The following is a 62,150-nucleotide window of genomic DNA, read 5'->3' as shown; positions in this document are numbered from 1 at the left end:
AAAGCTACCTAGGCCCTTCTGCACTAGTAGGAGGGGCAATCTGCTGGGTGCCTGTTTCTCTCATCCTTGATTGTTTAGGACCTGAATGCCTCCCAACCCAGGAAACAGACAGGGAACTGTGGGTAAGTCCTGTGCCAGGGGTCCAAGCTTCACCAACGCTGAGTCACCTCAGAAAAATAAGGACCCAGATTTGGAGGTAGTGAGGCCATGTCTCCTGCTGTTTTGGTTGGCTAGACCAAACCACAGAGTCTAGGTCCTGCTAAGTGCCTCTCTCCTGTCCCAAGGGAGTAGAACATGACTGTGTGTGTGTGCAGGTACCCTGGCTCCAATACACCCCCTGCCCCACTGCACAGAACCAGAGCCAGGAGCTGCATTACAACAGCTGGTCTGCCCCCTTCTGTTCCTCTGCACCTGTTTGGGGCTAAAGAGAGGGGGCAGATGGCTGGAGCATAGTGCCCTTCCAGCCCAGGGTGGAAGGATGCCTGGGGGCAGGTGCTGGTGGACAAATAGACATTTAACGACTCTCACATCTGCTCCTGTCTCACTGTTCCTTCCTCTGGTTGTCAGGAACCCTGGAACAACTGTGCCAAAAGTTAGGAGTCAAGACCAAAAACTGCCCAATTCTTTCCCACTTGGCCTGGTTTTATTTTAATTGATGGGAGGGGTTCTTTCTCCAGGTTTATCTATTAGCCTGGGATCTAGGGGGGATGGGATGGACTTGACCCTTACCAGGTCTCAGCCCTGAAAGCCTACCCAGACAGTCACATAGTCCAGCACACAGGCTGTAGGCAGAGCAGCCAGCTGCCACAGTAGGGCCTGGGGCTGCAGCTCAGAGCTGCCAGGGAAACAGGGAGTTGCTAACCCCATCCAGCCATCCCCAGTCACCCAGCTGTCCCTGGCTTTGTAGGAGCAGCTGTCACCCACCTCCCAAAAGGGTCAGGAGGCCCAGAAAACCAGAGCTGCCCTAGGACAGCCATCCCTGGAGAAGCTTGAAGGGGCCGTCCTCCTGCTGTGTGCACACTCAGACACCTCCCTGCACGCCCGCGTACCCTGTGCCTCCTTCCTTTGAGGGCTCCGACACCGGCACTCACACCCTAGGCGGTGCCGCCCTCCTGCCCCCTTTCCGGGAAGTCCAGGGTGTCCGGGGCGGCTCGCCCCTGCCCCACCAACTGGGGCGGCGACTCCTGTGACCCAGATGTGTGGAGCCCAGGAGACACCGCGGGGGACTGAGGGCGGGGGGTTCCTCACCCCGCCACCCCCGCCGGCCTCAGCTCTTTCAAGTCGCTGCCCTCCGGGTCCCCGCCCCAGAGCCGAGCAGCTGCGCCCCGCTCCCCGGCCCCAGCCACTCTCCCAGCTGTCTTTGGGGTGGGGCCGGGCAGCTGGGGAACAGCTGCAAGGCAGGGAGGGGGAGGGGAAGGGGTGGCGGGTCGGGCGCCCCCTGCAACAGCCGGAAGCAGTCCCGTGCCCTGGAGGGGTGGTGCGGGCAGCCGAGGGGTGCGCGCCTGCGCCCTGGCCCTCCCCCACCCGTCTGGCCGGCCCAGCTGAGAGTCGGCGGACCCTAGATCAAAGCTCTCTGCGGCTTCAGAGGGCACCCTGGGAACAGGGAAGGCGGGGGTTCGGCCAGGACCACCCTGAACCCGGGCTCCGCTGAGTCAGCGCCCGAGGTCCCTCTCCGGAAACTGAGCCCCCATATTCTAACCTCATTAACCCGTTCTTCTAGGCCCTGTTCACACCCACCCACTCAGACCCGTCATCACCACCATGCCCTTTCCCGGACACCTTCATTTTCTCTCATCTGAGGGTGGGGGAGAGCCCCTTAACACTTTCAGGACTAGACCTACCCCCTGGGAGGTCCCTCACCCCACCTCTGCATCCTGTAAGCAGGGAGGTGAGGGAGGGGTCTCGGCCTTGGCCTTCCCCTACTCAGTGAACGAGGCCAACCAAGAAGGGGTCTGGAGCCTCTCCTGTCTTTCCCGAGGCTCCCCTCAGCAGTGTGTTTCACTAGATCCGCTGCTTCAGCCCCCCACTCTGGTGAATTCTCAACTCCCCCGCCCCCATACCCCAGTTCTTGTGTGCATAAATACATTTTTAAAAATATTTAAAAAAAAGAAAAAGAAGGGACTCTGGGGTGAAGGCAAGCTCTTCCTTGGTGCTTCGGAAACAGTGATCTGTAGAACTCAGGGTCCTAGTATTGGTTCTAGAACCCTCTGAGTCCTGTTTCTTTAAATTAAAGGGACAAGGAATGAAACTTAGAACACTCTTGGGTTGCCTCTTCTCTCTCTTTTTTCTTTTATTTGGGGTGGTGTGGGGTTGCTGGGGTAAAGGCCTAGAATTCAGAGCTAAGATTCCAGAAAGTTGAGGGGATTGGGAAACAGATCAGAGAGTGGGACGTAGGCAGTTAGTGCTGGGAATCTCCTGGAGTGAGGTTACAGGCCTGGATCAGGAAAGTCCTGGCCCTATGAACATCAGTTTTTTCCTTCAGATTCTTTTTTTCTTCTTCCAATCCTCTACCCTTCCCACCTACACCCCCAAAGGCTTTCTTCCCTTGTAGTGCAAGATGCTCTCTGTCTCTGCTTGAATTTCTCCAGTGACAACCATTCAGCCTCAGGTACCCCTCACTCACGGTGATAGTTCTTACAAATAACAATTAGCAATCTGACGGGTAGGGTTTTGGCCTCTATCCTCCATGTATGTAGGGGTCATGCCCTGAGTGAGGGAGGCCTGTGCGGCCCAGCATTTCCCTGAAATGCCCTGCCCTGGTGTTGATGGACCTGGTAACAGACTTACCCCAGTTTCGGCCCTGGGGACTGAATGTTTCCTCTGCAGGCACCCAGTTTTCTTGAATGCTATGTGGTTAATTCCTTTCAGCTGCAGAAAACTGGGCTATTTATGATTTCTGCTTAGTCTACAATAGATCTTCAATAATTGGGTCTTTTTTGAAAGAAAACCTGTCTGCTCTGTGCCATGGATTATTTTTTATTACTTACATGGTGGCTAGAAGAGGTTGATGTGTGTGTGGGGCGGGGGGAGATACAGTGTAGTTTTTAACAGCTTATAGAATTGAGGGTTAGAAGTAGTACCTCAAAATTGCAAGTAAGAAGTAGAACAAGAAAGCAGATTTCCAAGAACTCTGTGTGAAAAGTGATGTGGACTTTTGGTCTACATGGAAAATATGGCAATGAGTCATTTGATATATCAGTGTCCCAGGTGCCTAGTTGTGAGTCTTGGTTGGATGTTTTCTTTTCTTTTCTTTTCTTTTTTTTTTTTAAGACTTATTTATGTATGCATACAGGAGCTGGGGTACAAGCCCTAGATGGCGGGGGGGGGGGGGGGGTGGGGTGGGAGGGGGGGTTGTGTGTGTGTGTGAAAGGATTCACCAGAGACAGAGTGGGGAACAGAACAGGCAGACTGACTGAAACACACTGGTGAGGGGAGCAGCAGGCGTGACAGGAGAAGTCTGCCTCGCCATGTGGGTTGCTCCCTGGCCGGCTGGGGATCGAACTCATGCTGCAAAGGCTGCAGATTGCTTCATAGTATGTTGCTCAGCCCATTGCGCCACCAGGGAGGCCCCATTGGTTGGATGTTTTCATCAAATAATTTCTATGTGTGTGCCTGCTGGAGGGCACTGAGCAGGGAGGGGGCACAGATGCAAATGGGCAGCTCAGGGCCTAACAGATAGGACTTTCAAGCCACACCAAATGCTGTCCCCACCAACTACAGTACCCTGGGCTCCACCCATGAAATCATATGCTTAGAGTTAATCTCCAGCTGCCCATGTGGTTTTGTACTTGCTGAGCCCTCTTTCTGAATTGTCTACCTAGCTTGAGTTGGTCCTTCTCTATGCAGCACCCCCTACACTCTCCAGAGGGTGTGCGAGGAGTATTGGGTGGCATGAGTCAGGTCTGATGCTGGCATAGTCCACTGTGGGGCACTGACTGCTGTCACATATCTGTGTTTCATTGGGTCAACCACATATCCATGCATGTACTTAGTGCTTTCATTGGATATTCCACCTACTGTACTTCACATGTCAGGTTTTACGTTGTGTAGCTTACATGTCTAACTAGCCTGTGAGTCCCTGGGGATATGAATATTAGTCATTTCTGATTTTTTTTTGGAGCTAGCCTATTTCATTCATTCACTCATTCACTTACTCAACAAATAATTATTGAGTTCCTTCTAATGCCAGGTACTGTTGTGCTGTTGGGGATACCTTGATGAATAAGACAGAAAAACTCTGTCCTCTTGGAGCTGATGCTTAGTGGTAAAGAGACAGATGAAAGCAATAAATCAATAAATGTGAGTTGGTGATAAGTACCAGGAAGGAAAATAAATTGGGGTAGGTGTATAGGGACATGTCAGTGAGGTGAGAGAGCATGGCAATTTTTTAAAAATATATTTATGCATATAGAGCTGGGGTGTAGGCCACAGGTATGGTGGGGGGTAGGTGGGTGAGAGCATTAACCAGAGACAGAGAGTGGGGAGCAGATCTACTGAAATACATCAGAGGGGAGCAGCAGGCAAAGCACAAGAGGTCTGCTGCGCCATATGGGTCAGCTCCCTGGCTGGGGATCGAACTTGTGCTGCAGTAGCTGGCACTAGCCTGATAGAGCTGTCTTTAACCCCCACGCCACCAGGAGGCCCTGGCAATTTTTACATAGGGAAGTGGCCCAGGAAGGCTTCTGGAAGGTGACAATGAACAGAGACCTCAAGAATGTGAGGAGATGCTCCCATGCACCTCTGGCCTGCACCCCAGTTCTTCTATGCATAAATAAATAAAATAAATCTTTAAAAAAAAAAAAAAGAATATGAGGAAGCAAGGTCTGGGTCTATCTGGAGCAAGAATGTTCCAGCCAGAAAGAACAAGCATGAAGGAGGCAAAAACCTTGTTTCAGGGGTTGGGTGCAGCTGAAAAGAGTGAGTGAGGGGCCAGAGCAGGGAGTGGTGGGGTCAGGGAGGCAGTTGGGGCAACAGCACCTGAACATGAGACATCCTTGTCCTTTGTTGCTGCTGAATGAATGAATGAATGAATGCCAAGGGTCTAAGCTGTCAGGGCTTTAGGAGTTTCACAGGGGAGCCCTGTGGATACAGGACCATCTTCCTGGGGAAGCATGACCTGAATCATGCTCTAAAGGAGGGGTAAGAATAGTATAAGAGGGCCTCCCAGGTGGCGCAGCGGTTGAGCGCTGGGTTGCGAAACTGCCCGCAGCCTCTACAGCGCCAGTTCGATCCCCGGCCACCAGCAAGGGTCCCACATGGCACGCAGACCTCTCCTGCCGCGCCCACTGCTCCCCTCAGCAGTTTATTTCGTCACTCTGCCTGTTCTGTTCCCTGCTCTGGCTCTGGTGAATTCTCTCACCCTCCTGCGCTTCTGACTGTACCCAGTGCTTGTATAAATAAATAAATAAATCTCTGGGGAAAAAAAAGTTTAAAAAAAAAAAAAAAAAGAATAGTATAAGAGAGGGCCTCCCCGGTGGCGCAGCGGTTGAGCGCTGGGTTGCGAAGCTGCCCGCGGCCTCGGCGGCGCCGGTTCGATCCCCGGCTGCTTCCCGGCCACCGGAGGAGGGTCCCACATGGCGCGCAGACCTCTCCTGCCGCCCGCTGCTCCCCTCGGCAGTGTACTTCGGTCCTTCTGCCTGCTCTGCTCCCCGCTCTGGCTCTGGTGAATTCTCTCACCCTCCCGCGCTTCTGACTGTACCCAGTGCATGTATAAACAAAACAAACAAAAAAGAAAGAAAACATGCCTCTATAAAAAAAAAAAAAAAAAAGAATAGTATAAGAGAGGGGGTCTATAACAAGGTTTAGAATCAGATCAGAGGGGCCTTGAATGACAGGATGAACAGTTTGGCCTTGACTATCTCATAGCAGCCAGGGTCTGAAGGCCTCTGAGCAGAAAATCACATTTCAGCAAAATGACTGTGAGCACTAGGGGGGTTAGCAGCCGGGCAGGGGCAACTAGGAGGCCAGAGCTAGGAGGCAGCAGGAGGGGCAGGTGAGAGGGAAGGAGGTGGGGGACAGGGTGCTTGCTGGCCCCAGCCCAAGGAGCAGGAAGGACTAGGGCTGGCTAGGCCTCCAGTCCCCACTGCTCAGGCCAAGGGATGGGAGCCCAGATCAGGCCTTCTCCTTCGCTGTCAGCCAGTCATGGGTCCCAGAGTCAGCAGAAAACCCCAGCCCCGGGGAGGAGGCGGCACAGAGCCAGAAGCTGCTGAGGGAGCACTGGCAGCAAGATGCCATTGTACGTGCGCAATCAAGATGCTTCAGAGGAAATCAAAAGCACCAACTGGGGAAATGATGTGTGCACACTCTTTCTTTCTCTCTCTCTCTCAAACACACACAAACTTCTGCTTCCAAAATGGGTCAAGTGAAGGCTGTGGGAGTGGGCTGGGGAGGGAGGGTTGGAATGAGTAGAGGCCTGGGGTGGGGGGCGGGGGAGCCAGGGCGCTTGTGCCCACTCACCCTCCTGGCATAGGGGGTGGCAGCAGCTGCAGGGTGGGGTGGGCCATGAGGATAAATATACACCTCCCCATGCATATGGATAAAGCACACAGCTGCCCTGCCTGCTTCGCCTTCATTAGGACCAACTGTTTCAGGAGCAGTGGCAGGCAGGCAGGAGGGGGTGATGTGCCCATTCACAGGCTGGGGGTAGGGGGGCTGCCTGCAGCTGTGCAGACACCTCCCCCCTGCCTGGATCAGCAGCGCAGCAGCCCCTGAATGCCCCTTCCTCCCCCTGTTTCTTCCTCTCAACCCACTGCTCTGGCTGAGCCAGAGATCTCGGTGAGAAGGGGGCCTGGAAGTCAGTCATGGTAAATCCCTGCTGAATCCCATAAGGGTCAGGGGCATGGAGGAGAGGGAGTTGGGCTAATTTGTATCCCTGCCCCCAGGATAGGCAAAGCTCTTCATCCCCTTCTCTCCAAAAGCCATCTGTAGCATCCAGGCAGGAAAAGTGCTTTGACCTGTCTCCTGGGAGCTACAGGGAAGTTCATATTTGAAAGTGCTAGATCTGGGTTGCCCCGTGTCCCCAGAAAGAGCCCAAGGGGGATGAGGGGGATCTGCCAGTGTGGTTCACATGAGGCAGCAAGACAGGCTGGTGGACTCCTACTCCCAGAGTGGCCCCTCTAGGTGGAAATAGGGACTTGGTTGGTGTACTAGGTAGTAAGTAAGGTTGCGTAGTTTGTGCCCTATACAAGGGCACTTAGCAAGACACCCTCAGCTATTGTCAACCTTCCACCCTGGCCTGGAGTGTCTGGTCCCATGCAGGTCAGGTGGGGCCACGCCTTCTGTTAACAAGGCCAAGAAAGACAGGGTGGGGCCCTTGCTCCTTTTCTCCAGGGGTCCAAGTGGGTTCCCAGGGCTGTGGGCTGCTCCACTCTGGGCCAGGACACTGCATTGCACTGCCAAGCCTTGGGTGAGAAGGGAGGCAGCTGAGGGCAGGTCTGGGCCCAATAGCCTCCCCTTCCTGTGTCGTCATGGTGGAGCAGGCATCCTCAGCCCCCTCTGCTGGCAGCCTCTAGAGAAGCAGCCACCTTTGGGACTCAGGAAAGATGTTGTGGCTCCTTGAAGAAGGGGGTGGTAGAGAGTGGTATGCATCTCATTCAAGTCCCTGTTCCCTGGAGCCCGAATCCCCAACTGCTCCCAGCAGCCCCGGGTCCTGCATTTAGCCAAGATGGCGTCGTAAACAGAAATGGCCGACAAGTCGGTGAGGATCAGCCAATCCATTTTCTAGCTGTGTGATCCTAGGTAACCTTTGAGAGCCTTGTTTCCGCACCTGGGAAAGAGGGATAGGCGTGGTTATCTTGCAGGCCCACTCGAGGGACCAAATCAACTAATGGCTTACAGGAGTAGCATTTTGCTTAGCTAAATGGTAATTCCGCTGTATCCCTCATAGCTTTCAGCTTCAGGTCTCCAGGCAAGTTCCTCCATAAGCCCTGCCCCTCCTTAACTCAGCATGCTCTCTGCAATTCTGTCATTAATATTTCATTTCTTTAGCAAGGCTTTTTGTCTCTGGGACACTGCTATTCATTCTGGAAAAAGAAACCTCTCCGTGTTCCTTCATGCAAGAGGATTCCTTAGCTCCTTTTCTGAGCTTAGAAGCCAACAAAGGAAAAAGTTATGTTCTGAACTTGGGGTCCAGTAATCAAACAGGCCTGGGTGCAAATCCTGGCTCTGTGCCATTCTTCCTGTGTGATCATTTTCTGTGAGGCCCATCCCAAACTGTGAGTAATAACACTGACGGTTAGTAATATTGTTATAAGGGTGAAAAAAAAAAATATGAAGCACCTGGCACAAGTGGGTGCTTCCTGAACAATTTGCCCTGGTCTATCTTATGGGGGCCTGGTAGTCAGTCATATCTTCACATCCCCATGTGGGTGACTGGATCCGGACACACACACCTCAGTGCTGGGCCAGCAGATTTATTGCAGTAGCAGGAGCGCTCTTTCCCTCCTGCCCGCCCCTATTCTGGTGCTGGGCTTTTCCATGTTCCGCAGTGTTGGAAAAGGAAATTACTGAACAGATTGCAATTAAGGGGGGAGAGGGGGAGAGAGAGACAGAGGCCCTAAAATGCAGCTTGACTGAGCGCTAAACTGTGTTTTTGCCCCGAGCCAATGAGGAGCCTCTGACAAGAGCCTGTTCCCACTTACAAATCTAATTGCAGGAGGTGTGGCTGGGGTGGCCCTGGGAGCCCCGAAAGGAGGGGCTGCCAGCACCTCTGGGAAGGCTGTTGGTCTCTTGCTTGTTGCCTTGAAAGTTAGAGAGCCACGTGGGAGGGGAGGTAGGCAGGTTTTGGGGGTCTGGGAATGCCTGGAATCCAGAATTTCTGCCTGTTACCATAATAGCTATCAATGACTTAGCACCTACGTGCATGCGACAGACATAACTTCATCTAATCCTCCAGAAAACGCCATGAGATAGATGATGGGAACCTCATTTTACAGATAAGAAATTGAGGCACTGTCCTTACTAAGAGCTGGGTATTGCCCTGGGTCTAGGCCCTTTATTTACATTATATCTCTTTCAATCTCCCCACCACTTTAGTCCTACTTCATAGGTGAAGAGGCACAAGAGAGCAAGCATCTTGCCCAAGATCAGAGAACAAGATATTGATGGGTGAGGATTGAACCCCACTTCTTTTTTGAATTACAGGGAACATACTTTTTAAAGGTAACTCACTGTCCCTTTATGGAGCAGGGAGTTCTGGATAGTCCCCAGATTTAACAAAACAAAACAAAACAAAACAAAACCCCCCAAAACAGGATGGTCAGGTAAATTTGAATTTCAGATAGACAATGAAATATTTTGAGTGTTAAAGTATGTCCCAAATATTGCATGGGATGTGCTTGTATTAATGGTTCTTTGTTTATTGGCAATCCAAGTTTTACTGAATGTCCTGGGATTTATCTGGCAATTCTGGACCCTCACTTCTCCTGCCTCTAGCTCCATTGTATTCTGCCAACAGCTTGCCCTTTATTTATTTATTAAAGATTTATTTATTTATGCATACAAGCACTGGGGTGTAAGGCAGAGGTGCGGGGCGGGGTGTGTGTGTGTGAGAGCGGATTCACCAGGAAGAGTGGGGAGCAGAACAGGTGGATCTACTGAAATCCACTGTTGAGGGGAGCAGCAGGTAAGACAGGAGAGGTCTGCTTTGCCATGTGGGCATCTCCACGGCCAGCAGGCTGGGGATTGAACTCCTGCTTCAGCGGCTGATGATAGCTTGATAGTGCTGTCTTTAACCCCTGAGCCACCAGGGAAGCCCAGCTTGCCCTTTAAAGATGGCCCTTGGGATCAGCCATGCTGGTATGTCTCTAGACCATTGAAGAAGCAGAGCCTGATATCAATGCCATCTCTGCCATCTGCTCTGTGACTCTGGACAGGTGGGCAAGTGTATTCCGCTCTCTGAACACTCCCTAAAAGGAAGGCCCAGTAGGAGGTACTAGGTAACTGCCAGTATTATTTCCAGCTCTAACTTTCCTAATGGCCTCGCCCCTTTTCCTGACTGTGGGAGGATGACACAAAATCTCCACCTGTGTTTTTATGAGGACAGAGGACACCCAGCCCTTGGGATAGGGTCCCCCATGGCAGCTGTGTGGGTGAAGAGGAGACTCCTGGTAGCGATGTGGAAGGCTGGGTGCTGACACTGCTGGAAAATGGGCCATAGGGTCTTTGTCCCCAGCAGTTGTGCAGCATTCAGACCCAGGTACCCAGTCCCCTCTACACTCAGGACTCTCTGTGATCTTGGGCACATTCCTTAACTCAGACCAGTACCTCAGTTTCCTCAGCTGTCATGTGGGACTAATATTGCTTCCCCCCTCCACCCCCATGTCTGTGAAGTGCTTGGCCTGTAGGAGGGGCTTATTAAAGGGTTATGTTTATTGTTGTTGGGGTTAATAATATTATATCCTGCTGAAGAAAGCACCTTGAGGAAAGCTAACATCTGGACCAGGCAACCCGTTTCATATCGGGGTTGCCCTCTAACAGAAGGACAACACATTTAAGTCCCTCCCCAAGCTTCAGGGACGAACACAACACACACTCCAGGCTGCCTTCATTTCTGCTAAATTTATTTGTCGGATTTTTGACAGACATCTAAATTATACATTGACTTTCCCACATGACCAAATACCACGTCCCTTCTTTTGATTATCATTTTCAAAAGGGACTATAAAAAAAAGAACCTTTGGATGGATCAGACTGAACCCTGAAACCACATGGAGTGCAGAGCTAAAAATAAAAGGAAGTACGAGCTGGCCCCCGAGAGGGAAAGAGGAATCAAAGCAAACTCTGCCGGGAATCAAGGCACAGGCCTGGCGAGGGTGACACCGTGTCACCCTCCAGGCCAGGCCGGATAAGGAGCGGCCGACGTGAGGGTGGGGCGCCGAGTGGCACAAAAATAGCCACCGCTGTAGCCCAGAGGGGAATAAAGAAATTTGTCAAAAGCCAGGAGAGCGCGAGAGCCGAGCTGGCGGGGGCGGGGGCAGGACCGGCTCGTCCTTCCAGCAGTTTCGGGAGCTGCGGACGCCGTCACCCCGGCACATTCCTGCCCTCGGGCGGAGTCGCTGCTCTCCGCTGCGCCGACACGTTCCCCGGCGCGGCCCACGTCCACGACCCCCCTGTTTCCATAGTAACCGAGGGAGAGTGAAGGGGAAGGGTGCGCGGCCCCGGGCGCGGGGAACCCGGCCAGGAGGAGCCGCCGGGGCGGGCCGGGAGGCGGGCGGGGCCGCGCGTTTTCCCACAACCGGTCGGAGCCCGCGTCCCGGCCGCGCCCGGCCGCCTCCCCGCGCTCGGACGCCGCGGGGCGCGGGGAGAGGCTCCCCGGAGCGGGGTGGGGGGTGGGGGAACGGCCCCCCCTCTCTGGTTTCACAGTCTGTCAGCGGGTCGGGCCCCGGGGGGCGCGGGTGGGGCTGGGCCGAGGAAAGGGCGCTTCAGAAGCATTTTGTTTCCTCAAATGAAGTTTTCAAATGCTGCGTTTTCCAGGCTTCCCTCGTGCAGCCCCAAGAGCCCCGGGAGGTTCAGTGGGGCTCGAAGGGAAGGGGGGGGGGGGGCTCTGGCGTCCGCACTGCCTGTCTTCAGCTGAAAGGCCAGTCTGCCCCTCCGCAGAGGCTGTTACCAGAGGTGGGAGCAGCCCCTGCCTGCTGGCTGAGGCCTGGGGAAGGCTCGTTAGAACAGTTCCCCAAGTTGGTCGCAGAAGAACAAAAATATTTTTCAGAGCATCCACCGCCAGAGTCAAAGTTCCAGACTGCAGGGTTCTGAGATGGCAGCCCCCAAAGCAAGCATTTTGCTCCTCAGATAACACCCCTGGTGCATTACTTGGTAGGGAAAAGTCTTTCCAAGTGCTGGAGCTACAGTTGGTGCCTGACGAAAGGGGCGCTTCTGGTTCCCCATCATTCTGTTTTGCCTTTATTCAGAGCTAGAGAGGCGCACGGGGGTGACAGAGCCGCCAGAGAGGAGGCTGCGATGGTTCCAAAAGCCTCACCCTCTTTTGTGCTGCAAGTCCCTACAGGTCTGTCCACAGCAACCCCAGGGCGCCTTCCCCCATGTCTGGCTTTGTTAATGACTTCCACCCCAGACCGCCTTTGAAGCTGGTCAGGCTTTATCCTCACCTGAGCACCTCTGTCCGGAAAAGCTGGGGACTGAGTGGCCCAGGAGCTGGCTGGCCCCTTCAGTCTGCTCACATGCCTTGCTGGGTTTGGGAAGGGCCACCTCCCAGGATGAGGCAGCAGCTGGCCTCCTGGGACCCACCAGCGCCCGCACAGTCTCTCATTCATTCTCTGAAAGCCTTGGCGCTCAGACACCAGAACAGAGTTCAATTCAGGAACTGGGTGATGCTCTGGCCTGCTTTCCCTGTGTCGGAAGGCGGGGATTTCTTAAGGCTCCGGGAAACAAGCTCTTTTTGCAACATGGGGCAGGAGAAGGCTCCCATCATTCCTCTCTGGTCAATCAACAGAGGACACATTTTGCTGGAGAGAGGCAGAGGAGACCAGCAGCTGGGGGGGGGGGGGTTCGGGCTTCCCCCCCTCCCATGGGCCCCCACCCACTCCCACCCCACCCCGCCTGTAATCGTACACAGCAGCTTTCTTCCCAGCAGCGCACCCTCTCCACCCAGGCCCTTCCCACACCACCAAGTTGCCTGCACTGTAGAAATTGATCTCTTCTCAAGATCGATCTGCTTCTCTTTTCTCAGTGGGGCAGGTTCATGCTAAAGCTGCGTTTATTTTTAAAATCTGATAGCAGCGGCCTATTGTGATCATTTAAACACAGACTTCTTTGAGCTTTAGAAATCCCTTCTATAGGACGGCCGTGGAGAAGCCAGCTAATCTGAGTCGGCTACTCCCTGCTCCACTGAACTGGAGAAAGCCTGTTTATGCCAGTCTGAGTCCTCCATGTAAAGGCTTTTTAAGGACCTTGTAATTTTTCTGGAATTATACCTCCCACTTCTCCTTACATTCCAGATGTCATTAAAGTCAAAAAGTCATAAGAATTTGCTTCATGGTGTGGCTGGCTGGGGGGTTTTGGAAGGGTACGTTTCTGTGGTGACTTGTTTGCAAGGATTTTTTTTCCTTTCCAAAGGGTGAGGATTACATAGTTTCCTACCTGCATGACAAAATGGTTTAATCATCTGCTATTCCTCCCCTTTCCTCCCCCCCACCCCCACCCCAGCAGCTTCCTGAGGGACAGACTGCAGCCCTGGCTTCATTGGTAAAAATCACTGAACAGGACTAGCAAACACTGTGATTTCCAAACCATTGGGGGAAATGTAAGGGACAGGTCAGTAAATAAACGGGACTCAGCATAAACTGCTTCTTCCTCTTTTTCTTTCTTTCTTTCCTTCTTTTCAAAAGAGAAAAGCCCACTGGAATTGTCTAAACTGCAATGCAATCTCTTACTCATTTAAAAGATCTCATTTTCTAATCATGTGCTTTGAGACATTTAATACTATTTCAATTATGCAGAAGGAAATAATATAATTCCTTTATTTGAAAAATGATACTGAACCTCAGAGATCAGTTAAATCTACTGCTGGAATGGGGATTCTCTTTAAATCGTGTTGCTCCCTCTCTTCAAACAGCTGTAGCTGTACACAGATGGAAAAACATTTGGTCAGAAAGCAGCAAATTAGTGTTTTTCAGGACAGAATTCAGCTCCCGCGGCTTCTGCATCTCCATTCGTCTAGATTTTATTTCTTCTTTGCATTGACATTTTTGCAGACCCAGTTCATGCCATCCTTTGAGGGAAATGGGTAGAGGAAGGTGGGTTAGTTGTAAGCAAGGCACCACTCACCCAACCCTGGGGTGGGGGGCTAGGTTCTCCCTTCCCACCACCAGCTCTAGGGAGTCTGCCAGCCCAAGGGCCCAGGAACAATGACCTCTTAGGGAGGAGGCAGGGGACCCCTGAGAGCTCACGAGGGAGGAGGGAGGGGCGTGCTCTGTGTCTGAACTTGAGATGGGTCCTCAGGAACTCCCTCTGAAAAAATAAACACATCTGCCTGGATCCAAGGCCTCACTGAGGAGCTATCAGGAAAGATTCCAACCATTTTTGGCTTTTTCTAAAAGCTGACCTTTGCTAGGGCATTAAATTCAATAAGCCACCCTTCTGGTGCCCTGGTGTGTTTACAGTGTGACCGTGTACACTTGGGTTAAATTAAATTTCTTTTTGGAAAAACAAACCGACTGCAGTGTGTGTTACTAGATGCAAGCTGGGGCAATGTGCATTTATTTCTCTTTGTGCAGCACCACAGGTCAGTTTAAAAGGGCCTGGCCTGAATCTTGTAGCTTTGTGCACTTCTAAGCAGAGGGACTGGGGAGAAGGTTCCCTTAAAGGCAGAGTGACCTTGAAAGTGTCCTCTCTTAGCAGGCTGGAGAGGGACAGAGGTAAAACCACACAATGCCTACAGCCACCTGGCAGGCGGCATGATTCCTGGCGGATGCCAGGCCTGCCAGAGATGACCTCCTTTTCAACCCCCTTCCCAGCCAACCCCAGCGCTCTCCCTGTCCCCGGAGTCTCTCTGACCTTCACGGGTGTGCATAGTTCCCCCAGAAGCCCAGAACAAAATTAAAGGAGGTTCCTGCCACGAGTCCCTCTCCCCTGCCTCTGTAATGCATGCTCGTCGGGGTCTCAGTCACAGCTGCACATCTCAGGGCACACACGCGCAGAGCCCCGCATTTCCTGTGACCATGCAGCGAGCTGCTGAACCTGAACAGCTGAGACAGCTTAAAGTAATAAATATCAGCTGACACCCTTGGCCATTCAGAGCATTAATCCCATAAACAATACATCATTGCAAAACAACCAGCAGGCATCCTATCTCCTGGCTAATCTGACCATAACCTGAATTTACAGTGATTAAAACTCTACCAGTTGCCATCAAAGCACTATGGGCAGGAGAACTGGGATAATCTGCTGGCTGTCCCAGAGCAGACCTCAGGGCATCTGCCAAGAGGAGGCTGACCATGGCCGGAAGCCCAAAGGTGGAGAGCACCTGGCAGCAGTGGGCACAAGGGCGGAGGAATGCCGAGGTGGGAGAAAGGTGGACTCCAAGTGCATCTCCAATTACAACTGGGTCAGCTGCTTACTCTGAAAAGCTGAGGCCAATTTTAAGACCATTTTTATGAAAAGGATTAATTTAAAGAGAAGCATGTTTAATTTTAGTAGCTAATTGGTTTCCAGGAAAAAAAAAAAGATCACCTGCCAGGAGACAAAAAAGATTTTACAAATAAAAGAGGGATGAATAAGATAACCATCTACTCTGCGCCTTTGCAGCTGAATAGCTCAGCACTTATGTGGCACTTCCATCTCCAGGAACCCGCACAGACACTACCAAAGGATCGCACCTCAATATTTTCTCCTCTATAGAGACTTGCAGTATTTTATCAGATCATCTCAGAGAAACCAAGAACAGTGTTCCCACCCTGAATGAATATCATTTTCTTTCTAGTTTTATGGCTGATTACAGAGGGGGCAGGGGGCTCCTTTTATTATATGTAACTGAACATGAATGCAGTCAAAGAGATAGGAAAAATATTTACTCAGCTGCAGGAGCCCAAAGCAGAAGGTAGAGGGTGAGGGGCAGCATTCTCCTGGGTATCTGTTGTAGAGGCAGAGGGGGGATTTAAAAGGTGGAGCCCTGGGGCAGGAGTGTTGGGGGGGGCAATGTCCTTCTCCTGCCGTCTAGGGCCAGTGGAAGCAAAGTCCTGCCAGTCAGTCCTGCCAACAGAGGGCGCTCAGAAGTTAATACCAACCTGCTGACCTGCTGGTCTGGAGGGGGATAGGGCAGGGGAGGAGGGATGCAGCTGCCTCTGGTAGCTGGAAGAAGTGTGGGAAGCACAGGAGAGTTAATAGGGGCAAAGCCCCATGGCTGCCCTGCCTCTGGGAGGCCATTCTGATCTGAAATATTTGGCGTTTGGGGATAAAAGCTCTTCACTCAAATGGGGCCAAGCTATGCCAAGCTGCCCATCGGAAGGAAGAAGAGTGCTGTGCAAGCTCCCCTGAGAGAAAGGTCCAGGTCAGACTGGCTTGAGGTTGTGTTTACAGAACCTAGCTTGATGTCTGGCCTGTAGTAGACTCATAATTTATATCTTTCAGATGAATCCTTATAACAACCCTGTCAAATAGATACTGTTATGCTTTTCCCATTTCGGAGGACAAAATGGGGCACAGCACAGTGTGGTGATGGGCTGAGAGCCCAGCAGCCACGCTGCATAATCCTTTGCCATTTCTCACGGAGTTCCGGTGTAGGGTAAGTAAAGTATCAGGCTTTTCTGCCCTCCCGCCGTCAGGATAGATGATGGAATCTTGGGGTCCTGAATGCATGCCTGGTGGCGGACACCTGGAGTAGGGTGTGGGCATAGGTAGATGGATTCACCTGGACTGAGACTGAGTTTACAAGGGCGGCGTCACGGGGACGCCAGCGGAAGAGCAGAGCGAAAGGAGTGGCGCTGCAACGGCCACGAGGAGAACGCAGGAGAGCCCGGAGAGAGTGGAGACTTGCTGGGGGCACCCCTGCCTGCTGTGTACCTGGCCAACTCAATAAAACTCTGAAAAAGCCACCGAGGGCTCCTGTACTCCCTCTTTTACCCCGTCTGCTTGGGTCAGAGAAAACCTGCCCTGCGTCTTCTGCCACTACATCAGGCAACTGCTAGAGGGAGGTTCTACTCTAGGCTTAGCGGGGAGCTGGGAATCACCTTGGGGCTGGGAAAGGGAGCAAGCAGTTCCAGTTTTCCCTTTCTTCTTATGACTGGTAGCCGAATGCAGGGGCATGAGACTGGAGTAGCCCCACTAAGTGCCCTGCCTGGCTTGGCCGCCACTCTGAAGGTGGCAGGGTCTGTTTTCAGTCACTCAGCTCTGGTTCCTGGACTGCCAGACACCAGGTCTGTGCATGTAGAAGCCTGCATGTTTACCGCTTGTAGGGTAAGTGAGTTGCTCAGGCTTTTTGTGCCACTAGCCTCCATGGCTATCACCTGTGGCCTTGATTGTGTTAGCCCTGATTGTGGACACCTGGAGCATGGATGTGCACGCATGCGTAAGTGTGCACACCTGAGCCTAGAGGTCAGTAATATAAGGGCGGCGTCACTCAGAAACAGAGGCCGGCTATGGCCAGGACAGCTAAGAGAAGACTAATGGCGTGATTACAGAAGCAGGGAGACCATGAGAGAACGCCAGAGAGAGCCCAGAGAATGCATTCAAATTTGCAGAGGGCTGAGGTGAGTTACTTCCTGAGCCTCCCAGCCCCTGGCCTGCCCGCCCGCCTGGTTGCCCTACACCTCTCCGCACATTCTTAGCCTATTAACCAGCTGCCGAGACCACCACTGCCAGAGGAAGCCACATTAGAGACAAATCACACAAGGGGAGGATTCTTTGGCATCTTGTGTTTAAATTAGTGTGGCACATGGCTCTTGCCTTCGTTTGGCAAGGTTCTGTCTTGTTTTGCAGCAGACAACTGAGAAAAGGTGATTCTTTACTCGAAGTAGGTTGCTGCTCTGCCTCCTAAGAAGGAAATGACTTCATCGGTTTGTTTAATGGCTGAACATTTATTGTTAAAAACTGGTTTGACCAATTTTCTGCACATTTGATCTTTGACACCGGGATGACAATCTTATGGCCTGAGGAATCCTCCCTTTCCTCCTGGACACCACCCCCTGGCCAACCTCACCAAAACGGAATTTGCATTGATTAGCTTCAATTCAATAACAGAGACGAAAGCGAAGCATTGAACCTCAAATACTGAGCTTTGGCTTCATGGAGATGAAATAAAATTCACCATGTCATGATATTATTCTCTACTGTAACCACTGGGAAAAATAAAAGGCTGCCCCTAGCCAGATGGGTGGAAACCTAATCACAGAGCTCGACTTTCCCGGACTCATGATGCTGCTTTCTGTGGGAAGCTGGGCCCTGACAGCTCTGCCCCTTCCATTTTGATCTCTCTACAAGGCATCCATCACTGCCCGATGGTTGGAAGGAAGTGGTGGTAGACATGGTTGGGTGGGCCTGGTATTTAATGCCATAAGGACTACACAGTCACATCAGTAATTGCTTTAAGAAAGCGACAAGGAGCACAGTGCCTTGCAGCAATGCAGCCTATCCCAACGTGCCACTGGGCTCCCAGGGTCAAGGAGCAGCTGGATGCGGCATACATAAAATATTGCTTGCTATTAATATTTTTTTCTGGTGACAAAGGGCACTGCACCCGAGAGGTAGCAAAATTGCATGTCCTGAGCTTGCTTTCTTAGTCTACAGAGAGGTCTGGACATTTGAAAATAAAGCTGAGGTTTGGCTTGCAGATAAACAGTTCCATGCACACTTGGAATCAAAAACAACTGATGCCAGGACTAGAATGAAGTGGCAAATACCATTTTTTAAAAAAATTGAATTTCTGTTGGCATATTAAGGGAAAAACCCACCCAAAAGAAAAAGAAAAAAAAAAGCAAGAAACAAAAACTGGGCTGGGCACTCCAAAGCTGAGCTCAAACATCAGGGTTCAGGCTACTATCAGACCTTTCTTGGAGGTGAGATCGCAGTGAGCCGGACCCCTTCTGTTTGGAGACAGGGAACATGCGCTAGGTATAAAAAGAGGTGAGTGCAAGTGGGGAAGCTAACCTTTTGCTTGCTCAGAGCTACTGGTATAGGCAGGTCTGTTAAAGACCAGATGAAATTGCAGAGACCTCCACTTTAAGAGGGAATTTTAATACAATACAATTTTAAACACAACCGTGTTTTAGAGAGAAAATGTCTTCAAACACCTGAAACCACACCAGCAAGGAGGACTATAGTTTGGTGTTCAAATTCAGGTCTGTAGATGGAAGAAGGACTGATTTCTCTATCTTTCTCTGGCTCTAAGCCAGATGATCCTTTGCTCACTATTTTCTAGACACCCAGTGGGGGAAAAAATTGAGAGTCCCAGGGCTAGATGGTGCATGTTAGGAGAGGCCCTAGCAACGCTGGCCTTGCCCCAGGGGCGGAGGGAAGCGCCTCTGTGTCTGTAAGGCATCCCAGCAAGGCTACAGGTTTCCACCCGCCCAGATCTCTGTCCGTTTCTTCTCTCTCTGCCTTCATCTGCTTGATGTAACTGAGTCTCTTCTGATCCCTCCGCTGGTCTATGGGTCTCTCAGCAGGACAGTTCCCAATACTGATGTTCTCCTTCAGCTTTTAGAGCCTTTATCCCTTCTCTGAGCTTGGCAGTTTCCTATGAAAACCTGCTTTAATTTACATGATGGGCTGGCTGCCTCGTCACCATCAATCAGGTAAAGAAAGATCGGTTTCCAGTTCTCTGGAAGCCCCCAAAAGTCAATGTCCACACCCAGAGCAGGGGCGGTAGAACATCAGGTAGAACAAGACCCTGCAATCCACCCTAAGAAGCACTAATCTTCATATCTCAAATCTTGCACTTAAGCCACTTGACCAAGCAGAAACGATAGACCAGCTGTTAGTGCAGAGGACACAGCTCACCGTCCAGTGGGTCTGTGGCTCTTCCCCCCTCACCCACTGGAGGGTGTTATTTATCAGGATAAAACAGGTGTCCCAAACGCATTTTGATTACACAGACACAAAAACACAATGTAAATAGACAAGCTGTCTTTAAACATCTGGAACCCAACAGCAATTCCAGGTCTATTTTTTTTTTTTTTAACCTTTGTACATTTTCTTTCAAGGTCATTAGAGCTTTGGTGCCAGATATTACTTGACCCATTTAGAGTTTGATTATTTTGGTAGATTCGCCCATTACTGACCAGCAGTGGGGGTGGCAGGTGGAATAGAATTTAGGGGATTTTAGAAATCACTACACAGTATCCATGTGTGAACATGATCTTATGGATATTTTTCTAGTGAAGGCTTTCACTTTTAGTTTATATCTTTTTTTTTTTTTTTTTTTTGTGGGACCCTCGCTGATGGCTAGGGAACGAACCGGCGCTGCAGAGGTTGCGGGCAGCCTCCCAGCCCAGCGCTCAACCGCTGCGCCACCAGGGGAGGCCCCAAGGCTTTCACTTTTAGGAAGACATAAAATCTTAATTAATAGGAATCTTTAAAGGCCTGCACTTAAACTAAGCAAAGTAAGAAAAGAATCTAATAAAGTGATTCTTTTTAAAGTGAAAACTTAAACTGGTTGAGTGGGCAAAAGCTTAGGTCAGAAACACAACCTGGGGAAGGGACATGGTCAGTCAGAGTTCTGTGATGAAAAGTGTTTGCACAGAAAACTCCATGACCTTTCTCTGGTTCCCAGAGGTTACCATTAAAGGACAATAGACACAGATTCCCTTCTTAATTAACATTTTTATTAAATAACCCATTTCAAATAATGGTTAAATTCTCTAAATTTATATCATTCTATTAACCATAATCTAATCTCATTAACCTTGAAATCCCAGTCTTAACTACCCAATTCTATACACCATGGTACTATCTACTAAACTAATTAAGTGACCTTCAAACTATTTCTCCTCCCATATAAGATCACTGATTTTTTTTTTTTTGGCTCACAGTTCTTTGTTTGATCTCTCTTGATATCATTTCCTGTGAACCTGGTTGCTGAAGGTCTCTGATCTGAGAAGAAAAATCAAACCATACATGATTGTCTCACTTGAATCAAATTGGTTGATTTTAAAGCATACCTCTGTCTATACCCTCGTTGTCCTCTTACTGTCCCCTCCAACTGTCTGATAGCTCACTGCCTCTCTTTTGGCCTCAGATCCTGTGATTTAAAGGGAACTGTATTTCCATGATGGTGACACAGTCAGGAAATGGATCTCTGTGCTTGCAAGCGCTACCCGAGTGGGGTGGGGACCCAAACCAGTGCTCCCTCACATCCTCAGCTCTTAGAAGAAACACCCTTGATATGAATGTCCCTCTCCTAGCAGCCTATTCTACATAACTCTAGTCCTCCCTTTTCACATCCCCAAGGCTGACTGGAGAAATAAGTGCCTCGCTGTTAATCCCAGCTTTGCCTTTTCTTTCCTTCTTTTTTAAAGATATATTTGTATTTATTTATGCATATAAGAACTGGGGTCTAGGCCAGAGGTGGGGGGGGGCAGTGAGAGGATTCACCAGAAACAGAGTGGGGAGCAGAACAGGCAGATTTACTGAAATACACTGCTGAGGGGAGCAGTGGGCAAAACAGGAGGGGTCTGCTGTGCCATGTGGGTAGTTGGCCAGGGATTGAACTGCTGCAGTGGCTGCAGATAGCTTGATAGCACTGATCCTTTAACCCCTGTGCCACGAGGGAGGGCTCCCTGCTTTTTCTTTATTATGATACTCTGGCTAGGTGGGAAAAGATTGCAGAATTGTCAATTCCCACCTTCTTAGGATTACGCACACAAAATGTATTTATTTTCTTTAGTTCTACTTTTAGTGTCCCCAATCTCAAGATGTTCTCTATTTTCTATATGTGTGTTTTATACCATTTAGAGGGGGCACAGTCCTCCTGCTGAAGTCGTTTGTGCAAACACAAGAAAGGTACTGTCTTCTGGGCCTCATCCTCATCAAAACAACCTGCAGCCTCGTGAATACCATCTTCTACACAAATGAAGTACTTTAGGTAAAACTTGTTCTTTTTTTTAAAGTGAGAGGCTAAATAAAATGTTCCAAGTTTACCTACTCAAAACTATCCTGGGGTTGTGGTGTACTTGTTGGACCAGCTTGTAAATTAAGCTGAAACATGCAGTTAATTTGAAACTGGATAGATATATAGTCATATATGTGTGTGCAATTTTATAGTGGAAACTTGAGAAGAAAAGTGTAAATGGTAGCTACCTCCCTTTGTTAAGTGGGATTAAGGGAGAGGAAAGAACTTTTCAGTTTTTAATTTTATATACTTTGATATGATGAACAATGAGAATATATAACTTTTGTAATTAGAGTCTAGGAAGGAAGGACTGAAGGAATAAATAAAAGTTGATACCTGTCCTCCTCCCCAAACCTAAACCTTACAGAGACCCACAGAGCTCCAGCATCCACTCTGGGGATGCAGCCAAGGTATTCTTTGACTCCTGGGAGCTCCCACCACATACACGTACACACACGTACACAGAGCTGCTGAGGGTGCAGGTATTGAGAAATCTAGAGAGGGGGTGCTTTTTGTGTTTACTGCTCAGCCCTCACATCTAGAGGTCAAGCACAGAAACAAACCTGGACTGTTTGTGTAATAAAAACTTGGGGCCTCCCCAGTGGCACAGCGGTTGAGCGCTGGGTTGCGAAGCTGCTCTCAGCCTCTGCAGCACCGGTTTGATCCCCCGCCACCAGCGAGGGTCCCACATGGCGCGCAAACCTCTCCTGCCGCCCGCTGCTCTCCTCAGCAGTGTACTTCATCAGTCTGCCTGTTCTGCTCCCTGCTCTTGCTCTGGTGAATTCTCTCACCCTCCAGCGCTTCTGACTGTACCCAGTGCTTGTATAAATAAATAAATAAATCTTTAAAAAAAATGAGCAGCAAACAGATAGAAGAACTGAGATAATTCTAGGAAGTGATTATTTGCTCAAGATAAAAGCAATCAGGCAGTTTTAAGAAATCAATGTCTAATGTCTTAGAAGAGAGGGAAGAATATTAAAAGGCAAATGGAAAGAGACTACCAGAAGACAGTGGTGGTGAATCAGATCCCAGGCTTATATCCCGCTACACCAAACTGAGAGGAGAGCAAACAGGTTGTACCACTAGAAACACATGTCCCTGGGCAAGAAGGGAAGATACTTTTTTTTTTTTTTTAGATGCTGTTACTACCCCACTGCATCCCAGAGCAAGTGCTGGCCATTCTCAGGGCACTGTGTCACTTCCTGACCGGTACACCAGATGTATGAAATGAGGCATGTGGAGCATGGTGTGGCTTCAGAATAAAGAAGTAGTCCCACAGGGTAGATGCCAAGTGTCAAGTGGTCTGTGGCAGGTTGGCTGGAAGCATCAGAGCTGAAACTGTTTATTCTTGGATGCTATGGCCTCTCAGGTGTCAACCATTTTCTGGCCTAAATTAGCATCACCAACCCTGAGGGCAGTGGAGAGAGCCAACAGAAAACACAATTCCAGGATACAAGTGTGCATGGTTACTGATGGCTCTGTTACCTTGAAAGCACAATTATTTAGCATCTATAATGTTAGACACAACACAAAACCCAATCATCAGAGAATTTTAGAATTAGACAGGATTTTCAAAGTCTTCTGTTATGACCTCCTTTCCAATGGGAGAGTTTGCTGCTTGTGTGGATAGTTTATCTATGGCTTTCCTAGAGCAGTTAATGATATCAGAGTGGTCTCTAAATAGAAAAGAACCAACCTCCTCCATACCCTTCATATCCTGGAATAGATCGTCTGTCAATCAAAAGCTATTTGTTTCATATCTAGATCAGCCCAACCAAAGAGACAGACTATTTTGGCTTGCTGCCAAGCCTTTGGTACTCTCACCTGAACGCCCTCTCCTGTGATAGCTGAGCAAGACTGGATCTGCCAGACTCGGTCTCGGATGGTATGCAGGTTCAGTCCTTCTGCAATTTCAGAGGCAGGAGCTGCTGTGAGCAAATCCTGCTTATTAGCAAAGATGAGCACTGGCACACAACTTAGCTTCTCTTCCTCCAGTAGTTCGGCTAGTTCCTGGATCATTTGGGGAATGGATGGAGAAGGAGGGATAATGAAATCTGTGACATTTAACCAGGCACTTCTAATTTAGAGAAAAACAAAAGTTAAGTTGATCAACTAGTAACTTCCAAAGTCAGTGGCTCTCATGCTTGGAACCTATGGAAGAATCCCCTGAGAGATTCCTGGGTCCAACCCAGTGATACTGTCATTGGAAAGTATGAGGTAAGACCCAGGAATCTACATTTTAAACAAGCCCCCTTGATGGGCCTGCTGTAGGGGACTTTACTGCTCAAGGACAACACAGTTGTGGTTAGAGGTTGAAATTTACCCAAGGTAAATTATTTGCAAATAACTTTCTATGCATATGTACATACATATATACATTTAAATTTATTTATTTTTAAAAGATTTATTTACATATACAAGAACTGGGGTATAGGTCAGAGGTGTGGGGGGTGGTGACAGGATTCACCAGAGACAGAGTGGGGAACAGAATAGGCAGACCAACTGAAATACACTGCTGAGGGGAGCAGTAGGTGAGACAAGAGAGGTCTGCTGTGCCATATGGGTAGCTCCCTGGCTGGGGATTGAACTTGCGCTGCAGTGGCTGCGGATAGCTTCATAGGTTGCATTTTTACCCCTTGTGCTACCAGGAAGGCCCTATATTTAAATTTAAACTGAAAATGACAATTCCTTTAGTGGCTATAATTCTGCTTCATCAATCTCTAGCTCCAAAATATTTTAAGAATGTGCATTGTGGGCCTCCCTGGTGGCGCAGTGGTTGAGCGCTGGGTTGCGAGGCTGCCCACAGCCTCTGCGGCGCTGGTTCGATCTCCAGCTGCTCCCCGGCCACCGGAGGAGGGTCCCGCATGGCGTGCAGACCTCTCCTGCTGCCCGCTGCTCCCCTCAGCAGTGTACTTCGGTCTTTCTGCCTGCTCTGCTCCCCGCTCTGGCTCTGGTGAATTCTCTCACCCTCCTGCACTTCTGACTGTACCCAGTGCTTGTATAAATAAACAAATAAACAAACAAACAAATAAATCTAAAAAAAAAAAAGAATGTGCATTGTAATTCACCAAATCCACACCTTAACTGTTATTAGTCCATTTGACAAGATTCCTGACTTTTAGGTTAACTCTATGTTGGTTCTGCCTGCTATAAGTACAGGAAAGGATGTATACTTACCTAAATGTCAGGACCAACCTATCCCTCATTAACCCACACTTTAGCTACTTAAGCTGTCAAAGATAACTGGAAGGTTCGAGAAGCAGATGAGTATCTGAGACCCTTCACCTCCAAACTCCTATTCAGCAGTGGTTCACATGAGTGATGATCCAAAAATCATCAAGGTATGCAAGGCTGCCTCCAGAAATCTGAAGAGTTCTCCCCTTAATTTCTGGGGAAAAGGAACATAAACATGGGGTCTGCTACCTTTGGAAGGCCACCTGTGGTAGTTTAGGACCCAGGCCAAGGACTCAAATGAGATGTGAGCATCTTTTCCAAAGAAGTCCACTCTAGTCCTTGCTTCTCAGTGTATTCAGTCTGGGTATGAAAAGCTGCACACAAACACTGCCTCTGTCATCATGTTGGCAAGCACTCTGCGTGGGAAGCCATCTTAGAATTCAAGGTATACCTTTTTTCTTGCCTTGTAAACAAGAGCAGCTTAGCTGTGGCTCATATATTTCTTCCTATCCCATAGAATTTGGGATCAATGAGGTTGTTATTGAGAAATGTACATTGAAATGATCAGTGAATTCGTTTGATGGCTCCCATTTCTATGTGGCATGGGAAGAAATCTTAAGAGCTTTTGGACATGGTGGCAAGCTCCATTTGCTTATGTCTAATTTATTTAATTTGATTAAAAACTTTAATCAAAAATTGTTTAAAGTATTATCAACTAATTTCTTTTTAGGCAACTGGTATTTTTAGAGGCATGTTTTATTTTTTTTTTATTTATTTGTTTGTTTGTTTGTTTATACAAGCACTGGGTACAGTCAGAAGCGCGGGAGGGTGAGAGAATTCACCAGAGCCAGAGCGGGGAGCAGAGTAGGCAGAAGGACCGAAGTACACTGCTGAGGGGAGCAGCGGGCGGCAGGAGAGCACGCCATGGATCGAACCGGCGCCGCAGAGGCCACCGGGGAGGCCCAGGCAACTGGTATTTTTGCATGCTTGCCGGAATAATTGTCTTGTTTGAACTGCAAAAGTTAAGCAACAACAAAAAAATACCCCCTTCACTCTCATCCATTTACAAGATAGATTAATGAATAGCCAGTTATTTGGAAAGTATCTCAATGGAAGAATTATTTACCTGACCCGTCTCTTCAAACCTTTTTCTATCTGCACTGTCAATTACATAGATCTGTAAAGTAAAAGAAAAAGGTTACTTCAATAAGCAGCTTTGGAAAAAGCCAGGGCAGCTTCTATGGAAGGAACAGATGATCCCTGATCACAGATTTTGGATTATCAGACGCTGATCATCCAGGGTATGAAGGAGAACTCTTTGTTTCTCTTCTAGCTTCTGGTCTGCTTCCCTCCTGCTGCCACCTTTTGGCCATTTTATTGCTCCTAAGTATTTTTCCACCAGAGGGGAAGCAAGAGGCAAAACTTGTGGTTTGGTAGTACTGATATCCGTGTGTGAGCGATACTATTATGGAAATAATACAAGAGACGGCTGTTTGAGATATATCTCACTTTATGTTCTATACTTTGGGTATGGAGATGATGACAAAGTTACTTTGCCTAAATTGTGCTGCATTTAACATAATAATAACAAAGTAAATGGAGTTTAGTAGTAAGGGCCAAGTATACCTTGAAAAAAAGTATGTAAATTTCTCCTGGTCTAAGAGAAATGGAAGACACCGATACCTCTTCCCTTCTATCACACCTCAAGTTTTCTTTGTTACTTCCCCCAAGTTAACAAAGCTGAAATCTTCTTTGAGAATAATTCTGACACTGATAGGACTGGACCTGAGTCTTTCAAAACTCTAGCTATCCATTTAGTGCTGTAAAGTAGCAGTCAACAATCTTTTTTTTTTTAATTAAATATATTTATATTTTACATCATTGTTCATTTTTGTATAATGCTTGATTTTTCCTCTCAGGTGTAATCCCCATAAAATTCCCACCACCAAGCCACCCGTGAACCATTGCCATAGTCTCTTGTGCTTTTCTCTCCCCTGTTTTGATACCTCCCCCTCCCCTCTCCTGCTCTATGTCTCCAATTTATAGTTTGCCTGCTAGTTTTGTCTCTCTCCTTTTTTTTATTTCCCTACCCCTTGTTTGGTTTCCCTATATACTTCCTAGAAGTGAAATCATCCGATATTTTTTCCTTTTGATTTATTTCACTGAGCATAATTCCCTCCAGCTCCATCCATGTTGCTGCAAATGGCATGAGTTATCTTTTTTGATTGCTGAATAGTATTCCCGTGTGTGTGTGTGTGTGTGTGTGTGTGTGTGTAAATATGTATACCATATCTTTTTTATCTAGTCATCTGTTTTGGGATATTTAGGTTGTTTTTACATCTTAGCTATTATAAATAGTGCTGCAATGAACATAGGAGTGCAGGTTTCCTTTCAAATTAATGTTTTTGTGTCCTTTGGATAGATTTCTTAGGAGTGGAATTGCTGGGTTATATGGCAGATCTATTTTCAGTAATTTGAGGGTCCTCCGTACAGTTTTCCATAGTGGTTAGACCAGTTTGCATTCCCACCAGCAGTGTAAAAGAGCTACATTCTTTTTTTTTTTTTTTTTGTGGGACCCTCACCGGTGGCCGGGGATCAAACTGGTGCTGCAGAGGCTGCAGGCAGCCTGGCAATCCAGCGCTCAACCACTGCGCCACCAGGGGAGGCCCAAGAGCTACATTCTTGCCAGCATTTGTTGTTAGTTTTTTTAACATTCATTTTTATTTATTTGTGCATAAAAGAACTGAGGTGCAGTGGTGGGTGGTGAGAAGATTCACCAGAGACAGCATGGGGAGCAGAACAGGCGAATCTATTAAGATACACTGCTGCAGGAAGCAGCAGGTGAGACAGGAGAGGTCTGCTGTGCCATGTGGGTACCTCTCTGGCTGGGAATCGAACTCCTGCTGCAGTGGCTGTGGATAGCTTCATAGTGCTGAGACTTAACCCCTTGTGCCACAAGGGAAGCCCCACTCTAATTTTTAATTCCTTTTAGATTCACAGGATAATTAAGTAGAAAGTGCTGAGTGTTCCATATACCTACCCACCTCCATCCCACCCTCAGATTCCCCTAGTAACACTTCCTATTAGTGTGGAACTTGGTTACATTAAACAACCAATCTTGATACATTAGGTTCATTCTTTGTGTTTTAGAGTTCTGTGGATTTTGAGAAACCCTTAATGACTTATATCCATTATTACAGTTTCATATAGAATAGTTATCCCCTCTAAAAATCCTGTGTCATCGTTCATCCCTACCCTCCCTCTAGCAACCACTAATCTTTTACTTATAGAAATTTTTTACTAATTTCTATAGTTTTGCCTTTAAAAAAGTCATATAGTTGGAAATTTAGAGTATGTATGCTTTTTTAGGTTGACTTTCACTTAGCAATATGCGTTTAAGTTTCCTTCATGTCTTTCGTGGCTTGATAGCATAGAAATATCATCACTGAATAATATTCCATTATGTGGGTATCAGTTTGTTCATTCACCTATTGAAGGACATCTTGGTTGCTTCCAGTTATCGGTAATTATGAGGAAAAAAAAAACACATTTGTGTTTAGAATTTTGTGTGGACAAAAGTTTTCAACTCATTGGGTGATACCTTGAAGGGTGAATGCTGGATAGGTTGACTATGTTTAGCTTTGGGGCCTCCCTCGAGGCACAGGGGTTAAAGACAGCGCTATCAAGCTATCACCAGCCACAGCAGCAAGAGTTTGATCCCCAGCCAGCTGGCCAGGGAGCAACCCACATGGCATAGCAGACCTCTCCTTTCAGTCTATCTGCCTGTTCTGCTCCCCACTTTGTCTCTGGTGAATCCTCTCACTCCCTGCACCTCTGGCTTACACCCCAGTTCTTGTATGCATAGACAAATAAATCTTTTTTTAAAAAAACTATGTTTAGCTTTGTAAGAAACTCAAAACTATCTTCTAAAGTTATTGTATCATTCTGCACCAATATTGAATAGAAGTTCCTGTTGTACCACATCCTCACCAGCATTTGGTATCATCGTTAATAACTTTAGCCATTCTGGGGCCTCCCCGGTGGCACAGGGGTTAAAGTCAGTACTATCAAGCTATTGCCAGCCACTGTGGCATGAGTTCAATCCTCATCCGGGGAGCTGACCCACATGGTGCAGCAGACCTCTCCTGTCTTGCCCAAGGCTCCCCTTAGCAGTGTATTTCAGTCAACATGCCTGTTCTACTCCCCACTTTGTCTCTGGTGAATCCTCTCACTCCCCATATCTCTGACTTATACCCCAGTTCTTATATGCATAAATAAGTAAAAATAAATCTTGGGGCCTCCCTGGTAGCACAAGGGGTTAAGCACCACACTATGAAGCTATCTGCAGCCTCTGCTGGACAAGTTCGATCCTTGGCCCGCCAGGGAGAAACCACACGACAAAGCAGACCTTTCCTGATTCACCCGCTCCTCCCCTCAGCAGTGTATTTCAGTCAGTCTGCCTGTTCTGTTCCCCACTCTGTCTCTGGTGAATCCTCTCACCCCCCCGCATCTCTGGCCTGCACCCCAGCTCTTGTATGCATAAATAAACAAATCTTTAAAAAAAAATAAAATTAAATTTAAAAAATCTTTTAAAAAAAATTTAGCCATTCTAATTGGTATATAGTGGCATTTCATGGTTGTTTTAATTTGTAGCTCCCTAATGACATGATGTGGAACATCTTTTCAAATGCTTATTTATAAATCTTCTTTGGTGAGGTGTTAGATCTTTTGTCCATTTTTTTTTTTTAAGATTTATTTATTTATTTATACAAGCACTGGGTACAGTCAGAAGTGCGGGAGGGTGAGAGAATTCACCAGAGCCAGAGCAGGGAACAGAACAGGCAGACTGAGGAAATACACTGCTGAGGGGAGCAGCATGCACGGCAGGAGAGGTCTGTGTGCCATGTGGGACCCTTGCTGGTGGCCAGGGATCGAACAGGAGCTGCAGAGGCTGAGGGCAGCTTCACAGCCCAGCACTCGACCTCTGCGCCACCAGGGGAGGCCCCTTTTGTCTATTTTTAATTGAGCAGTTTATTTTCTTATTGTTTAGTTTCAGAGTTCTTTTTTTTTTTTTTTTTTTGTGGGACCCTCACGGGTGGCCGGGGATCAAACTGGTCCTGCAGAGGCTAAGGGCAGCCTCGCAAACCAGCGCTCAACCACTGCGCCACCAGGGGAGGCCCAGGGTTCTTTTTATATTTTGTATACAAGTACTTTATCAGATGTTTTAGAAATATTTTTGCCCAGTCTGTGGCTTAGCTCTTAATTTTCTTAATAGCACGTTTCTCAGAGCAGAAGCTTTAAAGTGTAATAAAGACCAACTTATGTATTTTTTCATGGATCATGCTTTTGGTGTTGCATCTCAAACCTCATTGTCAAATCCTAGGTCACCTAGATTTTTCTCCTCTATTATCTTCTGGAAATTTTATAGTTTTATGTTTTAAATTTAGGCCTAAGACCCATTTTGAGTTAATTTTTGTAAACAGGATAAGGACTCTCTATATGCTGTTTTTTTTAAAAAAAGATTTATTTATTTATGTATACAAGAACTGGGGTACAGGCCAGAGGTGCAAGGGGTGAAAGGATTTACCAGAGACAGAATGGGGAACAGAATAGGCAGATGGACTGAAATACATGGCTGAGGGAAGCAGCAGGCAAGCAGGAGAGATCTGCTGCGCCATGTGGGTGGCTCCCTGGCCAGCTGCAGAGGCTGCGCATAGCTTCATAGTGCTGTGTTTAACCCTTTGACACCAGGAAGGCCCCAGGACTCTCCACATTCTTTAAAACAAATTTTTGCATATGGATGTTCCATTGTTTCAGGAACCATTTGTTGAAAAGACTATCCTTGTCTAGTGGATTGCCTCTCTCCTTTCTCAAAGATTAGTTACAATATTCATGTGGGTCTATTTTGGGTTTCTCTATCCTATTTTATCAATCTGTATGTCTCTTCTTTCTCTACACTGCCTTGATTACCATACTTTAGAGTAAGTCTTAAAGTCAGGCAGTGTCAGTCCTCCAGCTTTGTTCTTCTTCAGGACTGTGCTGGCTATCTGGGTGTTTGGCCTTTCCACACAAACTTTTAACAAAGTTTGTCAGTAGCTACAAAATAACTCACTGGCATTTTGCTTGGATTGCACTGAATCTATAGTTCATCTATATAATGCATAGATCAAGTTAGGTAGAATTGACATCATTTTTTCAGTTAAATTCATCAGTTGTTTACATGTCTATATAACTTTGGGGGTTTTGCCCCTCTATATGTGCACATGCTTCACTCACCTATTTTTTTTTAAGTCTTTTTTTTTTTTTAAGATTTTATCTATTTATTTATTTATACAAGCACTGGGTACAGTCAGAAGCACGGGAGGGCGAGAGAACTCACCAGAGCCAGAGCGGGGAGCAGAGCAGGCAGAAGGATCGAAGTACACTGCTGAGGGGAGCAGCGGGCGGCAGGAGAGGTCTGCGCACCATGTGGGACCCTCACCCGGTGGCAGGGGAGCAGCTGGGGATCTAATTGCACTGCAAAGGCTGTGGGCTGCTTCGCAACCCAGTGCTCAACTGCTGTGCCACCTGGGAGGCCCTTCACTCACCTTCGAGAACTGACACCTTACAACACTGAGTTCCAATCAATGCATATGGAGTATCTCTCCATGTGTTCAGATCTTCTTTGGTTGATTAGTCTTCTCATTTTGTTCATACTGATTCTGCGTGTATTTTGTTAGATTTATGCTTAATTATTTCTCTTTTGGGGGTGCTAATGTAAATGATATTTTGCTTTTCATTTCAAATTCCAGTTGTTCATTGCTGATATACAGGAAAGCAATGGATGTTGTATATTAACCTTACATCCTGCAAACTTGCTGTAATCATTTAATAGTTTCAGGAGTTTCCTTGTTAATTTTTGGGGTTTGGAAGACTTAATGATCAATTTTTCTAGTATGTAGCTTCATATTACAATTTAGAGAATGACCTTTTAAGCTAACATCCCAAGTATTTGTGAGTGACATAAATGATGGGCTTTCTCCTTTTTGGCCCACAGCCTCTTTGGCAATGATGCTCCAACAGATCCTCAGTCAGTTCAAGAGGCATCCCAGCTCGATCCCACTCCTTGTATTGCTTGGAGCTGGAGGTACTGGAGCAGTGCTTTATGCCCTGCATCTGCCATTGTTCAATCCAAGTTAGTTGCTACAGAAAGAATCACCCAGAACCCTGGAACAAACTAGGTCCCAATTATCAATGCAAGTTCTGCTCAGTGACTATGGATTACAGGTCTGGGCTTCTAAGAGCAATGTTTCACTACAAAGCTGCTTACAGTGAAGGTCTTCCAGAAGTCATCCACACAATTTTCCATTTAAACAGGAAATATTTTCCCTCTAAATGCATGAAATCATGTTGGGGTTAGTGTTTACACTGTTTAATAAACATCTGAAACTTGGAAAAAACGAGAAATAATGGGATGACTTGAATCTGTTTTAGGATACTTTTTTTTTTTTTTAAGATTTATTTATTTATTTATTTATGCAAGCACTGGGTCCAGTCAGAAGCGCGGGAGGGTGAGAGAATTCACCAGAGCCAGAGCGGGGAACAGAGCAGGCAGAAGAACCGAAGTACACTGCTGAGGGGAGCAGCGGGCGGCAGGAGAGGTCTGCGCGCCATGTGGGACCCTCCTCCGGTGGCCGGGGAGCAGCCGGGGATCGAACCGGCGCTGCAGAGGCGGCGGGCAGCTTCGCAACCCAGTGCTCAACAGCTGCGCCAGCGGGGAGGCCCCCTTAGGATACTTTTTGAAAAATGGAGGCAGGGGAGATGAAACAATGTCACCAAAGCTGAAGCAAGGGAACCTGGGTAGATGTCTGGGCTTCATTAAGCTATTTTCTTGACCTTTGCATAAATTTGAAATTATCTAAAATTAAAAAGTTATAGTTCAAAAATGGACACTTTATTTGATGAGTTTCTATCTTAAAGGGAAAATTTTTCTCCCCAATATTTTTCTTCTGTTCCCCTAGAAGGCACATAACACATTTTAGAAGAAAACTGGTTAAACAGAGGAATAATTGGATGGATGGCTGTATCTCATCTTTTTATTTTTGTCCACTTAAGCTCTTATTTTTTTCAAAGATTATTTATTTATGTATACAAGAACTGGGGTACAGGCCAGAGTTGTGGGGGGTGAGAAGATTCACCAGAGACAGAGTGGGGAACAGAACAAGCAGATTGACTGAAGTACACTGCTGAGGGGAGCAGCGGGCAAGTCAGGAGAGGTCTGCTGCGCCATGTGGGTAGCTCCCTGGGTGGGGATCAAACTCAGGCCCCAGTGGCTGATGATAGCTTGATAGTGCTGAGACTCAACCCCTTGTGCCACCAGGGAGGCCCCCACTTAAGCTCTTATTTTTTTTAATTTTATTTTTATTTTTTATAATTTGTATTTTTTTTAAGATTTATTTATTTATTTATTTATACAAGCACTGGGTACAGTCAGAAGTGCGGGAGGGTGCGAGAATTCACCAGAGCCAGAGCGGGGAGCAGAGCTGGCAGAAGGACTGAAATACACTGCTGAGGGGAGCAGCAGGTGGCAGGAGAGGTCTGCGCGCCATGTGGGACTCTCCTCTGGTGGCTGGGGAGCAGCCGGGAATCGAACCGGCGCTGCAGAGGCTGCGAGCAGCTTCGCAACCCAGTGCTCAACTGTTGTGCCACCAGGGAGGTCCACACTTAAGCTTTTAATCTGGCACTGGGAACATACTGAACATAAAGTGGCCAGGAATAAAATGAACCCAGTTGATCTTCATCCCAGCACCTCAAATGTCTTTACTAATTTGATGATGGTACACCTTGATATTTCAGCAATATTTTCCAATTAAGAATTGTGATGGGGCCTCCCTGGTGGCGCAGTGGTTGAGTGCTGGGCTGCAAAGCTGCCCACAACCTCTGCAGCGCCAGTTTGATCCCTGGCCACCGGTGAGGGTCCCATATGGCGCACAGACCTCTCCTGCTGTGCCTGCCCACTGCTCTCCTCAGCAGTGTACTTCGTCAGTCTGCCTGTTCTGCTCCCTGCTCTGGCTCTGGTGAATTCTCTCACCCTCCTGCGCTTCTGATTATACCCAGTGCTTGTATAAATAAATAAATAAATCTTTTTAAAAAATTGTGATGAATGAATTAATGTGCTACTCCTTGTAAACCCCTATAAAGTAGATGCTCCACTCATCTTACAGTAGTTAACAAGCCTTTAGATGTACCCCAATGATACAGTATTGCAGAACCTCAGCATTGGGAAGGAATTTAGATGCTTTATAACTTCACGTTCTATGTAATATTAGACTCCATGTATAACAATTATCTGTTTCATTTATTTGACACTTTTCTAAGCACTGGGGATACAATAGTTGAAAAAGAAGGGAAAAGATTGCTGCTTTACAGAGTAAGAAAGGTAACAAAAATTTGTCTAATGGTGATAGGTGTGATGGAGGGGAAAAAATAAAAGCAAAAAAGTCAATGCTAGGAGGGTAGGGATAGGAGTCACATTTTAAAATACAGTAATTAGGGAAGATTTCAGTGGTAAGGTGACATGTGATTTGAAGGAAGTAAGGGAATAAACCATGAGGATATCTAAGAATTCTAGCATTGGAAATAGCAATGGCAAAGGCTGTGAGCTGGGAACATGCCCGTGTTCTAGGAACAGCTAAAGGGCAGTGAGACTTGTTCCAAGCAGAGGAGGAGGGTTGGCAGGAGGGGGTTGTAGATGAGTCAGGCAGGTAAGTGGAGTCAGAAGGTAAGGGGCACTGTAGGTCATTGTAAGAATCTTGTCTTTTATTTTGAGATGGGAAACTCATGTTTTAACAGGATTACTGTAGCTAATGTGTTGAGAAAGGACTTCAGGCAAGATAGAAATAAGGAGACCAGTTAGGATGATCCTGCAATAATCAATGCACAGTAGCACTGGAAATGGAAAGAGTTAGATACTAGAAATATTTTGAAGGTGGGTATGATGGGATTGGCTTATGGATCAGATGTGGGGACTGAGAGCATGTAGGTGATAATTAAAGCCTTGAAACAAGATGAGGCTACTGAAGCAGTGACTCAGAGGAGAAAAGCAGAGGCTTGAAATCCATGGGAACTGAGAAACTAAGATATTGGTGAAGTCATATATGTGGACAGTGAAATCTCCAAGATTTCTCAAACAGTGGTTCTAGAGAATGTGACAGTCAAGTAGGAGCAAAAATCTTGGGCTCTGCCTAACCAGGGACTCCCCAATGCATGAAACAGCTTTTCCTACTTCTTTGTGGTTATAATTATAGGAAATGTCTTCCTTACACTGAGTTAAACTCTGTTACCTAGTACTCTCCAAACTGCTCCTTGTCCAGTCCTCTAGAACTAATCATTATGAGGCCGATCTGATTTAAGATAGTTCTTGAAGCAACTGAAGAAGGTTCCAAGCATCTACTTTTCTAGGAAGACCATCATCAGGTCTTTCAACCATTCTTTATCATTGCCAAGGACTTCTACTTTGGGATCTTTGGTACTCTCTTTGGTATATACTTGATTTATTGATTTCCTTGGGATGACAAGTCAGTGGCAAGATCTTTGGACTTCTCGTCTGCTGTTTAAATCACTATAGTAATGAATAAATACTTCATCTGCCAAGGTGGGTGTGGGCATAACACTGTTACTGAGCGACGGAAAAACATCCTATACAAACGTCATACAAAGACGATTCTCCTTCACAATCTGCAACCTTCTGGGAGCCCCAAACTCAGTGACTAAAGCAACAGTGCAGTTACTGAATGAGAAATAATATTACCTGTGCTAATGTTCTAACACACAGCAGATAAGAGATTATGAATTAGTGCATCAGTAAGCGTACTTACGAGAATATCAGTATTTTCAAAATAATTCCTCCAGTACGGTCTGATTTTCCTTTGTCCACCAATGTCCCACACATTCAGTTTAAAACCTTGTGACTGTACACTTTTGATGTTAAAACCCTGAAATACACAAAAGTAAAACCACCAAGTTTTACTAACTTTGAGAAGAATTTCTAACAAAGTTAATATTGAGAATGGAGTCAGTGTTACTGATGGCACACACACCCTTCCCCTACCCCCACACCAACTCAGTATGAGAACAGCTCTGACAATCTAACGCAGACCACACCCCTCCAGGACTCCTCAGGATGGTAACATTGAGCAGGACATGGAAAAGCTGAATCTGGAGGCTCAAAACAACAGAACAAATGTGAAGTTTAAAATGAGGCAGGAGAAACAAATCTGAAAGGCTGGATTTTTTAAGAACAGCTCAAAATGAAAGAAATATCCTCAAATGGATTAATCAGGAAAAGACAGGTGTGGCACACAGGATACCATGGAAAAGGCTGGTTTTTTGAGTGTCAGCCCAGCCCAGGGGAATGGCAGGGTCAGCTGGAAAAGCATGTTCAAACTGAGCCCTCAGTTACAGGTGGTGATGAACACAAACAAACAAATTGGCATTTGAAACTGTTCTTTCATAGGTATTTCTGATAAACTTGAAAGTATTAATTTTCAGGACAGTTACTCAAGGGGAGCAAATCCAGGCGGGCAGAATTGAGAGCTGGGAGTTTGTGTGGAGAGAAACAAATTAATGAGGCCTTTGGGGGTTGGCGGGAAGGCATTTCATGAGCAAGGATCAAAAAAAAAATCTTGCAAGAATGATAGAGTGAAATGAGGATTTGAAAAATCCAATCAACAGCTTGCTACCACAGAAGTGACATTTCATCCAGAGTAACTGGCGCTAGCGGGCCTGGGGCTGCCTCCATCCACATTCGCCAACTCGGGCTGTGGGCCAGCACCACCGCCTGGCACTGCAGGACGAGGCACAGCACAACGGCAAGGAACACGGCCACTCAATGCCACTGAGGATTAATGGTCCCTAGAGGATAACTGGGGCCAGGGCTGTTACAGCTCCTCGAAAACACCAACGACTGAATAAACCAGAAGTTTAAGCACTCGAGAGGGAAACAGCTTACGCTTACCGTAACAGCAGCTTCATTCTGACTCCTTGACAAAACCACTTTTGCATGTTTAAAAATGTTGCGTTTAACTATAATATTCAGTGTCAAGCCCTGCACCATCAAATACTTTCTGGACTCAAGTAGGGAACAATTAAGTCAACCCTGCAAACTGACCGTATTTAACAATTGCCTTAAAATTCTATAAATCACCAGGCCCCCCCAAATCTAAGAAATTAGTCTAAGGAAATAATAATTTAGAGATGCCTGTTGTATAAGTCTTTATATATATAACAGAGATGCTCTTTAAGTAGAAAAAAAAGGATGCAAAATAGTACATGCTCTAGAAGCCATTTTTATTTTTTATTCTAAACATATTCATCCCTATCATATATATGCATAGAAAAAACACCCTGGATGGATATATTCCTAACTGCTAACAGTGGTTATGTCTGACTGGCATTATAAGTGATTTTAATTTTTAATTTTTTTTTAATAGAGGCATGTTTTATTTATTTATTTGTTTGTTTGTTTGTTTATCTAAGCACTGGGTACAGTCAGAAGCGCGGGAGGGTGAGAGAATTCACCAGAGCCAGAGCGGGGAGCAGAACAGGCAGAAGGACCGAAGTACACTGCTGAGGGGAGCAGCGGGCAGCAGGAGAGGTCTGCGCACCATGTGGGACCCTCCTCTGGTGGCTGGGGAGCAGCCGGGGATCAAACCGGCGCCGCAGAGGCCGCGGGCAGCTTCGCAACCCAGCACTCAACCGCTGTGCCACCGGGGAGGCCCTATTTTTAATTTTTTTAAAGATTTATTTATGCATACAAATACTGGGGTACAGGCCAGAGGTGGGGGGGGGGTGAGAGGATTCACCAGAGACAGAGTGGGGAACAGAACAGGCAGACTGAGTGAAATACACTGCTAAGGGAAGCAGCAGGTAACTCAGAAGAGGTCTGCTGTGCCATGTGGGTAGCTCCCTGCCCGGGGATCATACACGTGCTGCAGTGGCTGCGGTTGCATCTTAACCCCTTGTGCCACCAGGGAGGCCCTATAGGTGATTTCTAATTCTAACTTTTCAATTGATATAACTTTCTAAATTGACTACAATGATATAGTAAATATAAAATATAAAACAAAGCACAATAAAGGCTTGTTTTTAAAGAATAAATATGAAACCTTGATATAATAAAATAGTAGTTACCTATAACACATCAAAGTCAGAAAAGTTAGAATTGGAACTTTGGATCTATAATTTAGAGTTCATTTCCAAGTTTGCAGGATGGAAGCCTTATTAGGTAGTGGTGCTCTTGAGAGGCAGATCCTATTACTAATACTAAAAAAGCAAAACCAAAACCAAAAAGCTCTAACTCTTCTTTTTCTGGCAGAAATCCTGACACAATAATACATGTTTTCAGCCCTCCTAGGCTAGACTACTGTAATTTGCTCCTCCTTAGGCTATATATTACATTTGTTCAGAAGCTATAAAATTGCTCATTTTGGTTGCATTTGAAATGTTCTGTAAAGAGCTGTGAATCAGTTAAGGTTCATAGGCAGAGAAGTACATACACCAGCACTGTCTTTCAAAGTTGACACCAAGCTCTTATCATAGCACAGTGACAGAAAATGCTAAGTAACCCTGGTTTTGCTAAAATCTCTAATGCTTAGACACTTTACAGTGACTAAGACCAACATGGAAGTCCCTCACTAGCAAACCCAAAGGCTTGTACAAAGGAAAAGATTTCTCAGGATTTCCTACAGGGAAGAAGATCTAAGAAAACCCACTAGAGGTCTTCCAATCAAGCCTTGTATTTCAGCTTCCAAACTGTAAGCACCCCCACTGCCTTATCTTTTGTATTCTCTTTCTTAGCCTTAGGAAAGAGAAGCGTTGATGAGGCTAGACTAAAAAATGCAGGTCATTTTTTTATTTGAAAATATGGATATATATATATATTTGTATTTTACAAAGTCATAAAAATACACATTAAAATATTAACAGTAGTTTTTCTTGTAGTACTCTCTAGCTTTTTTCCCTTTATACTTTTTCTGTCTTTTCTGCTCTATTAATTTCGTAATTGGAGAAGATAGCACAATTTTTAAAAAGTAATCACTCAGACCTGAGGGAACTGACTCTCTCTCTCTCTCTCTGTACACATATATTTATACATATAAATATATGTTATTTATTTAAAGATTTATTTATGCATACAAGAACTGGGGTGTAAGCCAGAGGTGTGGGGGGTGGTGAGAGAATTCACCAGAGAGAGTAGGGAGCAGAACAGGCAGATTCATTGAAATACACAGCTGAGGGGAGCAGCGGGTGAGAAAGGAGAGGTCTGCTACACCCTGTGGCTTCCTCCCTGGCCAGGGATGGAACTCTAGTGGCTGGCAGTAGCTTGATAGCGCTGTCTTTAATCCCTGTGCCATCAGGGAGGCCCTATGTTATTTATTGTAAAAATTGTTGTAAAATACACATAGCATAAAATGTACCATTTTAATCATCTTCAGCCTAAAATTCAGTGGCAGTAAGGAAATAGATTGCTATACAACACATAGAACTTTTTTCATCTTACAACATTGACTCTATACCCATTAAGCAATAACCCCTGATAATCCCTCTCTCCAGCCCTGGTAACTGCTACTCTACTTTCTGTCTCTATGAATTTCTCTATTCCAAGTACCACTTATGAATGGAATCCCTTGATAAATTTTTTGAAAACTCATTATTTTTAAACCATACATTTCTCAGTAACAAAATTTGGAAGTGGACAAAACTGTATTTCCCATTTTGTCTTTCCTACTGCTATTATCATCTTTCTTGTGTCACACTAGTACTGGCGGCCAAGGCAGTGCTCACCTGTGTAGGTGTGATGTGGCTGATGTCTTCAGATGCAAGCTGCTTCAGGAGAGTGGTCTTGCCAGCATTATCCAAGCCCAGGAGAAGGATTCTCACCTCCTGGTCTGGTGCACTTTTCAATTTGCGTAAAATTGAGAGTAAGCCCTTGAACAACCATGAAGAAGAGAGATTACTTTTGGGGTTACTGATATTGTTGGATATCAGAATGTTGTCTTCTCCTTGAAAAAAAGTTCTTGGTTGTGGAGGGCTTATAGTATCACTTCCCACTTTAATGTCATTTATTCAATTTGTTTCCTCCTAAGTTTTGGCAGAAATACTTAGTAAATTCAGCAACTTAGTAAACAGCATGGCTTATTCCTATTCCTTCTTTTATTCCAGTTTAGTAGTCACCCCAGATCTCCAGGGAGCATGAACTACTGCCCAACTCCTGTTCCCAAAGCCCTTTATCTACTCTCAGAGTAGACCACTCATCTGATGTTAGTTGATTTTATATTTTTCTCCTTTATTAGACTCAAGTTTCTTTTCTTTCTTTTAAAAAAGATTTATTTATTTATGCATACAAGAGCTGGGGTGTGGGCCAGAGGTGGGTGGGGTAAGAGGATTCACCAGAGATAAGAGTGGGGAGCAGAACAGGCAGACTGACTGAAATACACTGCTGAGGGGAGCAGCAGGAGAGGCAAGAGCAGTCTGCTGAGCCATGTGGGTAGCTCCCTGGCTGGCCGAGGCTGCAGACAGCTTCACAGCGCTATACTCAATCCCTTGTGCCACCAGGGAGGCCCTTGTTTTCATTTTTTTAATGGATGAAAATAAACCATATTGCTTTTTAACTAAGAACATTAGAGAAATATTATAAGATAGTTATTTGTTCTGTCCTACAGCTGACCATCTTGTTTCAGTGAGGCAAAGAATCCCAGAATTTAAAAGACATATTATCTAATCTCCTGGTTCAAGCTGAAATTCCTTCGAGCTAAATCTTAGAATTATATAAAATGGCTACATATTTTTTATCCACACTGTACAAGGCAACAGTTCAAATCAATCTAGTTCACTAAGATCAAATAATTTTGTGAACTAATTCTTAACAATAGTGTCTTTGGACAATGAGATGCAAATATGCATAATTGTTTAAGAATTCCTTCTACCTCACAAACTCTGTTCACCACTTTTAGTACTGTACTGACTTGCACTGACTTGCTAAGGATCACATTAACTTTTCCATGCCTCAGTTGTTTTCCAACAAATAAAACTGAAGATTTAAGATAGGAAGACAAATTCTATACCAAAATATTTGGGGAAGAGAGACTGAATAGATTTCAAGCAATAAACAAAAGATAGGCAGGTTTTCATTTTTGTTATTGAATAAGGTATGATCTCCTTTCTCTCTTGGTTTTTATCTTATCTGGCTTGAATACTTTGACACCACTGTTTTTGAAAACTGTATTTATGTTTTAAGTCTATGGAATTCTCCCTGGCTTCCATTACCTACATTGCATTTATAATACCACCTTTCAGAATAGTTAAAATTAGAATTCTAAAATCCTCAGGGAACTGGTGATATAAAAAGGCAAAGAACAGGGAAAACACATTGTACTACTCATCCTGAGTTCCTGATTAGATGTCCTCATTACATCTCCCAATAAAATTCCAACAACTGGAATTTTTCACATCAGTACATTAAATGACAGTACAAGTATAGTTCTCATGCATTATTTACTAGTTAGAAATCATGAAAGAAGATACATTTTCTATAAAATATTTTTGAGATTCAAAATGAATGTTTTAGGCTTTTCAAGTGCCTCTTTTTCAAAAATCATTAAGAAATACTGCTTTCTACAGGCTGACTTTACACACTTGTCATATTTGATATTGAATAATTAAGAGGAAAATATAATTTACATTCATCTTAAAAGGAGAGAAGCAAAGCACAGGTAAGAAAGAAATCATAAATTCCCCATAATTCTCATTGGGAAACAATAACTTCATATGCTTCAACTTTAAGTGAAATTACAGAGAAAGGAAAGTTCGGCTAATATTTTCTTCAGCAAGATAATAAATGGCATCTCATGTATGATCTAGGCAAGATAAATGCAAATACAATAAAGCATCATATTAACCCAACTACTGAGGACAGGGGATCACAGGATTATCAGGGTTTGCTATATAGGGAAGAGGATATTAATAGATACGAGGGTTCTGACTGTAAGGTACAAAGTAAGCTGACACAAGAGTCTGGATACAAGAGAGTAGAAATAGTTTATTCTTTGCTTCTTCCTATATGTTGTACATCCATATTTTAATGGCAATTGAAGGGGGGAAGTCATTAGAAGTTATTTGGGGACTGAGTTTTGCAGTATAAATGTAAGGAGGTGCATTTCTAAAGTATGTTTCTGGTCAAAACAGCCATTTATTCAATTATCATTAAGCACCCATAATGTGCCCCAAGAATGGTAATGAGACGCATGGTCTATGCGAGATGGGTACTCCAGAGACATTGCAAAGAAAGGCAATTTAAGGTACAATAATGTCAGTTAATTGCATCTTTTGTGTTACCAGAATGCATGGACACAAGTTATTTGTGCTCTTGTGGACAGAAGTGGTTTGACTCAGTTACAAAACATTTATATATTTATTTATCTATTTATTTATTTATTTTATGGGACCCTTGCCGGCAGCCAGGGAACAAACCAGCGCTGCAGAGGCTGCGGGCAGCCTCCCAGCCCAGTGCTCAACCGCTGCGCCACCAGGGTAGGCCCAGTTACAAAACATTTAAACAAACTTTTCTTACAGGCAAATCATGAATAGTTGTTATTACCTACAGACATTTTATCTGCCTCAAAATGAGCTTAAACTCACCTACTGGCAGAGGCATGGTGCACTGACCTAAAATGATACAAACTAGGTCATTCAAAGACACTGGTGGGGAGTATGTGAAGGGAATGTGCCACATATATGAATACATGAAAAGTACATGTGGCTATGAGGAACAGCTTAAATTTAAATACTGAAATTATTAAGCCATTTGTTGAGTACACACCTCCCTACAAACTCGCTCAAATGGAACTGACTTTTATTTTTATTTCCTTAAATAAAAAAACTGTGCTGCCCAGTGAGCTCTTACTTATTTCCAGGAACTCCTATAGCTTTGAGAGAAATAACTTCACTCAAACTTTGTCATCTTTGTTCTTACCTCTCTACTAAATAAAGGAACAATATATAGGCATCTCCACAGATAGAGTGGTTTTCAATTTCACCAGAGTCCTAATGAAGAGAACATTACAGGCTTTAGAGTTTCACAGACTTGTATTCAACTTCCTTGTAGGTGTTATCCCAGGTACAGTTTCATTGTTTTCTGGAGAACAATACTTCTATTTCAAAAAAGATGCTATGAAGATCAAATTAGGCAATATATGTATAACATGGCACATAGTAGGCACTCAGCAGTAGTTGTGTTCCTTTTTTAACATTTATCTGATTGTTTTTTTGACAAGAAAACATAAATACTATTGGGAACAACCATTTAATGTTGGACATACTTGATAACTATCCCTGGGTCTACCTACATAGAAAGTATCCCCTAATTAATTCCTGAATGAAGGCATCATCTACTAAATAACAGTGATGAGTTATGTGCTAAAATGACTGCCATCTTATTTCATCAAAGGCTCGGTATTGCAAGGAATCTGTAAAACCGATGAGTTTCAATGTTCAGAGAAACCAATAATGGGTTTTTGCTGCAATATCCCAAATTAAAAAAAAATGTATTAGTTATAGCTGAAGGCTGAAAAACAAAGAGCCTGGGACTCACTCCTCAGTGATACAGCTACCACAGGGCCTCCTGGGAGAAGAGATGAGGCCACCGCCCCACTGACCATTTAAATTCCATGTTTCATTTTCAGTTCCAAGAATAGTTCACACTTTTGGAGAAAGAAACAATGTATTTTGGAAACCAGATAAAGAACCTAGAAGAAATGTTTTAAATTTCTTATTATCTGTTTTAGGTAAAAGAGGTAAAAAGATTTTGTGTGAGCCCTGACTACAACAGTTGTAGGCAATAACGCTATATATATATATATATATATATATACAATGTGGATTTGCAGAGTCAGTGTGAACCTGGAAATGTGACCAGTGGTTAATTTATTGTGGTCTGTGCTTATAAATTAAACAATCATGAAATTACACAGTCCACTTCATTGATAAACAAGTCAGGAAAAGTTAGCCAGTTCTCATGTGTTTCTCATCTGTGATGACATCTCATTCTCTGTTATGTTGGCATGTCTTTTTAATTTCATTTCTAGTTGTTTTCTGTGTAAATATTTATGCTTGTACTTATTTGTTGAGAAAAACTTAGCCTTTAAATGGACAGCTCATGTATAAACGATTAATAAAAAGAAAACATATAAAAATCTGTTTAGCCTGAGGTTAATAAAACTGCAATGTAGCAAGTGTGAAATGTGATTGGCAACTTCAGATCAAATAATTTTACTTCCTTAACAATGTGATCATGTCAAATCAATTGAGATTTTTTTCTATCAAAACTTATGCATTGGATAATCTGACCAAAGGGAGGTACATAACTTTTTTTCCTTGTGGACATTCAGTTTTCTTACTTCACAAATCAACAGAAAATGTTCAACATTTTTAAAAACCTAAAGGGACTGGGGATGAAGTTGGGAAGAAACTCTAAATGCCAATGCTGGCTCTTTGCTGTCGGTAAGCCAAGCGACCTGCTCTAAATAATTCAAAATAAATTTTTCTTTGACTAGTTCTAAAACTACTCAATTACAGTCTAACACCCTTTAACTAACTACACAGAAACAAACTAGTAACAGAGTATCAAGGGTGAAATCTGTCACACACCAAAATTCACAATTTGGGAAGCTTTAATTATGGCTTGCCCGAAACTAATGACCATCCAGTTTTACTCGTCCATTCTCTTTGGTCCGGGACCCGAAACGGATACGAAGACCTTGGGTTCTGGTGTGGACGAACGCAAAAGGCGGTGGCAACAGACTCCGAAGGAAACACTAGGGCCTGGTCAGTAGATTTGCCTCTATCATGAGGACTGAGGCTTGAACAAAAAAATCGGCCATCACCAACAACCAGACCTTGCAGAACCCTCAAGAAACAAAAAACTCGGGACTCGAGAAGCGCGCCCGCTAAGCAGACAGCCAGGCCATGTAAAATGCACCGGGCATCCCTTCCAAGCGGCACCTCTTTGTGTCCTGGGGTTTACCCCCCGCCCCCCTGAGGCCCGCACGTCGCAAGGAAGATGCGAGCTCGGCTGCCAGATCTCCCTGGGGCCGCCCGCAAGAACTCAAGACAGCAGCACCAGCCCTTCTCGCTGCTTCTGGCCTGGTCCCCGTGGGACCCCACTTTCCCGCGGCGCGGAGAGGCCGATTCCCTGGGACCATCCAAGCCTGCGAGCTGGGGCTGCTGCCCGCAGCTCGTCGAATCTGCCCTCCCGCCAGCCCGAGCAAGGATGCGCCCCGGCTCTGCCCGGGGCCGGGCGCACACCCGGCCAGCCCGTCCAAGCCTCGGACCCGCTGCAAGCCCCGCCTTCCTCCCAGGCCCGGGTCTCCCTCCCGGGCCCACCCTCGGGCTCCCCACCACCCCCGAAACCAATCCGGGACCCAGACAGCAGGCGGAGGGCCGCCCCAGCCCCCCGCGGCTGGAGGCGCAGAGCCCCGCCCTGGCCCGCGGGCCGGAGGAGGGTGACCGGCCGGCCGCAGAGGGGCCCGCGCCCCCACACTCACCATCCTCCCGCCGAGTCCCTCCTCCTCCTCCTCCTCTCCTCCTCCTCCTCCTCCTCCAGCCTCCCCCCGTTACCAGGGGCAACCGCCGCGGCGCCGCCCCCGACGTCCCGCGCACGCACGGCGAGGGCGCGCGGCGGCACACGGGGCGGGGCCGGCGCCGCTTGGCCGAAGTGCGCACGCGCCAGGGGCCGCCTCTGCGCAGGCGGCCGGCGGGGAGCGGGGCTGCGGGGCGGGCGTGACCCGCGGGGATCGGGGAAGCGCGCCCACGTGGCCGGCGAGCACTGCAGGGCCGGGGATTGGCCGGGAGGGGCCTGGGGGCGGCTCCCGGGCTGAGGCCCCGGAGAGCGCTGGCCGGGCCTGCCACGCGGACCGCACCTGGGGCCGGCGACTCGGCGCAGTCCTCCCGGACCAGGTGAGGGGCCTCGGGAGGAGCCGCCCGCCGCGGCTACCGCCACTCCCGGCAGGAGCCCCCGGCGGGCGGGCGGGGAATGGATCTGCGTCCTGCCTGCCCGCACGGGCTGCGCTCTGGCTGGGCATTCAGCTGTCGAAGCCATGTGGCTCAAGGAGGGGTCGGTCAGTCGCTGCCCAGGATCCTCTCCCTTTGGGCGCCAGTGCCTTCGGGTGCCAGGCGAGGGGCTCGGGCGTTGTGGGTTGCGCGCCCATCTCCACACCCTGAGTCAGGGATGGAGGAATCCCTGTAGTGGCAGACTGCAAAGCGGCAGAGGGCAAAGCGCCCAGGGGATTGTCCCTGAGCCCTGAGGTGAGCTGACAGCTGGAGTGAAAGGCGGTTTTTTTTGGGGGGGGGAGAGGGACGGAGGGGGGGGGAATGCTGGAATTTGCTCAGGTTCATCTGCTCCGAGGAGGCCAAGATTGGCTGCACTAACAGTCAGGGAGGAGCGAGATGGATTCTGGGTGCTACCTTCCAGCTAACGACGAAGACGGGAGGAAGATTTACCTCATGTGTGCCAGGTCCTGTTCTAGACTCTGAAGACACAGCAGGGAACAAAATATTTTCTTATGGAAATTACATCTTCCAGTCCCTGATGCAAATGAAATGCTTTTCATACAAGATGTCATTTAATTTCACAACTCTGCATGTTAGTTAAGGGCCGTATAGTTGGGACTTGAATCCATTTCTGTCCATCTATTCAGGAAGTGCTTTCATGCACGACTGTATTGTTCAGGTTAGAGGAACAGAGGGGTTTATATTTGCCATGTAAACTCAGAACTTTTTAAGAGCTGGCAATATGGTTGCAGATGATGCATCTGGAAGTTTGCAGATGCCTGTACCTCTTAACTACCTCATTGAGTTCTTGTAAGGATTATATGAATTATTACATGCCAAGGACATAGAACATTGCCTAGACATAGGACATGCTCTATAGGGCTTAGCTATTGTTAATAGTTTCACTTGGGCTTTTGGGTTTTGGAATGAAGGCCTATTTCCTTAGGCCTATGAATGGTCCTTGGCTACTTATACATTCAATTAAAGTGTTTTTAAAACATCTGCTCCCTACATACTTGCTTGAAATCATTGTAGAAAAACTGAGTTCAGAGCCCTGACTAAGGGAGGCGCAAGGTGAATTCAGAGACTGTACTCAGTAATCGACTTGTCTCTAACCTTTTGTTTTGTGAAAAAAGCAAGGCAGATTTCTCTGATGTTTAATATCATGGTGACCTTGAAGTCACTTGAGTGACATAGGCAGATGCCTGGGCTGCTTCTTTGATTATTAGTCTCATTCTCCAACTTGTTCTTGGCAGCTTTGACTCCGACCCTTACCATCTCAGTGTTTTTTTTTTGGTCTTTTTAAAAGATTTATTATTATTTATGCATACAAGAGCTGGGGTGTAGCTAGAGGTGCAGGGGGCTGGGGATGAGAGGATTCACTAGAGACAGAGTGGGGAGAGAACATGTGGATCTACTGAAATACACTGCTGAGGGGAGCAGCAGGCGAGACAGGAAAGGTCTGCTGCACCATGTAGCTCCCTGGCAAGGGATTGAACTCAGTGCATTGTTGCAGTGGCTGGTGATAGCTTGATAGTCCTGAGACTTCACTCTTGGTACCACCAGGGAGGCCCTACCGCCTCAGTGGTTTTTATTCCTGAGTTTGGCTGTCTTGATCTTCCTCTGATGCAAATACCAGTGATGATGTTTTGTTTTTCTCCCTACCTGGGCTGCAAACAAGGAAATTTTGGGTATTTCCCCTCTCTTGCCAGAGGATACCCCAGAAGATTGGAAGCCTGTCCTCTCTGATATTGTTTGCTAGGGAAAATCAGTTCTGTCTGGGACAAGTGAGCTCTTTGAGGAGTAGTGGACCGTTGTCTCCTTTTTGTTCCTTCCTTCCACCGTTGTGGATTGAGGCTCTATCTGGGTGCCCCTAGCTAGATGAGCATGACTGGATCTATTTGTTGTTCACATCTGTATGTGCTACAGCGCTTAGAGCAAAGCCACGTGTGCCATGACACTCTGTCGAGGCTAGCTCAGTGGAGGTCGGAGCCATTACACGCTAATACTAGGAGGAAAGAGGTATCAGTCAACACCTGTTTGATTTCCATCTCACCCCTTGTTCCCAGTAGTGGAGCCATGTTCGTTCTGCAGCCGAACCTCTCTGAATATGAGAGTGGCTTTAGGAAATGCCTGATGTGGCAGGTGTGGGAAGAGGGAATGTATAATAACTGTGGAAGAAAATCTGGAAACCAGATAGGCCTCAAGTTAGGTGGGATATTTGCAGCTTTGTGCAAGGAAGCCTGCTCTTACTTCTGTCCCCAAGGCATTTTCTGAATTTGACTTGAAAGAGGATGCTCAGAGGACCCAAGGAGTTGGAATGCTTTTCAAGCAGGCAGTAAGTATTTTTTTATTTAGGGCCTCCCTGGTGGTGCAGGGGGTTGAGCACAGCACTGTGAAGCTGTCCGCAGCCTCTGCAGCGCTGGTTTGATTCCCGACTGGTCAGGGAGAGACCCACATGGCACGGCAGACCTCTCCTGCCTTGCCCGCTATTCCCCTCAGCAGTGTTTTCGGTCCTTCTGCCTGTTATGCTCCCTGCTCTGTCTCTGGTGAATCCTCTCACCCTCCCGCACCTCTGGCCTATACCCCAGTTCTTGTATGCATAAATAAATAAATCTTTAAAAAAAGAAAAAAGATTTATTTATTTATGCATGCAGGAGCTAGGGTGTCGGCCAGAGGTGCAGAGGGTGAGAGGGTTCACTAGAGACAGAGTGGGGAGCAGAATAGGCAGATGTACTGATATACACTGATGAGGGGAGCAGTGAGCGAGACAGGAGAGGTCTGCTGCACCATGTGGGTAGCTCCCTGGCCAGGGATTGAATTAATGTCACAGTGTCTTTAACCCCTGTGAAACCAGGGAGGCCCCAGGCAGTAAGTACTTTTAAAAAGCACATAAAAGCTACAGTATAAAACTTACAGTATGTCAGGAGACTCCTACTTGACACAAATCACTGTAAATAACAAAAAAGTAACACTTGTAAAAGCCAACATGCAGAGGACAAAGAATGCTATAGGAGATAAAGCAGAAGGGCTGGAATTTACCTTGAAGGAGTCATAGATCTATGCCTCTTGCGGCAATGGGTATGAAGGAAAATGTCCCAGACAGAGAAGTTAGATTTTCTTTTAGCCTGATATTTTATGTAAGAGAGGGACTGGGCAGTTCCTATCTGACCTTAGTAATGAAAGCAAAGATTCTTGCATAATTAGCAAATGATTACCCCCGACTTGGTAGAAGTGCCTCCATTGTGAAAGTCAGAGGGCTTTCCAATGTTGGATTGAAGAAGGAGGGCTCTGGGGGTGTGGGGTGTGTGTGTGTGTGTGTGTGTGTAGGGTAAGCCATAGCAGTTGCTCCTGGAGGACTCTGTAAGCCGAGGCAGCGTGTGTTTTGCTGGCCAGGCTGACCCCTATTTGTTTCATGCAGAATCAGTGCGAGTGACCTTTTTCTCCCTCGCCTCCTGAGGTGGGCTGGTTCCGGGTGACGTGCCCTTGGTCTTTGAACCAGCCTGGGGAGCTTTCTCTTGGGTCTGTGGTGGAGTGGGAGTCAGAGTTCTGGCAGTGGACTCATCTGTCTAGCTTCTGGCTCCTCCAGAGGTTTCTGGTGGTGTCAGGCAGGATTGCTGTGGAAACTCCGTGTGGGCCTCTCCTGTGCAGGCTTCTTCTGGCAGGGAGACCATTTAGCCCCAGCTTAGCGGCTTGTGGAAGTCTCTCACTCTACTAAGAGTTCTAAAACTAGGACCCTACTCTCCCTTGACCCCATTTATTGGCTACTCCCTCTCCCATTTCTCTGGTTGTTCTTTTGCATCTTTGGGGGCTTCCTTTAATTTTTAATTTTTCTGTGTATTCTCATTATAAAACTTCATCATAATGGCCGCTGTGCTGCTGGCTCACTGTTTGCCGCTATCCCAGACCTCTGTGCTTTCTTTCGAGCTAAATATCTAGTTTCTGGCAAACTGGACTTCTTGCTGAGCAAATACTTGAAGTCTTGAACTAGGCACTAGTGCACTGTGGTGAGCAAAACGATGCAAGCCCTGGCCGCACGGAGCTTATAGCCTAGTGGGGAAGGTTGACACTGAGATAAAGCCCCCCCTGTGTGCTGCAGCCGAGCACAACACTGAAGAGACATGGGAGCTAAGAGGACTTAGGGCAGAGCTGCTTGTCTAGTGGCTGGAGAAGGAGGAAAAGTGTCCTTTGAAGTATTCCCTGAGGAAAGGAGAGTCTAGCCGAGATCTGAAGGATGAGGAGGTGCTTTCTTGAAAGGAACTCAGGACTATCTTTAGAGAGAAGGCTACTTTTTTTTTTTTTTTATGGGTTGGGAGGCTTGAAATTAGATGCTAACAATGCTTTTAAGACTGCTCTTTATTCAGAGGTGGCTTTGCTATAGTGTCCCTCGCAACTGCAGTCACTCGTGGGTATATATTAAGAGGAAGTTTGGGTAGAATTCTTTCACTTTACTGCTTAATATGAAGTATTTCTTTTTTACTAGGCACATGGCTCCCATCAGTAATGTTTCCTTTTCAAAATATCTAGATACAAGTTTGGTTGGTCAGTTCTGTAAGGGCTTCTGGATATAGATGACTGTAAGACAAATAATCAAGTAGAAAGTATAGAAGTAAAGATGAAAATTGTTCCTGAGAAAAATAAAAAGGATGAGTAGGTGGTATTTAGTGAAAGGGGGAAGGAATAGTCTTCTGAACAGGGAATGGCATTTGCGAAGAACAGAGACTGGTTTTAAGAAAGTCCCATGTCACTTGAAACTCAATGTATGGAAACCAAATTCATGTTTTCCTCCTTAAAGCTTCTTTTTCTATAAGTTCTCTGCCTTAGTTCCTTAATGCCCAAGTCAGAAACCCCAGGCTAGGTTTCTTTTATGTGTCAACAAAAGATTCTAGGTATCTTTTATGTGTCAAAGAAAACAGGACAAGCTCTGTCTCTGGTAAGTTTGTCTCGAGTTAGAAGTGGAGGTGGAGGTGGGGGTAGGGGAGAGAAGCAGCCACTTTGTAGCACAACATACCTTCTTCCAATTATCTAATCCAACCTAAATTTAGTTGTGGTGGAAAGGGGTTTTGTGAATGTAACCACAGTCCCTAATTGGTTATATTTGAGTTAATCTGAAGGGAAATTATCCTGGGTGACCTGACTTAATCAGATGGAATCCTTTCAAAAGAGGGCTAGGCCCCCCTCAGGTACTCCAGCTGTAGGTGCACCTGCATGGCCCCTCCTCCAGGACTTTCTTCCCAACTGCCTGCCTCTTCAGTGGCTCTCCACTACTTCCAGTGTCTGTCAGCAGTACTGATTACACTGCTGCCCTGCTGTGTTACCACCCCCCCATCCTGCCCCCACACCCATTCTATAATTCCTTGAGGGAAGACATGATGCCTTACTTACAACTGTGGCCAGGGGTCTCTCCCAGGGCAGGCATGTACCACATGTGCATGTGCTCACACATACTCACACATACACTCAAATGACGAAAGTAATCATGCTATGTTTATTTCCACCTTTATAAGTGATTGTTTCTACCCTATTGTGATCCCCTACCTTCTGCATCTTTCAGATAAGTCTGTTTGCTTCTTCTGGAAGGCGCATGTATTGTCGTGCTCTCATCTCTGCTCTCTCTTGCCTCCTGTACTTGCTGTTGCTAATATTATGTATTATCTCCTGGGTGGGCTCTTGTTACCCAGTCAGGTTCCTCAAGGGACAGGTACTGAGTTTTCCTTTGCCCCAGCCTGCGACTGCATGATCAAGCACAGGGCTTGGCCACCAGGATGCACGCGTTGGTGCCTGATCGCTCAGTCTGGCGGCCTGTCACCGGGACCTTCCCAAACAAGTCAGATGATGCTGGTTGATCTACACCAGTGGGAGGTGCTCAGGACATCCAGAGAAGGCTTTCGTATTGGGGAAATCCTTATTTTCCCTCTGTCTTTGAAGTCCCCAGTTTTGTGTATGAGGAAGATGGAGGCTGACCTGTCTGGCTTTAACATCGATGCCCCCCGTTGGGACCAGAGCACTTTCCTTGGGCGGGTGAAGCACTTCTTCAATATCACGGACCCCCGCACTGTCCTGGTACCAGAGCAGGAGCTGGACTGGGCCAAGATTATGGTGGAGAAGAGCAGGTGAGTGATTGGGGCAGGGGCCGGAGACACTGCCAGTGTTGATGGGAGCAGGTGGGAACCAATGCTGGGGAGGAGCAGAGGTCTTAGGAAGGAGGGAGGCACAAGGTGACTGGCAGGGGGGCCAGGAGGTAACTCTGCCTATTCTTGGGGGGCAGGATGGGAGTCGTGCCCCCAGGCACCCAAGTGGAGCAGCTGCTATATGCTAAAAAGCTGTATGACTCGGCCTTCCACCCTGACACCGGGGAGAAGATGAATGTCATTGGGCGGATGTCCTTCCAGGTCCCGGGCGGCATGATCATCACAGGCTTCATGCTCCAATTCTACAGGTAGGCCAGGGAGCCCACAGCACAGGCTGGCATGTGGCTCCACTAGGCAGGAAGCCATGTGGTAATCACAACAGCCATCTTTATGGCCCCTTTCCAGAGGTCAGGCACTGTGCTAAATTCTTTATATGTATTGTCTCGTTTAATCCTAGAGGTTATGTGACTTGTCTGAGTTCACACAGCCAGGACATACTGGTGCTGAGGGCTGTCTTCTCTAGAACTCTCATCAAATAAACTCTCCCAACTCCCGCTTCCCAAAGTACCTCCCAAGTGAAAAAAGAAAAATAAGAAGACTCTCAGGTTCCAGTGGGGAGAGAATAAACTTGTAGCTATGGATATGCGACTCCTCCCGCTCCCTCTCTTACCTCCCTCCACCTGCCTCTCCTCCCACCTCACACATTTGTCTGGCTATTGAGCCAGGCCTTGGACCAGGTGTTGGGAATATAAAGACTTTAGTTCCTCCCCTCAAGGATTGCCCAGTGTTTCTGAAGAGACCAAGAAGTAAACAGTTACAGTCCAATTTCTGAGTGGTAGGTTGGGGGAGAGTATGGGCTTGTGGGAGCAGGGAGCATGGAGTTCCTGTGTTTCAGGAATGGCAGAGAAGGGTCAGGAATGTTCCCAGGAGGAAATGATCTCTTAACAGAGCAGGATTTTGCCTTGAACAGAGAAGGGCCAGATATTCCAGGCAGAAGGGCCTGCTTGTGTGGGAGCCCAGCTGCATCCACAGCATGGGAACAGCAGGTGATGTGGTTTGGTGTCCACCAGGCCATCCCTTCCATCTTGCTCTCTGGGGTCCCCTCACTGGTAGGACCATGCCGGCGGTGATCTTCTGGCAATGGGTGAACCAGTCCTTCAATGCCTTAGTCAACTATACCAACAGGAATGCCGCTTCCCCCACATCGGAGAGGTAGGTGACCTGAACTCTGGGCAGTGCACATGGGTCTGGAGCAGATGGCTGTTCCCTGGGGCCCCCAAAGGGTTCTCTTATCCTGTTTATTCTTCCTCCATGGGGCTTGCACTGGGCAGGTGATCAACTCTCCCTTTTTTGGGTTTGGAAGTATTTTCTTAAGCTGAGTAATAGGAGAATATCTTCTTCCTAGAACAATTCCAAATGTTCTTTGATTCAGTCAACAAATATTTCTTGAGTATGTATTATGTGTCAGGCATAGTTCTAGCTGCTGGGGATCCATTAGAGTAAGACAGGTGTGGTCTTGTGGAGTTTAAGGATCTTTATGAAAACATGCACAATAATCTGAGGTATACACTCTGCCATTAATGAAACAAACAGGGTGAGAAGCCAGAGAACCGTGGTCTGTTACACGGACTAGTCAGGGAAGTCCTTTTTGTAGAGCTTGAACAGTACATTGGAGTTCTGAAGGATAAGGATTTAACTAGAGAAGAGTTCTCTGGAGCAGCAGCATGCAAAAAATCTAAGACAGGAAAGAGCTGGGCATATTTAAATCAGTAAAAGAGGGCCTCCCTGGTGGCACAAGGGGTTAAGCACCACTCTGTGAAGCTATCCAGAGCCTCTGCAGCACAAGTTTGATCCCTGGCCGGCAAGGGAGCTACCCACATGGCTCAGCAGACCTCTCCTGTATCATCCGCTGCTCCCCTCAGCAGTGTGTTTCAGTCAGTCTGCCTGTTCTCTTACCCACTCTGCCTCTGGTGAGTCCTCTCACCCCGCCCCCCCACCCCTTGCATCTCTGGCCTGTACCCCAGCTCTTGTATGCATAAATAAATAAATCTTTGGAAAAAAAATTAGTAAAAGAAAGCATTGTGAGTGGCAGAGGTCACAAGATGAGGCTGGGGACAGAGCTCATGGAAACTTGTTTCCAGACTTTATCAATCAAACCATGTCCTTGCCCTCAGCCAATAGGGCTTCCAACTGCCAAGCATCTCTCTCCCTCACCAGGCAGATGGCCCTTTCCTACGTCACAGCCACCACCACCGCTGTGGCCACTGCTGTGGGCATGAACATGTTGACAAAGGTAAGATCTGGGGCCGCTATACCCATGACAGCCACTGGGGGGCAGCAAAGTCCTGTGGAAAGCTCCCCATTCCGTTTCCCCTGCCTGGGTGAGCTGGGTATGGAGAACCCAGCAAGTAGTGGGAAATACAGCAGCTCTGTCCCCAGGTTGGTTTTTCCTCAGGCCTTTGAGGGAGTTTGGGCTTCCCAGACTGGATGGCAAGATTTGTGGCAGTAAGACCCGATGTCTTGTTTTATATCCTTAAGTCCCCCCCGCTCCCACCATCAATGACCCAGAAGAACAGAATTGTTCCCTCTCCCCACAGAGAGCTCCACCCCTGGTGGGCCGCTGGGTGCCCTTTGCTGCTGTGGCCGCAGCTAATTGTGTCAACATACCAATGATGCGACAGCAGTGAGTACAGGATCCCTTTTCCTCCTCATAAGCCACAAGGTTAGCAGGGCGGGGCAAGAAGCCAAGGCAATGAGTGGCTTCTTGGGGCTGAGCTGGGCACTTTCAAAGGGTCCCTGGGAATTGGCTGCTCCAGCAGCGACAGCTCCAGCAATGGCAGTGACTAAGGTTTAATCGTAGTCAAATGATGAGTGCTTGGGAGTCATTTTTGGATGCTACGGGCTGAGGCAGATAGGGTGGACCTGTGGGTTTTTATACTAGATCTTGAGTTTTCCACTGCAGCTCTTTAAGTAGTAAACACTGCCCTTCACCGAAGCCCTGCATTTCACAGAGGGAAATGTAGCAAAGTGAGGTTTCCAAAGACAGAACAGCTGCTTTGAAAGAAGCCAGAGGACTAGATAAATGTTTCCCAGGGACCCAGCTCTAAGCTCAGCAGCTGCAAAGTTGAAACCTTGTGCCTTGCAATCTTTGTACTTGACTAGAGAAAGTGTAACTGTTCTTCTGTTGTGAAATTTAATGATGTGATATACATGGTGCACTTAAAACATTGCCTAGAACATGTTACAAATGCTATGTAAGTGTGAGCTGTCAGGCAGCCACTGCTGTCATCCCTTTCATTGTCATCTCCAATGTCAACAATTTATAATTTCTTGGGAATGTGCTGGCAAGTGGAAATTGATCCCAGTGGCCCTTGCAGAAGGAGCACACGCCCAGAGTAGCCATGCACATGCATTGCTCCTCTCCTCATTTCTTTTTCCATCCAGTTGCTCCTTCCCAATAAATGAATGAGTTCCAGCCACCTTCATGGTCTTGGGTTGAATGCTGTCAAAAACTGACTTGAGCATTATAGCCAGAGCAGCTCTTCAGTGTGTGGCGCTGGGCTAAGCACCCTATAGGCATTTGCCTGCTGAGTCCTCACCAGGTGCCAGGATGATCCCCATTTTGCAGAGGAGGGTAACTGAGTCTAGCAGGTATAAGAGCAAACCCTTACCCTCAACCTCAGGATTTGACCCAGCTCTCTTAACTGCTGCCCTCAAACTGCCCACTGTCACTTTGGAGTTACCACTCACTGGGGTGCAGAAGGAAGATCAAGGCCAGGTTGCAGGAGGTGGATTCCTAGAGCTCAGGCGCCCTGGTCTTGGCCCCCTGGTTTATCACATCATCACTGGAAGGCTTTGGGCACTTTCCCAAGTACAGCCTCTCCTGTCTTTGTTTAGGGAACTCATTCAGGGCATCTGCGTGAAGGACAAGAATCACAATGAGATCGGTCACTCCCGGGTGAGCAGAGCCTCTCTTGGCGTGGGAGAGGGAATTCTGGCTCATACTCTGTCCTGCCCTTACTGGTCTAAGCCCTGACTCCACCTCATCCCAACTGTCCCAACATTTCTTTGTCCGCAACATGCCTCTCCTGTCCTTTAGCCATCATTGCTGGTCTGGGAACCATAAAGTTCTGGCTGGGTGGACCAGGGTCAGGTGAGGTCACTCAGTCCCTGGCCGTGACACTGACCCGCACACAGCCTGTATCCTGGATAAGGTCATGCCTGACAATTGACTCTTTTCTGTCCTCAGAGAGCTGCTATTGTCGGCATCACTCAAGTGGTTATTTCTCGGATTGCCATGGCAGCCCCTGGCATGAGTAAGATGGGGAAACCCTTCCATCCTGGGGTATCCTGGAAAACACAGTGGAGACCTCAGTCACACTTCGCTTTTGGGTGGGGAGGTGGGGCCCCAGCTTCTACTGCCATGTTTGCAGAGCCCTGAAAGTCATTGAGAATCCCCTCCTCCCTCCCTTCCTGGAACATTCATTAATCAGAGGTTTGGGGAGGGGGGTTATTTGCATTGGACAAATATTCATCACTACCTTCAATTGCTGGGCCCAGTGTGGGTGCTGGGGAGACAGTGGTACAAACTGTAGCCCGTCCTGTTTCTGCCTCTGGAGGGGGCGCAGATTGCAGAGAGGGTCTAGAACTTACTTGCATGAGCCTTCAGAGATAGTTTTGTGTTGGGGAGGGGTGCTTTGGGCCTGTGGCATGTGTCCTCTTATGATTAGAGATTTCTGGTTCAGAAGTTTGGAAAGCACCCTTCTGCCAGCACTTGGGGGGTCACAGGTCAGGTGGTCATGCCAACGCCATCCTCCATTCTTCTCCCCAATGAAAAGCACTTTCTGAAACTTCTGGGGAAGGAAGAAGAATCACTCAGTCCTTGATCTGACTTTGGCAAGGGGGCTTGGGGAGAGCCTTCCAGCCCTGCCCACTCAGTTCCTCCCTGGTCTCTTCCAGTCTTGCTGCCCATCGTTATGGAACAACTGGAGAAACTGCGTTTCATGAAGGTGTGTGGGGTTCTCTTTGTCTTCCCAGAGTCGCCAGCCATAACTGTGCCCCAGGCTTCTGACCTCCTGTCCTTCCCTCTGCTGCCTCCCTTCATCCCACTCAAGTTGGACCCATTCCAAACCCTGCGGGCCACCTGCTTCCCACACCATAGCCTGTTTCTTGGTCCTGTCTGCAGAGGGCAAGGAAAGCTCCCCGCCCCCAACATTCAGGGCAAGGCTGTCAGTCCCCACTGGTGCACTCTGGGTGGCTGGCGGCAGGGCGGATGTGGGGTTCCTGTGAGGCATAGAAACCCCAGGTGTGTCTCTCTTTCGTTTGTTCTTGTGCAGAAAGTCAAGGTCCTGCATGGACCGTTGCAGGTCATGCTGTGCGGGTGCTTGTGAGTATCGCGTTTTCTTGGTTTGGGATCTGTGGTGGCTGCCGCCCCTGAAGTGTCTTCTCCTGTCACCCATGTTGCTGAGCATGTGGTCCTTTCCCTGACTTCGGAGTGCCCAAGCTCCTCAGGACTCCTTGGTTCCTCTGCAGAGCTCTAGCCTCATCTTTTGGGGGGATGCCAGGCTGGCCAGGCATTGTGCACACATCTGTGTGGGAAGCAATGTGCTTGGGTGCCCTCCTCGCCCAGGATCGCATGGTCAGGGGCAGTTTTATTTACTTAATTTTATTTCACTTATTTTCTGCAGCAGTTTTAGAGAAGAGGCAAAGATGGTGAGATAGTCCCATCCCCAAAAAGATATCCCCCAAAAGAGAGGGTTATGTGTGGAGAAGGTAAAAGTGTCCACTAACATGCAAGTGGCAGCACATGCCAGCCCACTACGGCATCAGCCAAGGCAGTGCACCCTGACTCCCATAGTGCCCTGTGGCAACTCTGTGTCCATACAAGTAAATCCCCTTTGTAGATGATGACACCTCAAAAATGATGAGACAACCTGGGGCTGTCAGGAAATATACAAGGCATTCTCAGGTGCCTGCTGTTGGCTGCACGTGTCACAGGTGACCGTATCACGTGGGTGACGACAGCAACAACTGACACTGGATGTTTTCTTGGCGTCCCCTCTGTGCTAATCCTTCACAGCTACAATTTCACTGAATTCTCTGAGCCCTAGAGGTATCTGTACTGACATGATCTCCTTTTACAAATGAGGAATCTGGGGCTTAGCAGGATTAAGAAACTCGTCTGGGGTGTAGCTGGCGGTGCCTGAGCTGAGATAGGACCACGCTCATGCCCCAGGCTGACATCACACTGTAGCAGCTTCTGCTAAGTGACTTAGTCCTGAATGGGCAGTTACCATGAGCAGGACTTGGAATGTGTGGTCTCCTGTGAAGGCAGGAACCCTGCAAGGGACCTCCGCTGGCTCAGAGGGAACTTGCCTAAGAGTGCACAGCTAGTAAGTGGCAAAGCTGGCATAGCAACTCTGGCCTGTTAGATTCCTGGAATCTGTCAGACATGGTCCTGGACCCTCATCATCAGAGAACTTGTTAGAAATATAAAGACTTGCAAACCTACCTCCAGATCTGCTGAATCAGCTTTGCCTTTTAAACAGTTCACCAAATGATTTGCCCAGAAAGGCTTAGAAACTCAGCTCTTTACTGGTATCTAACAGACTAGGTGTCCAGTGAGTAGGGGGCAGGGCTTTGGGGTCGCTTCCCGCCTCTCCCTGGCTCTCCCCAACCTCAGCAGGTGCTTGGGGCCTTTAGGGCTGCTGTTGCTCACACTCCTGGTATTTCCACTGGCTTCATCTGCTTGAAAACAGAGTGGCTATCTCACGATGGGTGGGGGTACTGGGGGTGACTTTATCCTGTGCCATATTGGGTGTCCCAGCACTGGGAGACCAAGAGGAGACTGAAGGGAGGGCTCTCTGGGGCCAGCCGGAAGGCAGGCCTGGTGAATGGGTATCTCCCTCATCCTTTGGGACCTCAGGGAGGGGGTGTGGGTGGGCCTGTGATAAGAAGCCCCCTAACCTCTGGTTTCTCCTTCCTTCCAGCCTCATCTTCATGGTGCCAGTGGCATGTGGGCTCTTTCCGCAGACATGGTATCAGCTGTTCATTCCTCACTCTGTTTATTGGACACTCTGTCCCTGCCCTCCCTGACGGGCCTGCTGTCCATGGAGGCAGAGGGCTGGGAGGGCACATGTGTTTGAGGACAAGGCCCGCCAGCCTGAACTCTGAGCTCATAGCTGTGGATGGATGGTATACCTGAGCTCTCCACGCAGAGGGATGAGTTGCTTCCTCCCAGTAGGGCAAGGGCTGCCTTGGAGAGGAGGTGGGGGAACAACCAGACTTTCTGATCCTGTTGCTTGGGAATTTAGCTCCATCTCCCCTGGCTGGATCTGGTCTTTGAATTGAACAAGAGAATAGGTACTTATTTTGGCTCATGTTTGCCAAAGGGTGGAGGTGGGTCTTTCCAATTCACTTGGATGTCCCAGAAGGAGAGCAGGGGGTGAGAAGGGATGATGGAAAGGGAAGGGAAGGATTAGACTGGGCCAGGGGAGGGACTAGCTCCAGGAGACCAGGTAGTTTCAGTATATACAGAGGAGGTTCTTAATTTTCCTTCTTTAGGGTTCTTTGTTTGGTAGTTACCTGCTAGACATCTCCAAGCACCATGATTGTAATCTTCAGGGAAGATGGAAGTTTAGCACCAGGGAGAATGAAGACTGGTCTGGTAGAGGTAAAAGTAACACATCGTAGTGTACAAAGGCCACTAGTAATTCTGATGGAAAAATCAGGAAGGGCTTCTTGGAGGTGGCATTCGAGTTGACTTTATCTGAGGGTAATTTGCTTCTTGTCCAGGTATATACTTGTCACCCCCTTTTCTCTTTTCAGCAAATTTCCAGTTTCCTCACTGGAACCAGAGCTCCAAGGCACCATTAGGACCAAGTATGGAGAACCTGTGCCTTATGTCTACTTCAACAAGGGTCTCTAAGTGGCCATATTCACCAGCTCCTCCTTAGCCACATGTCTAGCTATGCCCTCACTCCTTTGCCCACTGGGCCTGAAAACCAGGGTGGATTTGGATAGGTGGGAGGATGCCACTGGTTTGTTGGACTCCAGGGAATAAAAATGAACAAGGGGGGAAAGACCAAGTCCTCAGTCTGCTACCTGCTCAGCCTTGTTCTCCCTCTTGGATAGGTTGCTGACATGTGGGATAAATACTCAAGAAAACTCTTTGGAAAATTAGAAAACTTTTGAGATGCTAGTTCCAGTCTAAGTGGGGAGGAGCCTCTGGGATAAAAAGAAGCTCCCTCTCCCCTTTCTCCTCATCTTTTCTCAAGCTGTGCAATCTTTCAGCTGATCAGCCTTAGCAAACCTAGGAAGAGAGAGTGGGGAGTGTCACCCTGGGGTTCACAGCCACCCTTCCCCATTCTCCTCCCTGCTGCCTCCAGGAGAAAAGCCACTTTGGGAGTGCTGCTAACTTTGACTTTATCAGTCACTTAGGAGTTCTTAGTGCTAAATAAGGTCACTGTCAGGCAGCGGTTTCCTGGGACTTCCAGCCTCTCTGTTAACACTGACTTTCTCCCCCTCCCCTAAATCCTGTCTGATTTTACTTCTTTGTGTTTGAAAGAAAAATCCACTGACTGTGACTAAAAAGGATGTGGATAGATATTAACTATTTTCATGGGGGTAATTTCCTAGCCACCTCCCTTCCTCAGCCCCTTGGGTTAAACACCAAAGACAGACTGGCATGTACTGAATAGGAAAGGAATTTTTTTTTTTTTTTGGATACCTCTACGAGGAAATCAACCAGGACCAAAGTCTTAAAGGACATACAGCAAATCACTGCTACCTCCCTTTCCCAACTCTGCTGCTCCAGGCAATGGCTCAAGCTTCCCTGGGGAGCCGTTGTGGTTTACCTGGGTCCATGTCTGGATGAGTTTTTGTTTAGTAGAACTTTCCAACAATTCAGAGGATCACTGTGAACTGAATAAATTTTTTGAGCACACTGAATTGTCTGCAGTGAGTTAATAAAGGTTGACTGGAAAGCAGGATCTGGTCTTAACCTTGGCCTTGGCATGTAGGAGGGTATCTCAATAAAGGGGAAACTGACACTGGAAGACCACTGATCATTTCCCTTATTACAGAGAAAAGGGCCACTTGTCTTTGCTGAAAAGCTGCAGAGATCTTCCTGAGTGGCAATGTGCTGCTCCTGAGCAGGAGTTTGTGAACACTGGCTCGGGTGTCCAAATTTGCCTCTTACTGTTTTATAGTGCCTGGGAACTAGGAATGGTTTTTATATATTTATAAAGGATTGTAAAAAATAAAAAGTATGTGACAGTCTATTTATGTGGCATGCTACGCCTAAAATACTTACTTTCTGGCCCTTTACATAATGCCTCCCTTAGTCTGGAGCAGTGATTTGCACCTGCATCAGAATTACCTAGAGGGATTGTCAACACCCAAATTGAAGGGTCATATCCCCAGCATTTCTAATGATGTAGTTCTTAGGTGGAACTTGAGAATTTACATTTCAGGTCATTTCCTGGTGATGCTGATTACTTGGGTCTGGGGACACACTTTAAGGATCACTGGTCTGAAGAGAGGGTCTTCTACTTGGTACTGTCTGCAGTTTTATTTAAAAAGTTATAATTCATATAAAGTCATACTTTTAGAATGTACAATTCACTGGATGTTAATAGTCATAGAGTTGTGTAGCTATCACCACTAATTTCAGAGCATTTTTGTTATGCCCCCCCCCCCCAAGGTAGGTCTTTCCAATTCACTTGGATGTCCCAGAAGGAGAGCAGGGGGTGAGAAGGGATGATGGAAAGGGAAGGGAAAGATTAGACTGGGCCAGGGGAGGGACTACCTGGTCCAGGAGACCAGGTAGCCATTCCAAGTTCCCCTTATTCTCTATTCTCTAGCCTCACACCCCTAATCCTACCTTCAATCTCTATAGATGTGCCTGTTCTGGACATTGCATATCAGTGGAATCACATAGTGTGCAGCCTTCTGAGTCTGGCTTTTTTTTTTTTTTTTTTTAAAGATTTATTTATATATATAAGAACTGGAGTACAGGCCAGAGGTGTTTGGGGTGAGAGGATTCACCAGAGACAGAGTGAGGAGCAGAACATGCAGATCTACTGAAATACACTGCTGAGGGGAGCAGCTGGAGAGACAGGAGAGATCTGCTGCGCCATGTGGGTCACCTTCCTGTCCGGGGCTAGAACTGTTGTAGAGCAACCCCGATACAAAACGGGGTGCCTGACTGT

The 62,150-nt window shown here is 47.1% G+C and overlaps 2 protein-coding genes across 2 annotated transcripts; one reads left to right on the top strand and one right to left on the bottom strand.

The window, feature by feature from the left end:
• Window positions 1-13,672: 13,672 nt before the first annotated feature.
• On the bottom strand, window positions 13,673-45,857 carry ARL3 (ARF like GTPase 3; the record flags this gene model as incomplete). Its single annotated transcript, XM_084244566.1, has 7 exons — window positions 13,673-13,720; window positions 23,375-23,560; window positions 25,851-25,901; window positions 35,581-35,697; window positions 39,548-39,691; window positions 45,377-45,497; window positions 45,679-45,857. The coding sequence occupies 7 exons, from the start codon at window positions 45,855-45,857 to the stop codon at window positions 13,673-13,675; spliced, it is 846 nt and encodes a 281-aa protein (XP_084100692.1).
• Window positions 45,858-51,563: 5,706 nt separating this feature from the next.
• SFXN2 (sideroflexin 2) lies at window positions 51,564-59,866 on the top strand (the record flags this gene model as incomplete). The annotated part of the gene is made up of 11 exons (XM_084244986.1): window positions 51,564-51,921; window positions 52,077-52,247; window positions 53,053-53,151; window positions 54,157-54,232; window positions 54,537-54,622; window positions 55,837-55,897; window positions 56,189-56,255; window positions 56,899-56,948; window positions 57,276-57,325; window positions 58,929-58,976; window positions 59,767-59,866. The coding sequence occupies exons 1-11, from the start codon at window positions 51,641-51,643 to the stop codon at window positions 59,864-59,866; spliced, it is 1,089 nt and encodes a 362-aa protein (XP_084101112.1). The 5' UTR covers window positions 51,564-51,640.
• Between the last annotated feature and the right edge of the window lie 2,284 nt (window positions 59,867-62,150).

The sequence above is a fragment of the Talpa europaea genome (genome assembly GCF_964194135.1).
Source record: "Talpa europaea genome assembly, chromosome: 10".
NCBI lineage: Eukaryota > Metazoa > Chordata > Mammalia > Eulipotyphla > Talpidae > Talpa > Talpa europaea.
The sequence above is the reverse complement of the archived record's forward strand: the minus strand, read 5'-3'. Positions and strand labels throughout refer to the sequence as shown.